This window comes from Dromiciops gliroides, chromosome 1 (assembly GCF_019393635.1).
Source record: "Dromiciops gliroides isolate mDroGli1 chromosome 1, mDroGli1.pri, whole genome shotgun sequence".
Classification (NCBI taxonomy): Eukaryota; Metazoa; Chordata; class Mammalia; order Microbiotheria; family Microbiotheriidae; genus Dromiciops; species Dromiciops gliroides.
In genome coordinates, this window is record NC_057861.1 from 87,768,171 (window position 1) to 87,840,259 (window position 72,089).

Consider the following 72,089-nt stretch of genomic DNA (forward strand, 5'->3'; position numbering starts at 1 on the left):
GAGGGGAGGGAAAGCACACTAAAGGGAGTGAGAATAAGGGAAATAGCATTGGACAACCAGGAGATCTGGGTTCCATTTGAGATCCTGCTACTAGTTTGTTATATGACCTTGGGTAAATCATTTCCCTTCTTGGGGGCCTTAGTCTTTTTTTTTTTTTTTTTGGTGAGGCAATTGGGATTAGGTGACTTGCCTAGGGTCACACAGCTAGTAAGTGTTAAGTGTCTGAGGTCAGATTTGAACTCAGGTCCTCCTGACTCCAGGGCTGGTGCTCTATCCACTGCGCCACCTAGCTGCCCCTGGGGCCTTAGTCGTTTATAGCTAAAAAAGATCATTGGAGTCAATCAATACAACCTTTTCATTTTCCCAAGAGAAAAAACCATTTATACACATACACATGTACATATATGTCTCATGATTTTTGGGGGTGGGGTAGGGCAATGAGGGTTAAGTGACTTGCCCAGGGTCACACAGCTAGTAAGTATCAAGTATCAAGTAGCTGAGATCGGGTTTGAACTCAGGTCCTCCTGAATCCAGGGTTGGTGCTTTATCCACTGTGCCACCTAGCTGCCCCCATGATGTTTCAATAAATAATTCTCTCAAAGGTAATGTTTACTTCTGAACTGGGTTTTTCATGGTCTTGATCTGAAAGAGGGATTAATGGTAGAATTCCAGAGATAGGTAAAGGCTGCTTGTAGAAATTTAGACTGCTGTCATCAAAAAGGGGATGGGCCCAGCCCCATTACATTTAGAAGCTAGACATCATTCATTCTAGACTATTTCTGGCATAGCCTCCTCTCTATTCTTCAGAAAGGGTCCATAGACTCCAAAAATAAGAGCCATTTAGCTGAGCGAGGCTCTAAATCCCTGAAACTGACAGCCAACTCAGCAAAGTGGTTGGGGACATTGGGGACAGTGGGAACAGTGGGGGATATAAATTCCTGTAAGTTTTCTCTGTGAGTGGAAAGAATACAGACCCAAGAATCAAGAGACCAGGATTGTCTCCCTGTCTCTTGCCACTTGGATCATGTGGCTATCTGGCTAGCTATCTGGCCTTGTGGAATTTCTTTGTTTTTCTGGGCCTGGTACCTCATCTGTAATATGAGAATGATAAAAGGGTGGATTTGGGATGAAATGATCTCTGATAGTATCTCTCCCACTTCTAATATTTCACCATTAATTTAGCTGCTAAGTTGATCTTACTAAAGCATTGGTCTGACCTATGTCATCTCCTTGCTCAATGAGGTTCTCTGGCAATAAGTACAAACTTTCTGGAATTTAAAACTTTTATGATCTGGCTCCTTCCTACATTTCCATTTTTCTTACCCTTTCCTGCCCTAAATGTGCTCTATAATTGAGCTTCATTGGCCCACCTGCACTTTCTTGAACTCAAGATTCCATTCTGTGCCTTTGTATATTGTCTGTCTCCCAGGCCTGGAGTGCTCTACCCCCTCACTGTTGCCTCAGTTTCTCTGGCTCCCTTCCAGACAGTTCAAGTGTCACATTTTGCTCACTTTCCTTCACAAGGAGAGAATTCTTTCTTGGGCCCACAGCCAGTAGGGCTTTTCCCTCTGAGATTCCTTATCTTGTATCTACTCTGTATATGTCTTATACCAACTAATTTTTGTGTCTTTCTTACTAGAATAAATATGAACTCCTTAAGGGCAGGGACTGTGTTTTTACCTTTTTTTGTAACTCCTATACTTAGCAAAGTATCTGGTACACAGTAGGTACGTGATAAATCCTTGTTGACTGACTCTTTGGCACTAAGCTTATCATTTAAGTGCCCACCTACTTTGTGCCTGTGATCAAATTACCAAAAAGCCCCTCTACCCAAAACTCTCTCTTTCATGAACCTTGAACATCAGCTTTTTGGAGGTGTGATTTTAAGATTAATAGTGAAAGCAACTTGAATTCTGAGGGTTCTTCCCAGCTCTTCATTCCCCCCTTTTTTTAAATCATAGGTTTACAGAGACTTTAACTGAGTCATGGTGGCATTTTCCAGATGGCTGATGGAGCTAACTAGGTCTGAAAACACCTAGAATAGAATCCTCTCTTTTTCCTGCTTTCAATTTTGCTGATCAGCTCAATCTGATCAGCCAAAAAGAAAAGAAGAGAAAAAAAGCCCATCTTTGAATTTTCAAGCTCAGTAACCTGCTTATTTGTCCATCTTTGGCAGTTCTTGGTCAATAGTCAGCACAGCCTGACTGGTGGCCCTGGGGCACTATCTACTGGTGAAAAGGGGAAATGCAGGGCTTCAAAATGAGAAGGTGGGCAAAACACTGCTGCCTTGGGCCAAACAGAGGCTGCCCCTCACTACAGGCTCAGCCAGAAATTGAACTCTGCTTGTCCTTTATTTTGTCCAAGATACCAGCCACGCGAGAATCTTTCTACAGACTGTGAGATTGCACAAAATTGTAGCCTGTAGTCAATGCTATATATTAGAGGAGAAAAATCAACCTTTCAATACAAGAATAACTGACCTATATGTAGTGATTTATGGTTTTCAGAGTGCTTTAACATATGTCATATTATTTGATCCTCACATTTTAGCAGCATTTTTTTGGCCTGTTATACATTTTTATTGATATCTTGTTTTTCTATAACCTCCATTTATCAATATATCACTTCCATCTGTACTCTTAGCTATTCCTTATAACAAAAGCTAAAACAGAGGTGTGAAAAATGATTATTAATAATTGATATCTTATGGCGACTAAGAGCTTTCCCCCTTCTTCCAAAGCCCTGACTTTTAGAGGTTCCATTTCTCTTTGATAATAAGATTGCATTAAGTCTCTTCATCTTAGTCAGACCTATCTCAAGCTTGCCAGGAATCTAGCATGGGAAAGCTCCTTCAGTTCTACTCAAGAGCTATCTCAAGCTTGCTAGGAATCTAGGATAGGGAAGCTCCTTCAGTTCTACTCAAGTTTGTCTAGATAGGAAGTCCTCTAAGGAAGCAACACTTAGCCCACCCATTGAAAAGGGTATACATTCTTTGAACTGATGGCCTAAGGCTGGGGGTAGTCTGGTATAGCCCTTCATTTTAATATAGCATACCTCCAATTACATTAACCAATTAGAATTGATTGCTGTTTGATGAATCACATACTGTTTCAAGGGTACATCAGTTGTGAACCCCACTGCCATGATTGTCTTTGGTCTGAGAGAGACAGTCAAATGACCATGCTTTTATTAATAACCTTCTGGCCTTATTAATAAAGTAATTAAATTACCCAGAAACTATGTCTCACACATTTTAAATCATCCCACAGAAAGCATTTAACCTAAGTAAATAACATACCAATCAATTCCAATGAAATATATGATATTTCATATCTATAGTTCCCCCAAATAATTAAAAAAAATTTAAGAAACATTCCTAGACAACAATCTTAAGAGGTTGACAGAGCAGGATAAGTATTGGTTTCTTAAACCGTTGAATGGGCATAGAGAGCCAGAGAAGTTAAATGATTTGCCCAAGGTCACACAGCTAGTAAGTGGAAGAGCAAAGATTCAAAGGTAGGTCTCCTAATTCAGGGATCTTTCCATTATATCATGTTGCCTCTAATTATCTCTTCTTCACCATCTTCTTTTCAGGAATCATTTCACAAGCTTGTATGGAACAGGGGAATGGAAATGACACACTTAAATGAAGATGAAGACAATGGTCTCAGGAAGAGAGAAATGAAGTCATCAAGTCCCTATGAAAGAGGCAAGAGGTGAACTGAGAGCAGTGTAACAGAATCATGAGCTATATGAAACAAAACTTGTTAATTCTTTAAAAAGTAGCTGCAATAGCTGGAAAGAAAAAATTTACCCTTCAGTCAGAGAAAGGCTGAACAAACCCTAAGCAGAATCAGAAGAAGAATTCATGCAATGACTGCAATAATGTAAGGGAGTTCTGAGGTTCTTCAAAGTCAATCCTGACTTCAACAAATTGGTGAGGCATCCTCTCTCACTCTTTGGCAGGTAATAGAATAGACTATTGAAAGGGGTTCTTAACCTTTTGTGTAATGAACCTCTTTGGTAGTCTGCTGAAGCCTGTGATATACTTCTCAGAATGTTTTTTAGAGCTTAAAATAAAATACATAGATTACAAAGAAAGGCAATTATGGTGAAATATAGTTATCATTTTTTAAAAAACAAGTTCATGGACTCTGGGTTAAGAATGCAAGGACTGGTGGTACACAACCATCTATCAATACATGAACTCTAAGACAAGGCCAATGTGTTGATTTGTGTTGACTATCTATAATTTCTTACAGAGGAGGGTGGCGATGAGGAGTTGGTTAGTGGGTACTGATAGATATGAAATAAGAAACAGCAACAAAATGTCTTTTAAAGTGCACAGGAAAAAAATAAAAAAGTACTAAGGGGACACAAATTTTTTTTTTTTGGTGAGGCAATTGGGGTCAAGTGACTTGCCCAGGGTCACACAGCTAGTAAGTGCCAAGTGTCTGAGGCTGGACTTGAACTCAGGTACTCCTGAATCCAGGGCCAGTGCTTTATCCACTGCGCCATCTAGCTGCCCCCGGGACACAAATTTTGAGCAAGTTTGGTATTATCTTGTTAAGCTTAATATCATACTTCTTAAAAGCACTATATGCAAAAGAAATACTATTATTATCCCCATTATGCAGATGAGGAGACTTAGTGTCCAAGGGCAGTTTTGATTACAGTTTTTGTACTCTATCCACTATACCAGTTTAGCTGCCTCAATACCTTTTCCTGTTCTTTGCATGTTGAAATGTTTGTGTTTGTTGATTTTTAAGTTCTCAATAAACAAAATTTTTAAGTCCTTGTTATTGTGCCACTTTTCAGTTATATCCAACTCTTTATGATTTCCTTTGGGATTTTCTTGGCAAAGCTACTAAAGTAGTTTGCCATTTCCTTCTCCAGATCATTTTACAGATGAGGAGACTGACACAAACAGGGATAAGTGATTTGCCCAAGATCACACACCTAGTAATTATCTGAGGCTGAATTTGAACTGAAGAAGCTGAGTATTCCTGACTCCAAGCTCCTCACTCTATCCACTGTGCCATCTAGTCCTACTGATACCAAATTGCTTTGCAACACCTTTCAAACATGAATTCAACTCCTGGCTTTCTTTTCTACTTGTGTGACCTGAGACAATTCATTCTATTTCTTTGAACCTAATTCTCCTTATCTATAAAATGGAGATATTTACATGACTTGTCTTCATGGGGCTTTTGTGAGGAACACATGAGATAATGGTTGTAAGACTTGTGAGATAATGTTAATATGATGCCTTTGAATTACTCAAGCTTTCAACAGTTGAACTGGTGCTTCTTTCAGTGGAACACAGGCAGCCATTTAATCCATCAGGATTCGGCATCTAATCCATAGCAGAGCAGTGCCCATAGAATATTGTTAATCACAAGAATGAATGCCAAAATTGGAAATAATTTTAGAAAGACATTTATTAGATTGTTTGGTAGAGGAGGAAAGCTAAAAGATGGCGCCTTCTTCAGTCTCTACAAGGTTTACATTACATCGGAATTCCAAGAAGAGCGTCTTCATGAATTTGCACACCTGTTAATCCATTTTATAGAAAGAGCAGTTTTCTAAGGAGACTATTGAGATGGACAGACACAATGGGGGACAAACATCACGAGGGGGTTTCAATATTTAATAATTCCTTTATTTTTCGTTTTTAATTTATAATATCATAACATCATATGCAGTACATATAGGAAATAGCAAAAAATAAAGACAAATAATTTTCAAAGAGTTATTAAAACTTTGTGACTTTTGGTCCATCTGGTATAAACATTCAGACTTGGTGAACCCAAACACTAGGACTGGGTGGACTCAAGACCTGGGTGGAATCCAGGCATTTCCTATAGCCATCCAGGTTCCCTTGGAGCAAACCTGAGGTCAGTCAATTTCTAGGCACATCAAGCTAGGATCAAACAATATTAATTAATAAGGTTTTATAAACAATAATGCCATCTAGTTGATGTAAATAGGTTGGGTTGAGCCCCAACAAATATCTGGAATAGTGTTTATGGAACCAGTGGACACCTCAAAGATTTGCTATGTCATTGTGGTCAGTGAAAAGAACATTTTATTCAGAGTCTGAGGTTTATTGTTCAGTTGTTTTAGTCATGCCTGATTCTTCATGACTCCATTTGGGAGTGTCAATCCTATGTTAGGGTCCCTGATGGCATGAAGGACTCATATCATCTTTGGAAGAAATTATTTTGCTTATGAGCTCAAAGTCATTCACCCAGATTTCTTAGAAAATTATTGGATGAGACAACTCCAACTCTATGTAATAAAACTCCTTGCACTTCACTGTAACTAGCATATTAGGGCAAATGACAGAGAACTTATTAAAAATTAGGCCAACCAAAGGTAGGGGTTTTCTGTCCTTTCCTTCCATGTCTTGAATTCCTTAATTCGGACTCTTTGTTTTCAAGTCATCCAGATGTTTAATTCTTTGTGTAAACTCTCTGTACTGACCTAAATTAGCTACTCAGGTAGAAGACAATTTTTTCCCCTTTTCTTCATCTCTAAATCTTTTCTTTTAAATCCTTCCCCACATTTGGCTTCTAAAGCATCCTTAGTATTTTTCTGTCCTTTAGTCTTCCTGGTACTATTTTTTGGAGGGAGAGGGGGACAGATATCTGCCATCATCTCCTGTTCTTCTTTGAATTTATCCATCTACTTTGAATTTTTCTTCTCAAAACATCTCAGAAAACTGCCTTTAAATCCTCACTAGCATCTATGGATTTTTTTTTCTTAACTGAAATCTAATCTCTGATTGTAGGTAAAAAGGAGAATCTAGACATGATAAGTTTTCCAGACTTTTCAATGTTTATTTCTTTGTTTGTGAAGAATGATAGAGCTGTGGCTACTTTATGATAAAATTGCTGTTGATTCCACTTTAAATAGCTACCCCTTTTTTGGTCAAAATAAATTTTGAAGCAGCAGGTCTTTTTGCTTGTTCTTCTATATATAGAAATTGATGTCTATTTATCCTATTATCATGTCTATTAAAGTCCTCTTCATTTCCCTGTACCTACTTGGATCATCTTTCCTCCTTGATTTCCTAAGTCATAGGTGCTCATATCACTCTATCTTTAGGTCTCTAGATGTTGGGATGATACTTGGGAAGGATTTCAGACTCAGAAGAGAACAATAGGGCTCAGCTCTGTTGCAGTGGCTACTTTCTTTAACCTCTGTGCTTTCTGGTTATGTATTTGGCTCCATTTAGCACTATAGCATTTTCTCTGTAAATCGTCAAGCACAGGAGGTGAGGCATAGCCTAAAAATAATATAATTGAACATCAGATGACAATATATTCCTACCCTCCTAAAAACAAAACATTCCAAGAGAAACATTTTTGCAAATCTGGCACATTCTTTTCTTTGATTTCTTATGACTCCAGCATAATCTTAGGCTGTTCAAATAGACTTTCATTCTTATTTGAAGGTTTTTTTTCCTGGATGCTTGAAAAATTGGTACATTTGTTATTGGAATTGTGATATTTATTCACTATATTACTTGTAGTTTCCAGTGTGGGCCTTTTTTTTAGTAGCTCTGTGGATTTTTATCAATTAATGTGTTATCCATATTCCAAATTTCTAGTTAATTTAAAAAATTTTCTTTCTGTAGTATGGCATTCAGTTTTTACATTTTAATTTATCATATTCTTCTTGGAGACCTATAATCCTTAAATTAATTAGTTCTGGCCATGCTTTCTTCAAGGACAATCTCTTTTTAGATGTGTTTTTGTAAAGTTATCTTTTTTTGTCTCTTCTTCCAAATTTTTATACTATATTTTTTGTGTTATAAATACATTCAGAACTCTGATTTACAACATGTTTTAATTTTTACTATATTTAAAGAATTTTATATTTTTAAACACATCTGAAGTTTGTTATTTTTCTATATTCTCCATGGAGTATATGGAAGTTTAATTTTATCTTTTTAATTGTAGAATTTGGGGTGGATTTTCCTCAATTTTATAATCCTTTATAGTCTTCTGGACCAAGTTTACTAACTTTTCTTTCTCTTTTTGAGCCTCCTCATTAGATTATCTATTGTTAGATATATTTTAAAAAATTCTCCCTTGGCCCTTAGATCTTGCAGACTCTCTCATATTTTCAGACACATCTCCATTTTCCTTTCTCATCCTTTGATTCTTTTTTCGTTTGAGGCATAGATCCAGTTGTGTTGGGGAGATAGGTAGGCCTGTCCTAGAGTAAACTTCTGGGGAAGGAGATTGGCCCCAATTGGGTTTTTAGTCTCTTTTTGCCTAGACATGGGAAACTCTGATTTCTTATAGCCAGTTTTACTACCTATGTCTTCCCCTCATCTACTTCCCTCATTACCTGCCATTTCCTTTTCATTCTTGAGCAGAATCACCATATGATGTCTTTTGTAGGTTAAAGACATAACCTCCACACCTGAATCCTGAAGCAAAAATATGCATGATTGCTTGCATTCACTGTGCTTGGTCCATAGAGGAAGTTGGAGAGGTAGGACAGACACTGTATGGGACCTCTAAGTTTTCAAGTTTTCCATCGTTGTTTCTGTGCTCTTATTTTGTATCCAAGCTTTATTTACTTTCAAAATTTCCTTTTTTTAAAGATTTTTGGGTAGGAGAGGTTTGATGAAGATAAGTACTCACCCACTTTGACAATCGTATGCTCCATTTAGTTGCACAGGATGAGCAGGCATGAATGGGTTAGGATCTGCATCTCTGAAGAAACGCCTGAACAGAAAAGACCATGTAGACTTGAGTTTAATTTTCTCAGAATTATTGAGGACATACAAGAGTTGAAAATGAATGCCTGGGAGTCATGAAGAGAAAATCCAATCAGATTCTGTATATCTGAATAACAAATTCCTGAGTTCATTGTCTCTACCTATAGGTAGGTTGGGGAGGTAGCTAGGAGTAGAGAGGCTAGTACAAGCAATGCTAGAATTTAAGGTGTGTTTGTGACAGTAATAGAAGAAAAGCCATAGATCTGGTGCTTTCCTCCCCAATCTCCACTTGTGGAGACGATTGGTAAGGATAGAAAGACATTTGTAGAAATAGTTACATGTTTATTTTAGAGCTTATGGAGCAACATGCCCTGGGAAGAACAAATAGATTACAAATTCCAATATTCTACTGGATACCAGCAGTTCCTTTTCTTTTAAAGATCCAGAACTGCAGAAAAAAAAACATTAGTATCTTTGGATGAGCAGTTTAGCCTAAAGGACAGGCACAAGGGGATACTGGGCACAGTTTATCTATGAGTATAGGGGACTGACATTTCTGCTGTGGAGTTTTGGAGCATTGGGCTTGCAAGTGTACCTGGGGTAGGGCCCAGTATGGGAGGTTTTGTCAAGATGGCCACTAGGGGTCAGAAAGCATTCAAATCTCTATGAGTACAGCCATATTGGGCATTTAAAATCCCATACATTTGATTATTTGGTGTAGGAAGTTTTACTTATCCTTTAATAGAATCATAGGAGACATTTAGTTCTAGTACTCTGAGCTCAGTTTCAGGGAGAGATGTTACCCACATCTCTATTATAACTATTCTAAGACCACCAGAGGTGAGAGGGTGCTAATATAGTCAGTGTTTGGTGGCCAGAGTATAATACATGAATGGTATTTACTGGGGTGTCCTTTCCATGGCCAAGGCCCTAATAGATAAATACCCCAATTGAGATTTATTGGATATCCTACTGTAAAAAGCATCCTTTAGAGAAAAAAAAGAAGTCATAATAAAACAAAAAACAAAAAAAAAACCCTTTTCCTTTTCGAAACCAAACCTTTTATTATTTTATTATTTTATTTTTGATTATTTGGGTGTTTAAGGAATAATAAACTGTTGCTTTATTGTACATATTATTAAGTATTGAAACTAATGGCAATACTAATAATGTAATGTTTAGGGCACTGGTGCTTAGCAATGCATATTGTTAGAGATGTAGAAAATTCTTAGTTAAGGGAACACTACCTGACCTAAGAGATATATTTAAATTTTTCTCCTAATACCTTTTACTTCACATTTCTTATATTTTCAAAATTACTTAATATCTGTAACAACTTCAACTGTTTTCTCTAAGATACTTAAAGATACAGACTATTCTAAAAATCTTAGTAGGACAGGGGTTTTACAAAGTGATTAAAAACTGTTTACCAAGTCTTAAGAAAAGGTGATACAATGATTTAAAAAATTAAAAATGGTATTCATTAAGAAGGAAATACATGGATACAAATTATTTAAATTAACTTGGAATGAAGGATTTGAAATACTGGGAACAGTTAGAAATTTTAACAAGTTTCCTATAACTTAGAGGTAGGTATCTGGTACAGTAGTACCATGATGGACTTGAAATTCAAATTGTGCCTTAGACACTTTTCTAGATGAGTGACTCTGGGCAAGTCATTTAACCCATTTGTCTCAGTTTTTTCTCATTTATAAAATGGTGATAATAGCTCCTATCTTCCAGGGTAGGTTGTAAGATAAAATGAGATAATTTGTAAAGCTTTTCAAAAATCTTAAAGTGCTATATAAACGCTAGATATACTAACATATCACAGTTAAAAGGAAGTAACAAATAAATTAGCCAACTTTAAATTTCCTTTCTATTCTCTGAAAGCTCTTTTTCCAGGTGATTTCAAGGATTGCAAAGTCAAAGAGCCTTTCATGATTTTGCTAAAGAGTACACTGAGTTAGTTGCCATATGTCTGTTAAAGTGTCCCAACAAAGACTGATAGAAAAGCCATTAAATTTGAAGTAGATGAAATGAGAAAAGAGAAAATGTGTTGGCATATACTATATATCCAGAGATTGGAAGGACATCCAGTTGGTCATGGTAAAAAAAAAGAATATGCCAAATTTTGATTAGTTATTGGAAATAGCTAGTCAATATGAATGTATTGAAACAATAAACAATGCTATTGCTATAATATCCACAAAACTTAAGAGACAATTTTGGATGGTGTAGATGCAAGAAAAGGAACTTGTTAATATCCTGATAATAGATGGATCAGAGGTAACTCTGTAGTAAGATAAAGTGCTGGGGTGGGGGGCAGGGATGGGGTGCATAAGGCAACATAGTAGATAAAGTACCAGCCCTGGAGTCGGGAGGACCTGAGTTCAAATTCAGTCTCAAACACTTACCAGTTGTGAGACTCTGGCAAGTTATTTAACCCTGATTGCCCAAGGGCAGCTAGGTGGCACAGTGGATAAAGAACTGAACCTAGATTCAGGAGGACCTGAGTTCAAATCCAACCTTGAAAACACTTGAAACCTACTACCTGTGTGACCCTGGGCAAGTCACTTAATCCTCATTGCCCCAGAAAAAACAAAAACAAAGAAAAAATGCTGGGCCTGAAGTCAAGGAGACTCACATTCCTGAGTTCAAATCTCACCTCTGGCAAATGAAAAATGAAATGACTAAAGAAAGAAAGGTTTGAACTTCTGAACATATCAATTTATTAATCAATGCATGCCAATTGCTCAACAAATCAGCTTTGGAACTGGATCCCCAATACAGGGAGAGACAGATTTTTATACATTATAATGTTTTTATACATTATATACATTATAATGTTTTTATACATTAAAACCAAGTAATCAAATCAAATAATTAATTCAAAGAAAACTATTAACTAGGATAAGGTAATCTGATTTATAATTGGAGGAAAGATTAGGGACTTTTCCGAGTTGGAAGGGTGAGAGTGAACAAGTGTAATTCCCTGAAATCAGATAAAGAGGTGTCTCAGTCCTCCCAAGTGACTGTATTCAATTAAAGGAACATGGAAACAATGACTGATTGATCAGTACTAGGCCAATTTTCAGATAGGACATATGAAGTTGCTTGGGATATATAATAGGTTCAAAGAATTAAACAAAGTCCTTTCACAATTCCTACAATTGAATAGAGTTTTATCATAAGACAGAAATGGGACTAGACCCATTATTTAATAAAAAGAGAACTGAGCTAGTTCTAGAATTGAGTCAGTGCAATTCACTCAATTCCAACTACCCTTTGCTATTCCAATTTCCTCAATTCCCCCTTTTGTTTCATGGGGGAGTGGCAGTCTACTCCTCCCATGGACCACTCATCTATAAGCCAAATCTGTAAAGTTCTTCATATATTAATAATCAGAATTACATAAGTCAGGGGCAGCTAGATGGTGCAGTGGATAGAGCACCGGCCCTGGATTCAGGAGTACTGAGTTCAAATCCGGCCTAAGACACTTAACACTTACTAGCTGTGTGACCCTGGGCAAGTCACTTAACCCCAATTGTCTCACAAAAAAAAAAAAGAATTACATAAGTCAGACTACAGATCAAACTATTTGGATGGCTTACAATATACTAATTTTGAGAAGGGAGATTTACATGTCACCAAGATAACCAAGAAGACCAAAACATAAATGTGAAGAAACATGAAACAAAAGACCAAAGTGATAAAATAATGGTCATCAATATTAACTAACACAAAATCTCCTTATATCCTAGTAACCCACTCCCAATCTCCATTTAATCAGCACACTTTATCTGGGATCCCAGATGTCCCGTATAGTCATCTAATCCCTGGAAATATATTCTCTTGACATTCTGAAATAGGCCTCATTAGGCAGTTCTGAAGGGGGTTCCAAATAACTTGTAGAGGTTCCTATATAATTATTTAAAAATCTGCCAGCGGGGTCAGCTAGGTGGCGCAGTGGATAAAGCACTGGCCCTGGATTCAGGAGGACCTGAGTTCCAATCTGGGCTCAGACACTTGACATACTAGCTGTGTGACCTTGGGCAATTCACTTAACCCTCATTGCCTAGCAAAAATAAATAAGTAAATAAATAAAATCTGCCAGCAACAAGATTTAATACAATTTAATGCAGTTTTTAAAATTTGGTTTTCCACACTTGAAACTTTAGAGAATTTCAGTTTTTATATACCACTTGATATTTCTTTCTTTACTCAAACTCTGTACCTGATATAAGAATCTTTAAAAAATTAATGAGGGTCTAACTTGTAAAATGAATCCTGTCTTTTTTATATATAAAATTCTTAATACGCTTCTGAGAAATTATTACCAAAACATACTCAAACCCTGAATTTGCATGCTAGATACATTTGGAAGCTAATCATATAATACAAACATACATACATGCATGCATATATACAATGCATATATGCATATATACATACACACATATATATTCATACACACGTATATATCTATCTCTCATATATAAATATAGTTATATACAGTTATGTGATGTTTAAAATTTAAATGTGTGGTCGCCTTAAATTAGAAGCTTTAGTACCAGTCTTTGGACATTAAGCATTTATTAAAGCTTACCAGGTATTCATGTGGAGTTCAGAAAGTTAAGAAAAGGCTTATCTAGCCTAGAGTTCTAGCCTGGTCTGTTCTTCCTTAAGTCTTGTTTCAACCATGGACTCTCTCAAACTGAGTGTGGAAGCTTTTATAGGTCTGGAGTAGAGGCGGTCCTTACACACTGCTTCAAGCTGATTGGTAGGCGTCATCCAAATCCATTGGTTCACTTGACCTGAAGGTGGTCTCAAGTTAAGTTCAAAGTCTTTGGCTTGTGAGAACAATGCCTCCTTAAGGGCCAGCCAGGTGTGGTTACAATCTAATTAACTTGAAGTAGGCTAATCAGCAGAGTCAATCACTCTCACTTAATTCAATCAGTTTAGATTAATCTCTGGGTGGGCCTTTGAGTATCTGCCAAATCCCATTATTTTCTCACAATATAGTTATGTATATGTATACACAGATATATATATATATATATATAAAACTACACACATACACGCATATTTCTTAGAGAAAATAGTCTAATCCTGTTGCTTTCTCAAAAGTTACCATTCCATTTAATTAAAAAAAACACCTCTTACATTACATAATTCTCTTATTAGTTTATCTTTTTCTCCCTTCATGAGGATATCATCCCTTTATTATAATTTGGCCACAAATACAGATTAAAATTGTAAGATTTTTTATACTTGCATCCTATTATAGTAATACAGAGATGTTCCAGTATCAATTTATTAATGAATAGATTTAGTATTGTACTTTGTACAGCTTCCACTGCTCACCCACCCTAGTTATAGAAATTTTCTATGAAAGGAAAAGGAAGAAAATAGTTATAACACTGTCAAGACTCATCCCCCCAAGGGCACAGACTAGATAGATAGATGATAGATAGATAGATAGATAGGTGGGTAGGTAGGTAGAGATCTATCTTCCTTAGCTATGTTTTGTTTGACATGAATAATTTCTGACAGACAATCACATAGTCACAGGGTTATCAAAAGTCAATCTCAGGATTAATCAGGTGAGGAAATTTCCTGTACAGAAAAAAATAACATAATGGGGAAACTTAAGAGGAACCTACCTTAGGCCATGCCAAGTTCATCTCCTCAACTTTTCCAGGGACAAAATCCACTTGTAGCAGTTCTCAGATTGCAGCACATACCATTTTCTACTATTGGCTTCATGTCAATTTAGATGACCATCCCTGTAATCAAAATTCAAAATGAAATTATAGTCCCAAGAAAAATTTTCATAAATAGCAAAATTTCATTAATCACAATTTAGGGCTTGAATATTATTAATTTCCTTATGTATCCCTAGTAGTGTCACACTTTGTTTATCCCTTATGTACAAATTAAAACCAACCACATTCTGGGGTTTCAGACATAGAGAAAATAACTGATGGTTGACTCATATTAATGTATTAAAGTTGCATTTTTAATCACAGCATACATTTTTATAAGTGATACCAACTCACTCTTTATTAAACATTATATGTTTATAAAATAAAATATACCCCATTAAATATTTAACAGTTTTTGGATATTTAATTTTATAATCACATTCTCTTAAAAACTCAATTCATGGGGCAGCTAGGTGGCACAGTGAAGAGAGCACTGGCCCTGGATTCAGGAGGACTTGAGTTCAAATCCAGCCTCAGACACTTGACATTAGCTGTGTGACCCTGGGCAAGTCACTTAACCCCAATTGCCTTACCCTCCTCCCCCCAAAAAGAAAAAAAGACAAAAAACTAAATTCATAATCTAATAGCATTCAGATTAAAAAAAGAAGTTATCTTTCTAACAGTACTTCTGATACAATGATTCCCCAAATTTCACACTGTAAGAAAAAATGTAGAAATACAATAACATATGCAATATAATGTATTTAAAACAAGAAGCAAAACTTATTTTTAGTCAGATGATATCAATTCAGCTGAATGTATTTCCAAATTATCTTACATAGAAAATAATTAATCTTCTTACCTTTGACATTTCATGCTAATCACATCTAAAAGTAATTACCTCCAATTGAAGGTAAAATAATAGTCAATATTATATAGTGCTTACCATAGTATAGTCACTATGTTAAGAAATTCACAATTGTATCATTTTTACTCTGACAACAATCTTAGGAAGTGGATATTATTATTATTTTCTCTTTATAGATTAGGAAATTAAGGCAAACAAAGACAACTTGCTTAAGACCACACAGCTAATACATTTCTGAGTGCAGAATGTAACTCACTTTTCCCTGAATTTTTCCAGTATTTTCAAAATTTTTGTTTTCTAGGACCTTTATTTGGGAACCTGATATGAGATAAGAGGGGTTGACATACTCAGAGGGGAGAAGGTCTCTGAGGTGGGATAGGTGTCAGAGGGGTGATCTTTGAATTGGCATGGGAGGGCCAAAGGGTATCTGTCTTCACGGGACCCTTTTTGGTTTAAATCATCCTTCAGATTCCTTAATTAAATTGTACTCATTTCAAAGTTGATCCCTGATTGACCCTTTTGCTTTTTGTGATCAAGGAAGGGTTAAGTACCAGATTAATTTAAACTTTTTCTTCACTTCAGGATTACTTTCAAACTACTGCCTTCCTTCATTACACTAAAAGAATAGCTCTATTAATCTTCAGGGGGAGAAAAAAACCCTTTAACATAATTTAATTCTTATTTTTCCTTGAAACAAATGCTACAGAGTAGTATCTCAAAAAACACTAAGATATTTCAGCCCATGTTAAATTTCTGCTAAATAGAACAAAGAGAAGGGGGTGAATTCCTAGAATGACTCAAAGTCCCTGGAGTTCTCCCCTGTGATGTTTAAAATCTAATGTATGTCCACACCTGCCCCCCCTACCCAGTTTGGGGGTGGGGGGCGGTAACTAGCTAAGATTTACTGATAAATTTGGCAACAGTTTAGGCTTTTAAGTATTTATTAAAGTGTATTAGAAGTTAGTGAAGAGAAAGAGAGTGAGCATGGGTCTCTAGAATTAATGGAAAAAACCTAGCTCAGATCTATGTGGGATAGATAGAGAGAAAACCCACCTTCACCTAGCAGCTTACGCTTCCAACGAGAGAGAGTCCCAGCCAGTTCTCCTGGAAGCCCTCTGTGGAACAGGAAGCAGGGCAGTCCTCACACACAGCTCCAAGCCAATTGGCTGGTCCATTGATTGATATGACTTACAGGTAGTTCTATGAATAGAGGTAACTTCCAGAAGCCTGGCAGCTTCAGGACACCAAGATGAGACCTTTAGAATTAGAAAAGGTCATCTCACAATGTCTTTCTCAGCAGGGGGAAGTGCCCTGGTTCTCACACCCCTTCGATCTTAAAACGATTAATTTCTAAACTTCTTATTCTCCAAACCTCCAAAATCTACTAAGATATTTTTCACAGTTCTACAAATAAGGAAAACATTTTTTCTATCTTTGATTATCTCACTTTATCTCTGTAATTCCAGTGTGGCCAGGGCTAAAATGACAGAGGAAGTATCTTGCAGTTTTTTTTTTCTTTTTTCCCTTATAACTGAATCTCTTGCTGAAAGCCTAAAGAGGGTGTTAGTCCTGCTTATTTGGACAACTGCTTTAGGTATGAAATTTCATTAATATTTTCTAGCCTACTAAACTCTGGCTGCAGTTTTTAGCAGTTTTTCTGGCTGACTGCACTTTTCCTTTAGAAGTCTTACAAGGGGGGCAGCTAGGTGGTACAGTGGATAAAGCACCAGCCCTGGATTCAGGAGGACTTGAGTGCAAATCTGACCTCAGACACTTGACACCTACTAGCTGTGTGACCCTGGGCAAGTCACTTAACCCTCATTGCCCTGCAAAATGAAAAAGACGTCTTTTAAGGTAACAATCTACAAACAATGATAAACACAACACAAGACAGATTTTCCTGCATTTTACAAAGACATAAAAACATAGACAAAAAAAAAAGGCAGAAAAAGTTAGTGTGCACAATTTTCAAAAGTTGCAGTAATTTAAACTCCTTTTGAGGGGCCAGTTCTGGGACCTGTTTTGATTTTTATATATTTTAGCATATTTTGAGAGCTCTTAGTCACCCCCTCCATGCTTGTATGGAAAGTTACATTTGCTTCCAGGTCAATAAGAATTTTCTTAAGGGATTGTTAATTTACCAGCACTCTCTTCCCCTAGTGTCATGTCAAAAGACATTTTTTTTCCCCCAAGGGAGAATCCTTCAGTATTTTACTATTATAGAAATCCATCATTTTTCTCTGCCCCTATGGGAAAACTTGATCCTTAATCTAATTTTAATTCTAAACTTCTCCTCTCCTTAGGGGTAAACCTATTACTAAACTTAACCTACATCCTCAATTCCCCTCTCTTGCGGGCAAACCTTAACTTGGAAAAATAGGGGTGAAGAGTGGCAGTTATTGTGTGAAAAAGTCCCTCAGTGAAAGATTAACCAGAGTACTCTAGGGAGTTTTTTTCAAAGGCTGTCATCCTAGAAGTCAGAGTCCTAACAACCTGGCTACCTTGCCAAAACCTCTGGGTGAAAGATGAAATACCTGAAGAAATAAAGGTTTGAGCTTCCAAGCATATCAATTTATTAAGTAATGCATACCAATTGCTCAACAAACCAGGATAAGGTCTCCTCAACTTTGGAACTAGACCCCAAATACAGGAAGAAACAGATTTTTAGGCACTAAAAACAATAAAATAAGACTAATTAATTAAAACAATTAACTAGAATACAAAATTAGGTAATCTGATTTATCATTGGAGGAAAGATTAGGGACTTTCCAATTTAGGAGGGGGAGAATGAATAGGTACAATTTCCTGAAATCAGAAAAAGACATCTTTTACTTCCTCCAAGTAACTATATCCAATTAGAAGAACATGGAAACAATAACTATTTTTCAGTACCAGGCTAATTTTCTGATAAGACAAATGGGATTACTTAAGATGTACAATTATGAGAAAACTCCTTTCATCAATCTTTGGATCTGACCAGGTTTCTGGTGAATGTAACCTATGCTCTCAGTTAAGGGTCTCTAAGCAGCCGGTAGAGGTAGTCCAGTTTCCCAGCCACATGGGGCTAAATTCAAACAATGCAACAAAATTCTTGCTGAATTCCCACAATTGAATAGAGTTTTCTCACAAGACATAAATGGGACCTATACTTGAATGAAATGGCAAGTGAACCAGCTCCAGAATTGATTCACAAGATGAAGTCAGTGTGGTTCGCTCAATTCACCTTACCATAGCTCTTTTATTTCCATCAGTTCCCTCACTTCAGACAGTTACTAGTTGTATGACCCTGGGCAAGTCACTTAACCCTGTCTGCCTTAGTTACTCATCTATAAAACAAGCTGAAGAAGGACATGGCAAACCACTCCAGTGTCTTTACCAAGAAAGCCCCAAATGGGGTCATGACAAACACCTGAACAAGAACAACAACAGAAGACCAGATCATTGCCAGGGAAGAATGAGCCAGTCTCCTGGTTGCTACCATCCCCTTATAAACAAAGGAGTAGCAGAGGAGTCTTTGATTATATCATCATTCATCATCATCATCAAAAGATTTTGTTTACATTATTAAGATCACTGAATAAATAGTTCTAATTCTCCTAACTTTGCTAGGTATCTTTTCAAGTTTCTCTGCATTTTTCATATTGAGAGTCTGCTTTTTACTGCTCAGTAATATTTTACTACATTAATGGACTACAGCTCATTAAGCCATTCCACAATTGATGGGCATCCATTTTGTTTCCAGGTTTTTGCTACTACAAAAATTGCTGCTATTATTATACATACATACATACATACATACATAAATACACACACACACACACACACACACACACACACACACATATATATATATATATATATATATATATATGAAGCCTATAACTATGTCTTTGACTTTGTGATATTACAAGTAGGCACATACCTCAAGAAAGTTGAGGATATGTATAGTTCCCATCTGGTAAAATTCCAAGTTGTTTCCCAGAACAGTTGGGGTAGTTTACAGCTCCAAGAGTGCATTCAAGTGTCTGTCTTCTTGTAGTCACTTTGACATTTACCATTTTCCATATTTGCCCGTTTTAGAGCTGTCAAGTGGAACATCACAGTTGTTTTATTTGAACTTCTTGTCTTAGTGATTTAGAGCATTCTTTATGGTTACTAGCTTGCATTTCTTCTTTTGAAGATTGTTTATTCTGCCAGTACCTACTGTCAGATTTGGTTGCTATTTTGGCTAGTTTTGCTGAATTGCTTTCTTATTCGTTGCAAGGGATTGCTCTCTGGATAAAGAAGGGTGAAAGATATATCTAGAAATCAAGATAATGTGGGAAAAAAAAGCTATTGATAAAATTTTCCAAAACCCACATTAATATTTTCTGACTGCTTATCTATTATTGTATTATATTATTACATATCTAAGGGTAGAATTTTTAGTGTAAGAAATACTTTTCTATAGCTATATACATTCACATATACATGTTTATACACACATGTATATATACACATGTGTATATACACACATATACCTATACACACTTGTATAAGTTTGTATGTTTATGTGGAGAGGGAAGAGGCAGAGTGAATCAGAACTTATAATGAACACCCAATCTTTATATTAAGTATTTGATTTCAGACTTATATCCAAAATATAGAGGGAAATAGCCTAGATATGTAGGAATGTATGTATATGTACATTGTATATGCATATACACACATACATATGTGTATATATGTGTATGTAAACAGATGTGTGTGTGCATGTGTATGAATCCATATACATCTCCATATATGTGGATATGTTTGTATTTTTTATTGTATCCACATATATCTCCATATATCCATCCACCTATATATCTCACACACATACCCCAAAACACACACAGATATGCATACATATGGAGGAGAGAGAGAGAGAGAAAGGAGGGGGGAGAACCATTTCCCAATGGATAAACAAAGGTTATGAATAAAGAATTGTCAATAGAGTTGTAAACTGTTAGCAGCTTAAGTGAAAGATTGCTATGAATCACTGATAAGAAGAATTCGACCACACCCAGAAAATAAGTAGATGACAAAAGAAACACTTAAGGTTGACCTGACTCGTTGACATTCTTGCCTTTTCACAACCCCTCAATCAGACAATAAGCATATATTCAGGGCCAACTATGTGCCAAGCACCCTGCTAAGCTATGGGGATACAAAGAAAGGCAAAAGACAATTGCTCTCAAGGAGTTCACAGTCCACTGAAGAGGCAACATGCAAACAACTAAGCACATACTGGCTATATCTGGGAGAAAATGTAAATAAACAGAATGAAAGTAAGCATTTATTCAGCACTGTGTGCCAGATGCTATACAAAGGTCCAGGGAAAGAAAAAGCAATAACTAAAGCATAGTATTATATTGTTGGTGGACTTGTCCAACTCATATAAAAAAAGAGGCATCAAACTCTCAGCCCTTGAGCCACAAGCAACCCACAAAACTTCTGAAATAAAAAGAGAAGATAGAAAACATTAATTTGTGGCTTTCAAAGTCAATATGTAGCCCACAGGGATCTATTTCTATTAGAATTTACTTTACTCCAGTAATGTTGATTTGAAATTATGCTAAGAAATGTCTGTAATATCAACATTATATTACCCGGAGATTCCATAGCTATGCAAATACTCCAGGAATGTCACAGATAAGAAGGGACATCCCAAAGACACTAAATACATTATAGTAGCACTTTTGTTTGTTTGTTTTGTTTTGTTTTGTTTTTTGTAGTAGCAAAGAACTAGAAATAAAGGAGATCCTCATGAAGTGGAGAATAACAAACCATAATAACACAATAATGATCAGATAAAAAAACAACAACAAATAAACAAAGAACCTTCCAAAACAATGGAAGGGACTATTATTTTGCTATGAGAAGTGATGAGAATAAGGATTACAGGAGTACATGAAAACATAAGAATAGGTACAGGACCAGGAAAACAACATACACAATGTCAAAAAATGTAAATAGAAGAAGAACAAAAAGCAGAATGGTGTATAATTATCTCCTGTAGGACAAACTGCATCATGATGAGAAAAGGTATAACACTTCCTTCTTTGCACAAGTAAGGAGATTCTGTATGGACTATTATGGCATTTACTATCAGACTTGATTAATGGGTTGATTAGTTTTGCTATACTACTCTTCCATACCTCACCTTAATATTTATTCAGGGTAAAAGATAGCCCAATAACCCTCATGGGGTGGCTGTCCTATGAAGCTCTTGTCTTAGCAACTGGGCAACTCTTTCCTTCCCTATGGAAGCAATACTATAAGGTTACCATAAGGGGAGTAGTAGTACTACCATTCCCCCTGAGATTAGTCGAAACCTCTTGTGTTCTGCTAAGTGTCCTACATTATGTTGGAACGAGACAGGGCCACTGAGACTATTGGTCTGTTTATTTATTTATTTGTTTGTTTATTTTTGCAGTTTCTAAGTTTTATTTTATTTTAATTAATTTAATTTAATTTTATTGTTTGCTTGTGAGGCAATTGGGGTTAAGTGACTTGCCCAGGGTCACACAGCTAGTAAGTGTCAAGTGTCTGAGGCAGAATTTGAACTCAGGCACTCCTGACTCAAGGGCCAGTGCTCTATCCACTGTGCCACCTGGCTGCCCCCTAAGTTTTATTAAGAAAATGAAATCCACTGTGTTCATTCTCAGGGAGGTGATGCCTGGAGTCCTAGGGAGGAAGGTCCTGGACTTGGAGCTTCTGGGGCTCCCAAAGGTGTTAGCTGGGAAGGGCAAGGCCAGGCCACCTGGTACTGGGTAAAGGGGAAGATAGGGTCATTGAGGGAATCCATTCCAGAAGCCTAAAATCCATATTTGGCTTGGGTCTGGCCATGGCTGAGCTTATTGTCTAACCAGGCTTTCTTGAGTTCCAACTCTTGCTCCTTAGCCTGGTGAATCAGATATGTGATTTGGTGTTTTCTCCTCTGCTGGCCTGGTGGCTGCTCACCCTTCTTCTTGCTGAAGGACTTCATGGTTTTTTCTTCTGTCAAGGATTTGGCCATCCACTGCTGGGCCCCACTGAGCTGGTCACCCCCTTTGATCTCCACAAAGCTAATCTCCACCCTTCCCTGGTTCCTCTTGCCCTGAAGCCTCTTGAAGGCCTCATCCTCAATGAAAGAGGTATGTGGGGTAATCTCCTGGGGGGAGGGGGGGGAGCTAAGGCTCGATCAGACACAGGGTAGTAGCCACTGCTGTAATAATCCTGAGAGTAACTGCCAGTGGCACTAGCATCACCATATGTAGGGAACTGGTTGTAGGGCTGACTGCTGTAGTCCTCCCCAGGCACCCAGGGATCCCCACTTGAGCCAGCCACCATGTTGAATTCAAGGGGAGCATTGGCCCCATCATCCTGGAAGACAGACTCTGGCTCTGTGCCTGGGGGTGGCTCTTCAGAAGCAGCAGGGACAAGGGATGGGGATGGCTCAGCTACAGGAGGCTCAGCCTTGTCTGAAAGGGAGAAGAAGTTCTCAGGGGCTACTTCCTCATCACTGTCATCCTCCTCTTGTTTGATCCCTTTAGTCACCTGTAGGGCAGCACTCTTGGCAGCTGCTTTGATGGCTGAGGGTGATGGGGTAGTGGTGGAGGCCCCCCACCACAACAGGGGAAGAGGAGGAAGTAGAAGCTGCAGCTCTGGTCTTGGGGACCAGTTTGGAGAGCTTGGTGTCAGCAGAGTCATCCCTGGGTTTTCTAGAGAAAGCACAGGGCAGGAGCAATCTGCTAGTCTCTTTTGTGTTCAGGTTTTTGGGCTGGGGAAGCAAAGCTGATAAACCTGTCCCCTCCCCAGATCCCTGAACTGTTTTCTTCTTTGTGGGTTCGTCTTCTTCTGAATCTGAATCTCCGTGGTGCAGCTCTGGGGCCGGGATCCTCACCAGCTCCCTAGTCCTCTTCTTTGGCTTGGAGAGCCTCAGAGAGGGCTGGGTGTGGCCAATTGGAGAGGGCAGCTTGAGACCTGGGGCCCAAGGTAGGGGCAGCCTGAGCCAGAGCCAGAGCCAGAGCCTTTTGCCCACCCCCTCAGCCTCAGCCAGACTGAGGCCCGGGGGCGGGCAGGAGCCACCCAGGCTGGAGGGCAGTGAGGCCAGGGGCTGCAGTTTGGGGTCTCTGGCCGGTGGAGGCAGGGTCTTCGGCAGCTGCAGAGGTGGGGACAGGAGGGGAGGACCCTTGGGCAGAGGGAGGGAGGGGAAGAGGACTCCCAGGCTGGGTCCAGCTGCTGGAGCTGAGGAGGCCACCTCGGGCTCTGCCTCCGGCTTGCTCTCTTCACTGCTGGCATAGGTGACTAGAGACATGGCACTGCTCACCTGCCTCTGAGGCTCCTGAAGGAGCAGCCTAATCTCAGCCAAGGCCCGGGATGCACAGAGGCCTAGCAGGAGGAGGGGAGAGACAGGAGGCGGGAGGATCTGCCTTCTCCACTCTCAGAGGCCTGAGCCTTGGCTGAAGCCCATGGTAGCCAGTGCTTCCAGACCTGGCAAAAGCCTCCCTTTATTATGGGGCTGGGTAGGGGGCGGGGTAGGGGATTAAGAAATTCAGAGAAGTCCTGGGGGAGCAGGGCTGAGTTCAGTTGGATAGCAGATCTTTTATTTGTCAGGATGGTAGTCACCCGCAATGAATGCTGGAATATCACCAAATGGTCTTTCTTGATCACACCTGTGGCTCTTTGTTATTTATTCCTTGAAGCAAAAAATCTTTCTCCTGACTCTCTAACTACCCTTTATACAGGAAAATCTTTCCCCCTTATATTTTTTTTTTTGCACTGTGTTCAATATTTCTTCCTATCTGGATTCCAAGAGCCTGACACTAGAGTTCCCTCACCCAACTTGTTCTCTCTTTGTGCTCTTCTTGAAGCATTTTTCTTCCCATGAAAACTGCATGTTGCCCGAGAACTTGGAGAGAGGGGCCTTCCAAGGGAGAGAGCCAAGATGACAAAGGCACTGACTTGCCTGAGCTCTCCTCGAGACCCCTCCAGCATGTCTGTGGCTATATGTCTGTTCTGAATGCGTGAAATGTAGCTTTCTGTATGTTATGAAAAGATGATATGAACAGAGAATGTAACCAACTTTAAAAAAGGAAAACTGTACAGATGATTTAAGCAAAATCCAGTAAATGAACCACCAGATTGGCCTAAAGCTGTTTGGAGTGATAGGAAGGAGCTCTTTGCTAGAAAGAAGGTAAGCAATCAATTTGTCCATGAGTTCGGATTTGTCAGTTTTGATCTTCAGCCCTGAAGCTGGTTGGGGTGAGAAGAGGTAGACTGCAGATTCTCACACTGGGAGATCAAGAAGGTTTAACTGTCAACAAATCAAACTTCAACATTTTCTCCTCCTTCTCTTACCCCAAACCACAATTCCTCATGCAGGAGATCCCCAAATTTCTTGAATACTAAAGCATGGAAAGTTTGCCTCTATCTGCGGCATCTGCTTGAGTTCTGGAATACCCAATGGCAAAACTTTCTTAGGAAAACCTTGTTCTTTCATTCTGGGCAATGTGGAGATTGAGATACAACATCTGAACACCAGTCTTAGCTACAGGAGTCTTCCAGAAAGACTTCTGAATGCTGCTATTCTGTATCCAAGAATTCGTTCATCTCTAGTTGTGGAATTATTGCTAATCCCTGTGGCGTATCAAGAAACATAGGGGATGGAGACAATCTAAAGGCTTATCTATTAGGCATTAGTGACTAGGAGGGTGGTTGGGATGTTGACAGTGTTATGTCAGATATTTCTGCCTGTGCCCTATTGGTGCCTTTTCCTGCCTCCATCCTCTATCTTCCCTTTGTCCTAAGGTGTAACGATTGGAATAACGCCACCTGCTGGATACTTACTGTAGAAGAGTTCTGCCCATGAAGTGAAGGTCTTTGAGGGCAAGACCAGGAGTCTTTTCTTTGGCATCAGGAAGTGACGCGGACTAGTGGGAGGGGGAAGGAAGAGACTGGCGCTCAGTCTCATGCTATTTCCTTTGGACTCTGGTGGAGAGCGGAGCTAGAAATGTGCTCTCCCTTTAATAGATAGGAATCTAGGCCTTTCTCTCTCTCTTTACCAAATTCTTATTCTCCTTAATAAATGCTTAAAAGTCTAACTCTTGCTAAAGCTTATAATTTATTGGCGACCACTCATTAGATATTTTAGACAGACTAGCTAGAATTTTAACCCTTAACAGATGGCTGACCACGAAGAGGAAAGCTAAACCTCAGTCTTCTGATCTTCTGGTTGGGTAAGAAATTTCCCCTCCCTCTCCCTTTAACTGCTAAGTACTGGCGTACTGGCTGTGTTTTCCTTTAAATTTTTTCAAATGGACCTTTTAAACTCCCTAATTACCCTATTTTTGATTTTAGTCTGTTTAACCAGACAAATGGGAGATAAGATCATGTTAATGCTTTGTTTTTCTGGATTTTCTATTTTTCTTTTTATTTTTGTTAAAAGAGCCAGCAACTTACTCACACAAGGAAATATCTCTCCCTCTCCCAACCATGCTTTTTCTGAGAAACCTGAAGAGATTCCTGCAGCTTTTCCCAGTTCCAACACTAATTGTTGCTCTAATTTTGCATGCCTGGAGGCAATTACCCACCCTCTGGAAGCTTTTAATCCCCTAGCACCTGGAGGCAAAGTGGGGGAAGAGGAATCCAGGCCTGAGTTCAAAATCAAGTCTGATTCAAATTGCTCTGGTCCCTCCCCTCCTCTCCAGACCCCACCCTCTACTCCTCCCATGGCCAAGCCCATTGCTTCCCCTGCCTGGGAAGTCCAGAGAACTGATGCGCATGCTCAACTTTCTCTAACTACATTTGCAGCTTCAGGCTCAGCCCTTCCCCAGCCTGGCTGTGCTTCTGAGACAACCTTAGAAAGCCCTTTAAGTTCCACATATGCCCGTTTTGTTCGTGATTTTGCTAACCTGCTTTTGTCTTTAATTAGTAATATTATAAAGCATTTGTATGGTGAAAAGACTGACAGACAATATAGAGGGGTTAAAGAAGAAAAACTTAAGCTGAATAAGAATGACAATCATCACCATAGTTCAAGATTCCACTTCTTTTGCCATGGAAGGGTATATGTTGTACAGAAATGTAGAAGTAAGGTATTGATATGAGTATTGGGGATTTTAGATATCGGAATCAAAAGTGTTCTGAATTCACTCAGAGTAATAGTATCAGTTCAGAGGTTACATAGGATTTCTATGCTATTATATATACATTTTGAAATTAATGGTATGGGTTTATTTTCATAGAGATTTTCATGCTTTTGAGATTGTGTCTTATACTTAGTTTCTAAAACAAGGAGAATATTTGTAAAAGCTTTTTATAGTCATGTGATCAAGTTTATATTTTATAATACTCTTATTGATATTAAGTTCATATTCATTTAGATTTCCTTAGTTTGAATTTCACTGTCTTTTATTGTTCCATGTGTATTTTCTTCTATTCATTTGTCTATCTAATTTTGAAACATTGCAAGATGGTTTTGATTTTATTATACAATGTTAATTCTAGGAGTATTGTGCTCCCATATTCTGAGTTGTTTGTTTTTGTTATTTTTTTTCTCAACTGATTATTTGATCAAACTCCTTAAAGCATTTCCCTGGCAAATTGGTTGCCATGGCAAGTGTAAATTGATTCTAGAAGTATTATTTTTGATAAGCATATTCCAAAAAAAAAAAAAAGAGGGGAACGTTTGTAAAAGTTTTCTTTTTTCAAAAAAGTTTTCTTTGAGATTGTGTTGTGATCTAACTTATATTTAAATGTTATGATTTTTCAAAAAAGAAATTGTATACTAAGTAAAAAAAAGGGGTATTATTTGAAATTGTTGCATAATTATATATTGTGTTCTGAGTCAAGATGTATTCACATTTTTTGCAATCATTTATTATCCTCAATTTTTAAATCCATATGAGACTTGGATTATGGGAACTTATCATTTAAGACATTAATTGCCTTTATTCTGAGTTATCAGATGCCAGTTGGCCAAGATGCCATCCAATCACAAGAGGAATACATGCAAGAGCAGACACTGAACTGTCACATGAGGGGAGACATGCATGAAGTCAAGGTATGGCCGAGGGAACGGCTTTTGACAAATGTTGAGGTTGGATTCTCTTGGTTTAATATTTTATTCTCTTTTCCCCCACAATATTGTACAGATGGCTGGAAGCATTGATCCCACCCATCTCACTTTTACACCTGGCTTCTATGCTCCCTCCTATATGCCTTCAATCCCATGCATCTGATTAAGTCTGACTCAGTTTCTTCCAATATGTTCGGTGGCATGGACATATATTCCATCCACCTATTTTAAGCCTGGCATACTGTATGGGCAGTACATATTACTCAAGTGTGGGAATGCTCATATCCCATCATTTCTCTGTTCTTTTATGGTAACCCCCATAATTATCTCAGGTGTCATGATAAATAACGGTGTTGAATTTGGCCTTGACACCTGTTACCAATTATATTAGATTTTCTAATTTCTCATAATGGCATGAGGATAATTAGGCAGATGATACAAAAAGTGATGAAACAAAGATAAAAATTATTTTAAAAAATTAATATTGCAGCAATTGTCTTCTCAATTACTCTCCATAAGGGGGGACTATAATAATAATATAATTTTAAAGAATGGTTCAATTTTTGTTTTATTGTATGTTTCACGTGTTAACAACTAAGATTCTGTATTCCCTTAGACATGTTTTTGAGAACTTTCATTGTTTGATTTGATTATTGACAAAGCTATTTTAAAGTTGTGTTAAGCTCAATTTTGTAGGAAATTTCCTGGCTGATTACCAGTATCCATACATCAACCCCTGAAAAGACTTCCATTCCATGACTACACCTAGAGGACATCTGAGAAAAGACTTTCAGAGACTTTAAATGAACAGTTTTGTTTTGTTTTTTTCTCTTTTCTTTTTCTTTTATAATATACACCATCTGTAATATGTATTCTCTGCAGAGGCCCTCCCTTTGCAAGACCAATGTCAAAGCGTCGGTTCATGAGGACAAAAAATCGCCCCTCTGGACAAAACTTTCCTCTCTTCCTTTTCTATATTGTTGTTCACATATTATTAGTTAGCAATAGTTATTATATTCTTTTTACTGTTCCATCAAGGAAACATTTTGTTTCTTGAGGAACAACAGGGGGGACTGTAACGATTGGAATAACGCCACCTGCTGGATACTTACTGTAGAAGAGTTCTGCCCATGAAGCGAAGGTCTTTGAGGGCAAGACCAGGAGTCTTTTCTTTGGCATCAGGAAGTGATGCGGACTAGTGGGAGGGGGAAGGAAGAGACTGGCGCTCAGTCTCGCACTCTTTCCTTTGGACTCTGGTGGAGAGCGGAGCTAGAAATGTGCTCTCCCTTTAATAGATAGGAATCTAGGCCTTTCTCTCTCTCTTTACCAAATTCTTATTCTCCTTAATAAATGCTTAAAAGTCTAACTCTTGCTAAAGCTTATAATTTATTGGCGACCACTCATTAGATATTTTAGACAGACTAGCTAGAATTTTAACCCTTAACAAAGGTCTATTTCTGTTCAGGTACTAGCTTGACAGTCACCTACCTAATCCCATTCACTTCATAAATCCTCCCCTATGCCCACCTGCCCCAGAATGGCCTTGTGACGATCACCTTCACAGCTGTCTAGTTACCTGGAGGCAGCTCTTGTTGATATGAGCTATTAAAAAAGAGCACTGAATGAAGTAGGTAGTGGATGAATATCAAGTTGGTATGAAGAAGCAGTGGTTTAAAAGGTTAACAACTTAGCTGAGAAATGCTAGGAAGCGGTGGTGTTTCACTTATTAGCATCTGCAGAGCAAGATCAAAGGGAGGCCACCCCTGCCATCAGGTTACAGGCTGAGACCACCTCAGTTACAACTAGGCACAGACCAGTGAAGAAAAGGGCTAGACCACTGTCTTCTAATTGGTGTAAAGATGACCAAGCTCAAAACACATCTCTTGGGGGAGCAGGGGAAATCCAGATTCATTTACTTCTGTGACCAGGAAGACACCTTTACATGTTATAATGATGGCGAAAAAAAGACATGTAGAGCTTTAATTGAGGGTCAACCTGGATAAATCTCATACATTGATAATATATTTGACATAATTCTAAGATTTAGTGCCAATTTTTCTAATTTGGGTGATCAGCTTATTCCCACAATGAGGCTCAGAGACCTCTCTAGGCTCAAATCATTATACAAATGCACCTGTGTAATGTGAGAATCAGGGTGCCACCCCCTGCTGAGAAAGACATTGTGAGAACCAGGGCAACACCCCCCTGAAGAGAAAGCATGTGACTAGCTTCCGGAAGTTACATCTAATTATAGAACCACCTGTAAATCACGTCAATCAATGCTCCCAGACAATTGGCTTGGAGCTGTGTGTGGGGACCACCCCTCTTAAGGTCCCACAGAGAGCTTCCTGCTCCAGGGGAATGGGGGATCTTTTTTTTTTCAGTTGAAGGTCAAGGTAGAGATAGGAACAGGAGGTCCAGGGAGCTAGATTCTTTCACTACACGTGTTCTCTTTACTAACCCCTTGTGTCAAGATAATGGAATGTGGTAGAAGAGATTTAGCAGATACTCAGGGGCCCACCTGGAGATTGATTTAAAATGATTGAATTGGATAAGATGACTGACTGCTGACTGGCTTACTTCCAGTTAACTAGATTGTAAGCACATCTGGCTGGTACTTAAGAGGGTATTCTGAGAAGCTAAAAAACTTTGAACTTTACATTGAGATCACCTTTGGGTCCAGTGAACACATGAATTTGAATGAAGCTAGCCAATCAGCTTGAAGAACCTCCCATTTCTGGGAGGGGAACATGAAGGAGGAAGCAGACGCTGGCGAGAGAGTTCTTCCTCTTTTGGTTTGAGACATCGGCTTGGTGGCAGAGGACTTCAGAAGTGGGAGGTTTAGGAAGGCATGGATTTCCAGGCTATAAGAAATCTGTTCTCAATCTTTCTCTTTCTTTTACTATCTTTCAATAAATCCTTAAAAAACCTAAACTCATTTATCAGTGATTTTAGTCAGTTTCCCCCAAAAACTGGGGGAACAGATTAGAACCCACATTTAGAATTTTAAATTACACACCCTAATATACTTTAATAAATATTTAATGCCCAAAGAATGGTGCTATAAGAATCTAATTTAAGGCCACCACATACAAGATTTTTGGACATCACAATTAGATTTTAAACTTCACAGTTGGTGAACCACAAGGAGGAATGCTGAACTCTGATCTTCTGATCTGGTTGGGTAAGAAAGTTTCCCCTATTTCCTATGTGCCTGTCTCTTTAAAGTTCAAAGTAGGGCTAAGTACCAGCTGGTTTCCCTTTAAATTTTCAAATGGGTTTTTTTTAACTCCCTAAGAACCCTGTTTCTGATTTTAATTTGTTTAATCAGACAAATGGGGGACAAGATGATGTTAATGCTTTGTTTTTGTGGATTTTATATTTTTATTTTTGTTAGAAGAGCAAGCGCAAAGGAATATAAATATCCCCCCTCTCCCAACCATGGCTTTTCAGAGAAACCTCTGACTCCTGCACTTTTTTCAAATTCTAACACTGTGTTATCACTGTGCATGCCTGGAGGCAAAGACCTAGCCTTAACCCCCTAACAGCTGGGGAAGGGGGATCAAAGGCTGAGTTTGAATCCAAGCCTGCTTCACAGGCTAGAATGCCAAATTGCTCTGGTCCCTCCCCAGCTAAACCGGATACTTGAATGTAAGTGCTTTGGCTGTGTAGCACATGGGAGATATGGTCCGGGACCCTACCTCCTCCCCCTCTCCTGGGGCCACCTCTTGCTCCTCCCATGGCCATGACCCTTGATCCTCCCACCACGGAGGTCAGGAGATACAATCCTACACTGGGAGCCACAGCACCTTAGCCCTGTGGTTCAGACTTTTCCTGTAGTCCTTCTACAGTACTCCTAACCTTGGAGGAAAACCCTTTAAATTACTGATATGCTCATTTTGTTCCTAATTATTTTGTTAATCTGCTTTTGCCTTTAATTAATAACCTTATAATGCATTGGTATTATGAAAGGACCAACAGAGAAAATAAAGGGGTTAAAGAAAAACAAGAGAAACTTTATCATCATCATATTTCAAGAATCTGCTTCTACCACCATGGACAGGGACATAGTTTGCAAAAATGTAGAAGTAAACAGAAAGATATTAATATGAGAGTGGGGATTTTAGATATCAGAATCAAAAATGTTCTAAATTCACTCAGGGAAATAATGTCAGTTCAAATGTTACATAAGGGTTTCCATGCTATTACATCTACTTGTTGAAATTAATAGGATGGGTTTATTTTCATAGAGATTTTCATTCTTTTAAGATTGTGTTTTATACTTAGCTTTAAAAAGGGAACATTTACAAAAGCTTTTTATATTCATGTAATCAAGGTTAGATTTTTAATACTCTTATTAATATTAAGTTCATATTAGTTTAGAACTCTCCAGTTTGAATTTCATTGTCTTTTATTCTTCCATGTGTATTTTGTTCTATTCATCTCTCTATTTTTGAACCAATGCAAGATGGTCTTGATTTGATAATATAATATTAAGTCTGGAAGTATTATTCTCTCATATTCTAAATTGTTTGTTTTTTCCAACTGATTATTTGGTCAAATTCTATAGAGTATTTTATTGGTAAATTGATTACCATGACAATTGTAAATTAATTCTAGAAGTACTATTTTTACTAAGCTTTAAAAAAGTTATTATTTGGAATTACTGCATATTGTATATTATATTCTGAGTCAAGGCACATTCACATTTTTTGCGATCATCATTATCCTCAGCTTTTAAACCCATATGAGACTTGGATTATGAGAACTTATCATTTAAGACATTGATTGCCTTCATTCTGAGTTTCCAGATGCCAGTTGGTCAAGATGCCAGCCAATTATAAAGAAGAATAAATACAAGAACAGATATTGACCTGTCACAAAAGGGAGAGAGAGGCACAAAGTCCAGGTACTGCACTGCCTTGGGAAAGGCCAAGAGAACCATCATTCATAAGAGTTGAGCTTGGATTCTCTTGGTTTAATTTTCCTCCAATAGCACCAGGTGGCCTGGCTATGCCATCTCATTTTACACCTGACTTCAATTCCCCCTCCTATATGCCTGATGCCAAGGATATCTCAATCCCATGGATCTGATTAAGCCTAACTCAGCTTCCCCTCAGCCTAATGCATTGCTGTCTGTAGAGCCATGAAGTTTGTCAATGCTCATTTATCTTATTTCTCTGTTCTTTTATGGTAACCCCCATAATTAACTCAGATGTCATGATAAATACAATGTTGGATTTGGCCTTGACATCTGCTACCAATTATATTAGATCCTTTAATTTCTCATAATGGCATGAGGATAATAAGGCAGATGATGCAAAAAGTGATGAAACAAAGAAAAATCATTTCCTAAATTAATATTGCAATTGTCTTCTCAATTTATTCTCCACAGGGGGAGTGTAATAATATTAAGTTTTAGAGAATGTTTCAGTTTTTTATTATATGTTTCATTTGTAACAACTGGACAACAATTGTAAAATTTGTAAAAGATTATGCATTTTCTTAAACACATTTTCAAGAACTCTCATTGTTTGATTTGATTATTGGCAAAGCTATGTAAAGTTGTGAAGCTCAATTTTGTAGGAAAATGTCCCAGCTGATTACCAGTATCTGAAACACTTGAGGGACTTTGCAATCACACCTGAAACTCGACAGCTGAGACTTGCTAGTCTTGATCATCAGCATTCACACCTGAAAGACTTCCATTCTACAACTACACCCAGAGGACATCCCAAGAATCATTTGAGAAAAGACTTAAATGGACATTTTCCTGTTTTCCTTTTCCTCATTGTATACACTGTTTATAATGTCTACTTACTAACCGGGAGTGCCCCCTTAAGTTTTTCTCTGTTTGTAACATCCACCTGCTAAAAGGTTCTATTCATAGAACCACCTATAAGTCATGTCAATCAATGCTACCAGCCAATCTTGAGAGAGCTTCCTGCTCCAGGGGAAAGAGGGATCTTTTTTTTCAGTTGAAGGTCAAGGTAGAGGCAGGAGCAGGAGGTCTAGGGAGCTAGACTCTTTCACTACACATGTTCTCTTTAATAACCCCTAATATGCTTAATAAATAATGCTCAAAGAATGGTGCTATAAGAATCTAATTTCAGGCAACCACACACTAGATTTTTAGACATCACAATTAGATTTTATTTTATTTTTTTTTTTTGGTGAGGCAATTGGGGTTAAGTGACTTGCCTAGGGTCACACAGCTAGTAAGTGTTAAGTGTCTGAGGCTGGATTTGAACTCGGGTCCTCCTGACTCCAGGGCTGGTGCTCTATCCACTGCGCCACCTAGCTGCCCCCACAATTAGATTTTAAACATCACAGTAATAATGGCAAAGGCCCTTAGGTGCTGCAGCAGATAGGATTTTGATTTTGATTCAAGAAGCACAATAATAACACGTTCACTTTAGCAACTTAGGATATATTTTATTATATATAAAAAATGAAAGAAGCAATTATAATTAGAGCATATAAACCATATAGAAATAGCATTAACTAATAAACTACCAACAATTAAAGAAATGGAAAATAAAGGCAGCCCCTGATCACAAAGCTGGGGAATCCTGGGTACAGCTTATCAGGGTCCCATTTAGGAAAGTCCTAGGCACAGCATCCTGCCTATGGGTGAGATTTCCAAGAAACAGAAAATAATGTCATCACCAAGTCAGAAGAGCACCAACATCTGGATTTCTAGCTAGGGAATCACGGTTCACAGCTTCCAGAGTTCTGACTGGGACAGGTCCCCGGCAGAGCATCCTCTCCATGGGTGAGACTCCAAAAATCTACCTTCTCAACGGGGAATTATAGGTCTCAGAACAAAGAAGGCAAATCACCAAATCCTACACAAGCTCAGCAGATGTGGGAACAAACCAGAAAGCTTGATCAGAGCCTTGTCTCCTTGACCTTATTTTGGCATAACTTCCAGGAACTCAGCCAAGAGGCATGAGTTTCTAGTATCTTGTCAACACTTGATGAGATCTGGGTCTGGCCAGCACCCATATCTCATTGTGGTTGACTCCCCTCTCCTTCACCTTTCAATTCTCAGCACTGAGTGAGCTTGTACAGACTCTCTTGGTATCCATGGGCTTTTTAAGAGATCTTAGGTGGAAATTATGGAGGAACCATTCACAACACCTTATTTATTCACCTGGGAACATGTCCATTCAGGTATCTGCCATCTAAAGGATCCTTAAACCCTTTGCTGAAACCTTGAGAAGGGCAGGGTAGAGAAAGTAGTCCCCTCCCAGCATACTTGAATCCATGGTCTGATGGCCTTTTTGGCCAGTGCCCCACACTCTTCCTATGGAAGCCACCTTCTCTAACTCATCCTCACCCCCACTTAGTCTGACTTTTACTATAAAGAGCGTGACATGGTACATCCTCCTGGGTGCTAAGTTCAATTGGCCTGGCATCTGTCAGTTGCCCAAGACTAGACAAAAACATTTTAGGGATAGAAATAAGCCAAGGGAATACTAAAGGAAAGGTTAGACTCTTTATTTACAAGTCAAACTGAACACATTTGAAACTTAGATGCCATGAATGATCTGAATTCTAACACTGGGATAAAGAGAATCAAGAGAGAATACCAAGGAAGAAGAGCTTAGTCAGTCCTGGGGACTGTTTGCTTCCATTTTATTGTTTACACAATTTGAAGAATGACTAATATGTAGCTAATAGCATCTGGGAAAACTGAGAAGTACTGTAAATCCCAGTTCATTAGGACAAGTGGGACATGGTTAGGGAGCTAGATTAATCTCAAAAAAGGATAAGACTGAGGGTAGAGCAAGAATGGAAATAACTAGCAGAATAGAATTTCTTACCTATTCAGGATGTGGGGCAGGTTAAGATCTTAATGAAAATCAGTCCTACAGGAAGGAAAGGCCTATTATTTTTAAAAATTATTACTACTACTGTGTTTTCTATAATTAGTTGCTATGGGTATGTTTTATAAATTAAATTTGCCAAGTGTTTTAGCCTCTTTTAATAGAGGTGTGTCATTATATACTGTAACGATTGGAATAACGCCACTGGCGCTCAGTCTCTTCCTTCCTCCTCCCACTAGCCCGCGTCACTTCCTGACTCCTGGTCTTGCCCTCAAAGACTTTCCCTTCATGGGCAGAACTTTTCTACAGTAAGTATCCAGCAGGTGGCGTTATTCCAATCGTTACAATACTGATCAATGTTAATTGGTTAGCATCATTGAATTCCATAGATTGACATGACTTGAGGGTGGTCCAAATTAAAATGAACTCTACAGAAGACCTCAGGAAGAGTATGCAAAACATCAGCTGAAGGGCAAAGGTGAAGTTCAGTATCTAGTTATGGTTTAATCCCATCAATTCAGTGGGCTAGACAAAAGAATCTCTCTCCATTTCTTTTATTCCTTTGGGCTTCTCCCAGACAAGATTTGCTGAAGTTCCTCAAGAACTGGACTTTCTGGAATGGGGGGAGAAAGGACTGAAAATGATCCCTTGGTTCCCCCAAGAAATCCATTATTAATAATTATTTTCTCACAATCCCCCATCTGATTTGTTGAGAAACTACCATTTCCTCAATGAATGAAACTAATATTAGAAATATTTTACAAAGGATTCTTAACTATGGGGCTTATGATGGTTAACAATGTGATGGGGAAAAAGAAAACAAAATTGAGAGAGACATTGAAAAAACTAAAGAGGGCAATCTCCTTTAAAAGGTAGGTCAATGTCCATTTAAGTCTCTGGAAAGTCTCATCTACAGATGATTCTTGGGACATCATCTTGATGCAGCTTTGTATTAAGGTGTGATCTCAGGTGTGAATGCAGAGAAGGATTTCCAAGGTTCTTAAATGCTCTCACTCAGGTAGAAAAAGAAATCTACAAAATTGATCTTAACGCAACTTTATATTACTTTGCCTATAACCAAATCAGTTAATGAAAGATAATTCAAAAACATGTGTTTGATGAAATTTGCAACCTGTTAAACCAAAGAATTTACAATTATATGTTATCCAGTTGTTACATATAAAACTCAGATACAATAAAAAATATTAGAACCCAATTTTTTTTTATACTTAGCATTATTTCAATCTCTCATCTGGAGGATGAGATTCGCACTAAGGAATTTCAGATTCCTACTTATAAGATGTGCTCAAATACAAAAACAAAATTATAAACATTGCCAGATTAAGTTTTGTTGTAATAAAAATTGCAGGTTTCATGGGAAGAAAAATGCTTCAAGAAGAGCACAAAGAGAAAACAAGTTGGGTGAGGGAACTCTAGTGTCAGGCTCTTGGAATCCAGATAGGAAGAAACATTGAACACAGTGCAAAAAAAAAAATAAGGGGAAAAGATTTTCCTGTATAAAGGGTAGTTAGAGGGTCAGGAGAAAGATTTTTTGCTTCAAGGAATAAATAACAAAGAGCCACAGGTGTGATCAAGAAAGACCATTTGGTGATATTCCAGCATTCATTGCGGGTGACTACCATCCTGACAAATAAAAGATCTGCTATCCAACTGAACTCAGCCCTGCTCCCCCAGGACTTCTCTGAATTTCTTAATCCCCTACCCCGCCCCCTACCCAGCCCCATAATAAAGGGAGGCTTTTGCCAGGTCTGGAAGCACTGGCTACCATGGGCTTCAGCCAAGGCTCAGGCCTCTGAGAGTGGAGAAGGCAGATCCTCCCGCCTCCTGTCTCTCTCCCCTCCTCCTGCTAGGCCTCTGTGCATCCCGGGCCTTGGCTGAGATTAGGCTGCTCCTTCAGGAGCCTCAGAGGCAGGTGAGCAGTGCCATGTCTCTAGTCACCTATGCCAGCAGTGAAGAGAGCAAGCCGGAGGCAGAGCCCGAGGTGGCCTCCTCAGCTCCAGCAGCTGGACCCAGCCTGGGAGTCCTCTTCCCCTCCCTCCCTCTGCCCAAGGGTCCTCCCCTCCTGTCCCCACCTCTGCAGCTGCCGAAGACCCTGCCTCCACCGGCCAGAGACCCCAAACTGCAGCCCCTGGCCTCACTGCCCTCCAGCCTGGGTGGCTCCTGCCTGCCCCCGGGCCTCAGTCTGGCTGAGGCTGAGAGGGTGGGCAAAAGGCTCTGGCTCTGGCTCTGGCTCAGGCTGCCCCTACCTTGGGCCCCAGGTCTCAAGCTGCCCTCTCCAATTGGCCACACCCAGCCCTCTCTGAGGCTCTCCAAGCCAAAGAAGAGGACTAGGGAGCTGGTGAGGATCCCGGCCCCAGAGCTGCACCACGGAGATTCAGATTCAGAAGAAGACGAACCCACAAAGAAGAAAACAGTTCAGGGATCTGGGGAGGGGACAGGTTTATCAGCTTTGCTTCCCCAGCCCAAAAATCTGAACACAAAAGAGACTAGCAGATTGCTCCTGCCCTGTGCTTTCTCTAGAAAACCCAGGGATGACTCTGCTGACACCAAGCTCTCCAAACTGGCCCCCAAGACCAGAGCTGCAGCTTCTACTTCCTCCTCTCCCCCTGTTGTGGTGGGGGGCCTCCACCACTACCCCATCACCCTCAGCCATCAAAGCAGCTGCCAAGAGTGCTGCCCTACAGGTGACTAAAGGGATCAAACAAGAGGAGGATGACAGTGATGAGGAAGTAGCCCCTGAGAACTTCTTCTCCCTTTCAGACAAGGCTGAGCCTCCTGTAGCTGAGCCATCCCCATCACCTGTCCCTGCTGCTTCTGAAGAGCCACCCCCAGGCACAGAGCCAGAGTCTGTCTTCCAGGATGATGGGGCCAAAGCTCCCCTTGAATTCAACATGGTGGCTGGCTCAAGTGGGGCTCCCTGGGTGCCTGGGGAGGACTACAGCAGTCAGCCCTACAACCAGTTCCCTACATATGGTGATGCTAGTACCACTGGCAGTTACTCTCAGGATTATTACAGCAGTGGCTACTACCCTGTGTCTGATCGAGCCTTAGCTCCCCCCCCTCCCCCCAGGAGATTACCCCACATACCTCTTTCATTGAGGATGAGGCCTTCAAGAGGCTTCAGGGCAAGAGGAACCAGGGAAGGGCGGAGATTAACTTTGTGGAGATCAAAGGGGGTGACCAGCTCAGTGGGGCCCAGCAGTGGATGGCCAAGTCCTTGACAGAAGAAAAACCATGAAGTCCTTCAGCAAGAAGAAGGGTGAGCAGCCAACAGGCCAGCAGAGGAGAAAACACCAAATCACATATCTGATTCACCAGGCTAAGGAGCAAGAGTTGGAACTCAAGAAAGCCTGGTCAGACAATAAGCTCAGCCATCGCCAGACCCAAGCCAAATATGGATTTTAGGCTTCTGGAATGGATTCCCTCAATGACCCTATCTTCCCCTTTACCCAGTACCAGGTGGCCTGGCCTTGCCCTTCCCAGCTAACACCTTTGGGAGCCCCAGAAGCTCCAAGTCCAGGACCTTCCTCCCTAGGACTCCAGGCATCACCTCCTTGAGAATGAACACAGTGGATTTCATTTTCTTAATAAAACTTAGAAAATGCCAAAAAATAAAAATAAAAATGAATAAATAAATGAACAAAACAAACAGACCAATATTCTGTGGCCCTGTCTTGTTTCAACATATCGTGGGACACTTAACAGAGCAGAAGAGGTTTTGACTAGTCTCAGGAGGAATGGTAGTACTACTCCCCTTATGGTGACCTTATAGTACTGCTCCCAAAGAGAAGGAAAGAGTTGCCCAGTTGCTAAGACAAGAGCTTCATAGGAAAGTCACCCCAGTGTGGGTTATTGATCTCAGAGTGGGCTTCTTAGCCTTCACTGGGAAAGGCTGATGGACAGAGTCCCCAAGCAGAGACATCATTTGCCATATATAGGAGCTTTTAGAGGCAGTCATGCATGAATTCTCCCACTTTGGATTTGGAGTTCACAAGTTTGTGGAAGATGTTAACCATTTCTCACTTATTCTATAAGTGAAATTTCCCCCCTAATACTTAGTTATCCTGCCTCAATTAAATGCTTTTCTATTTAAATTGTAATCAAGACCAAACATATGTTGTTAGACCAGAAATAAAGACAAAAATGAAGTTGGTCTGAGTCAAAGCTTCAGTTGACAAGCCTGAGATATAGCAACTCCACCTGAAATTGGCCTTTTGAGTGCTCACCAGCCACTTTGAAACCACCCAAACTTCCCATTTATGAATTTTTGTAGGGGACTCATACAGATCAGTCTTCCCCCTTAGACTTCCACGTGGTATGTGATAAATTCCAATTTGACACTGAGATGGTCCTAAGTAGATCATATTCAAATTATATCCCAGACACAGACAGAGACACCATAACATTAAACCTAACCAGAATAATGTAATTTCTCTACTTGAAACTTGTAAGTGAGTCCTAGAGAAGCCACCCTAGACACTGTAGAAGAATTCAAGAGCATCCCAACAATTAAAATTCTTGAAATTGGGGAAATCACTATTTCCCCTAATGCTTTTCAGAGTCATTCAAAGTCCCTGTTTGTAATAAGATGGGGATGAGGATGCCTAAGCTAGAGCCCTCTTCACTATTAAGGAAGACAAGACAGATCAGTTTCAAGTGCCCCAAAACTCTCCTCTGAGATAGCATTCTTTCAGCCATAACAGACTCAGTTTTAGCAGACTCATGAATACGGGATGTTGTCTTAATAATCAGAACAAACGTATCTCAATGAAAGGCTTGTATTGACAACCTACCACAACTGCATTCATGATGCTAAGATTCTATGAAGCTATGTCACCTTTCCTAGAAGACCAGGTCAGCAGCTTGGCTTTCATACTTCCAAGCCATAAGAAGGGATGAAATTTTAGCAACATAGGGCTACCTACCTTTTTTTTTTTTAAGTATTTTATTATTTTCCAGTTGCATGTAGAGATAGTTTTTCAACATTTGTTTATATATGATTTCCAATTTCAAATTTTTCTCCCTCCCTCCCCTCTGTCCCCCCTCCCTAAACAGCAGCTAATCTGACATAGGTTATATATATATATATATATATATATATATACATATATATATATATATATATAACATTAAACATATTTCTGCATTAATCATGTTGTAAGAGAAGAATCAGAGAAAAAGGATAAACCTCGAAACAGAAAAACAACAGCACCAAAACCAAAAGAAATAGTCCAATCCATATTCCACAGTTCCTTTTTTTTTCTGGATTTGGAGACCCTTTTCCATCATGAGTCCTTTGGAACTTTCTTGTACCATTGGATTGATGAGAAGAATCTAGTCTATCACAGTTGATCAACACATGTTGATGATACTGTGTATAATGTTCTTCTGGTTCTGCTCATCTCACTCATCATCAATTCATGCAAGTCTTTCCAGGTTTCTCTGAACTCCTGCTCATCATTTCTTACAATAGAATTCCATTACATTCCTATACCACAACTTGTTCAGCCATTCCCCAATTGATGGACATCCCCTCAATTTCCAATTCCTTGCCACCACATAAAGAGCAGCTATAAATATTTTTGTACATGTGGGTCTTTTTCCCTTTTCCATGATCTCATTGGGAAAAAGACTCAAAAGTGGTATTTCTGGGTCAAAGGGTATGCACAGCTTTATATCCCTTTTGGCATAATTCCAAATTGCTCTCCAGAATGGTTGGATCAGTTCACAGCTCCACCAACAATGAATTAGAGTTCCAATTTTTCCACAGCTTCTCCAACATTTATTATTTTCCATTTTTGTCATGTTAGCCAATCTGATAGGTGTCACGTGGTACCTCAGAGTTGTTTTTCTTTGTATCTCTCTAATCAATAGTGATTTAGAGCATTTTTTCATATGGTAATAGATAGCTTTGATTTCTTCATCAGAAAACTGCCTGTTCATATCCTTTGACCATTTCTCAATTGGGAATGACTTGGATTCTTATGAATTTGATTTAGTTCCTGATATATTTTAGAAATAAGGCCTTTATCAGAAGTACTGGCCATGAAAATTGTTTCCCAGCTTTCTGCATCCTTTCTAATTGTGGATGCATTGCTTCTGTTTGTACAAAACCTTTTTAATTTAATGTCATAAAAATCATCCATTTTGCATTTCATAATATTCTCTCTCTCTTGTTTGGTCATAAACTGTTCTCCTTTCCAAAGATCTAAAAGGTAGACTATTCCTTCTCCTAATTTATCTATGGTATCACCTCTTATGTCTAAATCATGTACCCATTTTGACCTTATTTTAGCATAAGGTGTCAGATGTTGGTCTATGCCTAATTTCTGCCATACTATCTTCCAGTTTTCCCAGCAGTTTTTGTCAAATACTGAATTCCTATCCCAGAAGCTGGATTCTTTGGGTTTATCAAACACTACATTACTAATGTCATTTACTACTGTGTCTCCTGTGTCTAGCCTATTCCATTGATCCTCCACTCTATTTCTTAGCCAGTACCAGATAGTTTTGATGACTGCCGCTTTATAGTAGAGCTTCAGATTTGGTACAGCTAACCCACCTTCCTGTGCATTTTTTTCTTTATTTCCCTTGATATTCTTGATTTTTTGTTTTTCCAGATGAATTTTGTTATTTTTTCTAGCTCCATAAAATAATTTTTAGGTAGTCTGATTGGTATGGCACTGAATAAGTTCATTAATTTAGGTAGAATTGTCATTTTTATTATGTTAGCTCGGCTTATCCATGAGCAATTGATATCTTTCCAATTTTGGGGATCTGATTTGATTTGTGTGAAAAGTGTTTTGTAATTGTGTTCATAGAGTTCCTGGGTTTGTCTTGGCAAGTAGACTCCCAAGTATTTTATATTATCTACCGTTACTTTAAATGGAATTTCTATTTCTATCTCTTGCTGCCGGACTTTGTTGGTCATGTATAGAAATGCTGATGACTTATGTGGATTTATTTTGTATCCTGCTACTTTGCTAAAGTTGTTAATTGTTTCAAATAATTTTTGAGTTGATTCTCTAGGATTCTCTAAGTATACCATCATAACATCTGCAAAGAGTGATAGTTTTGTTTCCTCCTTGCCTATTCTAATTCCTTTTTCTTCTCTGGCTGCTAAAGCTAATATTTGTAGTACAATATTAAATAATAGAGGTGATAATGGACATGGGTTACCCACCTTTAAAAGAGTCAATGAATAACTTACTTTCCATGAATCTAGAATTCCTGCTTCCCAGATTTGGGCTTTGCTTTCTGAGGGTAATTTGCATCTATGCTTGAGAAAGAACTTCTTGGATATTCTAGGTAAGGTCCTATGACCATATCTATATATGGCCCCCAAATCTCTTTTAAGAAGGGGAAATCTAAAAGCTCTCTGTCTGCCATCCTCATGCATTGTCTCCTTATACATTTCATCAAATATTGGTGTGTCATTCAAATTGTAAATTGTCACACCTGGAGATGATGCAGCACTGGACAATTATTTGACGCTTTATAGACATTTAATTTCTCCTCAAATATGGATTTCTTCAGAGTTGAAATTATATGGATCCTTACTGAAAAAGGAATAGACTGTTGATGTGTGTTGTATTCAAGTTTTGGGATCTAATGTAAGGTGTTATTTGGAAGATTCAGAAAGATTTGGATCCAGGGTCTCCCTCCTCCCCCTTCCCTCATAATCAAAATGGATACATCCAAGTTCTGGGAAGAAGGCTCTAAGTTGACACCTTTGCAACCTTAAAAAAAGACTCCAAATAATTCTTATTGTCTAAAAAGGAAAAAAAAATTAAAAAGCACGTTGCAACTGTTGAATCAGATCTCCCCAGCTTCAGCAGCCTAACCAGTAACCAGAGGAAAGGAGCTCAGTGGAGGGTGCAATTTATGGCTTCCTCAGATAGCTTTGTTCTACTGGAGCGTGGTCTTGAGCTCAGGCCAGAGCAAGATGGCTGTCTCTGGCAGTCAGTATGGGCTAATTTTGCAAAGAAACCTGAGCAATTGCAGAATCTTATTTTGCAGAAGCTATTGGTATTTGATAATGACTAATGATTCCATGAGTGACACCCTTCAGAGAGAAAGCTTCAAGGAGCAAGTGATGAAGCAGACCAAATATAAAATCCAGAAGATCCCAGCAGAAAAGGTCATCGTGTATTTATAGTGAATTAGAGCAGGAGGAAAGTCATCCCAAATAGCTTTTAGTAGAAGACAGAAAGCCTTAGATTCAGCCACAGTTAAGATGTTAAAAACAGTTAAGAAAAAAGGAACAAGAGAAAATGATATGGAGAGAACCAGAAATGGAAAAGGGAGAATTTGATGGCATTTGTGACATCTGCTTGCAAGAAGCTTCATGAAAGAACTGAGGAATCTGAAAGAGAGAGGAGAGCCACTGCCTTGGAGGCTTATCTGGATGTGACCAAGCAGAAAGATCTCAGTGGATTGTATAGGTACCTTTTAAATCAAGAAGTTGAAGAGGAAGTACCTAGATGAAAATTCAGGAAGCCAGCTCTAAGATAAAGGAGAAGCCACGGGGTTAGTCTGGTGAATTAAAATCAGACAAAAGAGTTCCAATTGATGGAAATTTACCCAAAATCAGAGTGAAAGAAGAAGGAAAACCCAGCTGTAGGGCTGGACCTTGATGTGGATAGTAGTGAAGATGAAATTGAAGACAAGAGTCCATTAAGATGACTCGAGATTAAAAGCTACCATCATATTGAAAGGAGCCAAGTTGACTCAAGTTCCTGGGGGAGGACAGAGGACGTCATAAGGAAAGCCACACCAAGGGCTCCAGGAGAGGAGGCAGCAATATAGCAGTGAGAAAGAGGTGACCAGCATCAGGACTGCAGATGTGAGAGCCAGATCAGGGAGCAAAAAAAAATCTGATAGAGATTACCAGAAAGGAAAAAAAAAAACTGATCAGGACAGGCCCAGGGAGGACAGCAATGGAAACTACATGGCTGGGAGTGGGTAGGACTGACCTAGAGTGGAGGGAGTAAAAGTAGAAGAAGGAGCTACCTAGGAGATGAGAAAGAGATGGGCTGAGAAATAGTGAAAACCAGCTTGGATCAGGAGAATAGGGAGGTGAAAGAGAGGCAGGGGACTGTGAGGGAAAGAACAGTCAGGAGAAACAGAGGGAACTGTGCATTGGACCTTCAGAAAGGAGTCAAGAGAAGGAGGGGAGTAGCTCAAGTTTTAGGGCATAGGACAGGCTGCCTGGGGAAAAAGTCTGGGGGTGGGGAGAGACAAGAGAAGGCTCTCAGAACTGAAGGAGCACAGAGTTAGGTCAAAGCATTGGCAAGAGTGGGGAGGAGAGGAGAAGCCCTAAAGACATTGAATAAAGGACTGTGATGTGAGGAAGAAATGAGTACCTGGCCATGCAAATATCTTGAGGCGGTGACAAAACCTACATTAAGAAAGAAGAGGACAGGGGCTACTAGGTGGTGCAGTGGATAAAGCACCGGCCCTGGATTCAGGAGTACCTGAGTTCAATTCTGGCCTCAGACACTTGACACTTACTAGCTCTGTGACCCTGGGCAAGTCACTTAACCCCCATTGCCCCGCAAAATAAATAAATAAATAAATAAATAAATAAATAAATAAATAAATAAATAAATAAATGAATGAATGAATGAATGAATGAATGAATGAATGAATGAATGAATGAATAAATAAACAAACAAATAAATAAATAAATAAATGAAAGAAAAAAAAGAAGAGGACTGAGGGTCACCCAATGAGGGGCCATAAATAAATAGAAAACTGGCTTGAGGAGTGTAGAGAGGTGTGATAATTTTCCCTTTACATTTGTTGGGAGGTGGAATAGCAGTTTATACATCCTTTCAACAAACTTTAAGTAAAAATATCCTTGATTTAAGTTTAAGTAAAAATGAACTCCAACTATTTTTTTAAAAAATATTTATTTATTTATTTTAAAACATTTTATTATTGTCCAGTTACATATAAGGATAGTTTTCTACATTTGTTTTCACAGGATTTTTAGTACTCATTTTTTTCTCCCACTCTCCCCCCAAGACAGAAACTAGTACCTAAATAAAACTAGTACCTAAATAAAAAAACAATGGTATTCTAATTGGATTTGTGTGGGAGAGGCTGTAATTCTTTAAAGAAAAATACCCAAGGACCCCCACCCCCATCCACCAAATTTCCCAGTGACAGGGCTTATATTAATTTCCTCCTGTTGCTATCCTGAAGTATAGCCTCTAATACCAAATTGAAGGAGACAAGTCTTTAAAAATTTTTTTATAAGTTCTCTCTCTCTCATACTGCTCCCCCAATTGAACAATGAATAAACCCTACTAATATGTACAGTCCTATAAAATAGTTCTGACATTAGGCTTGACAAAATATATAACAGGCAATCCTTTCCCCCCTTTTTTGTTTTCTTTCTTTCTGTTTTTTTTTCAACAGGCAATCAGTTTGACCATATGTGAGATACTTTCTCAGACATACTCAGACCAACTTCATCTTCAACAATTGTAATAGCTTCTGGCCAAATGATTCTAGATGGATTGGGGTTGTTTTGGTCTCTTGTGGAATAAAGTTTCTAAGTCTTCAAATCTGACTAAATCTAGTTAGTCCTCTTTAGCTATAGAGCTAACCTTCAATCTCCATGTATACTGATCCCAGAAGGTTGTCTAGCTTGCTCTTAAACACTTAAGGGATTGATGAAGTTGACTTTGTTACTATTTAAAATTTCTAAGAGACAGAGTTTCTAGGTAAATTAAAATAACTTTCATTGACTGTCTAGAAAGCTGTCAACAAAACAGGCTCATTGTCCCCTTGGTAACAAAGACAGGAAGCCTATCAAATCTTCAATATTTACAAAATCTTTTGAAAAGGGAGTGTACTCTATCAGGTTGGCTAATACGACAGAAAAGGAAAATAATAAGTACTGGAGAAGCTCTGGAAAAATTGAAACTCTAATGCATTATTGGTGGAGTTGTAAACTGATCCAACCATTCTGGAGCAATTTGGAACTATGCCCAAAGGGCTATGGAACTGTGCGTACCCTTTGACCCAGTAATTCCACTACCAGGACTGTATCCCAAAGAGATCATAAAAAAAGGAACAGAAATCCACCTGTACAAAAATATTTATAGCAGCTCTCTTTTTGGTGGCAAAGAATTGGAAATCAAGGGAATACCCATCAATTAGGGAATGGCTGAACAAGTTGTGATATATAAATGTAATTGTGACAAAATAATGGGGTTTTGGGACTCTCAGAGACCCCCTCACTTGAGGGCATAAATGTCTGACATTTTAAGACTGGTTTTAATCCCTATTCACAGTCCCAGGTCCCACTTGGCTGACTTTGGGCCACACCCACCTGATAGCCTTGTTCCAGCCAGAGGATCTGTTCTCTGGGGTCTGACATCAACCACCATCAAATCCAGTGAACCAATAGATTTGAATGATGCTAGTCAATTAGCTTTAAGCAGTGTGTAAGGTCCACCTTTTGTTCTTCCCTCAGAGAGCTTATGCTCTCTGATCTCTCTCGGTTTAGAACAGTCAAGGAGGCAAGACGCAGATGATTCTCTCCCCTAGATCTTAGCTAGACTTTCCTAACTTTCAGGGCCATGTGCTCCATCTTTACTAATACTTAATATGCTTTAATAAATGCTTAATGTCCCCAAACTGGTGCAGTAGTCTCTAATTTCTAAGTAACAAATATATAATAAACACCAGCTAATTTTCTCTAAACTTGGGACAGTAATAGGGTGACCACATATAATTTTACTCAGAACATAATGGAATGCTATTGTGCTGTAAGAAATGCCAAGCAGGCAGATTTCAGAAAAACCTGGAAAGACCTAAGTGAACTGATACTGAGTGAAGTGAGCAGAACAAGGAGAACATTGTACATAGTAACAGCAACACTGTGTGATGATCAACTGTGATGGACTTAATACTTATCAGCAATACATTGATCCAAGGGACTCATGATGGAAAATGTTATCCACATCCAGAAAAAAGAACTGTGGATTCTGAATCCAGAATGAACCTTTCTGTTTCTACTTTTGTTTTTCTTTTTTTCTTTTTTGAGGTTTTCCCCTTTTCTTCTGATTCTTCTTTCACAACATGACTAATGCAGAAATATGTTTGATGTGATTGTACATATATTACCTATATAAGATTACTTTCTCTCTTGCGGAAGGGGGAAGGAAGGGAGAGAGAAAAATTTGGAACTAAATGTTGAAAAGTATCTTTGTATGTAACTGGACAATTATAAAATATTTTTATTAATTAAAAAAAGGAAAAGGAAAAGGGGGTGCACTTGAGGGTAAAAATCAACTCTAATTTGTTAACAAGTAATGAAAGAGAATGAATGTTACAATGAAGTGGGATATATTCCCATGAAGGTCTTAAGGTACTTGCCATTGAACACCCAAATCTTGGTTAAAGAGATTTGTCAATTTCCGTATCATTTGTCAGACAAAAGGAAGAATCCACATTTCCCCTAGAACTGTCCCAGAGTAAACAAAATGGGCAAGAATCCACCCATTCATCCAAATATAGAATTACTTTACTAGCTTTGATTAGACCTGAGCTTTCATGGCTGGGTAAGTCTTTGAGCAAGATGTCCTTCACTGGTTGATTTCTGTATGAGGAAGTTGAAGTGGGAAAATCTTTGATTCGAATTCCATAATTACTTTTTTTTTTTGAGTGAGGCAATTGGAGTTAAGTGACTTGACCAGGGTCACACAGCTAGTAAGTGTCAAGTGTCTGAGGTTGATTTGAACTCAGGTCCTCCTGAACCCAGGACTGGTGCTCTATCCACAAACATATGTATATGCACATATAAACAGATAAATACACATATGTATGTGTATGTATGTATAGATCAGAACCATAGGACCTATTCATCATTCTGCCTTAAATAGACAAAAGACTCAGAATTGAAGATACAATTTATTTGTATAAGTATAGAACAAAGAATAGCATAAAAAGCATGAAACTGACTGGCACACCTGGGATGAAGATCACTTCTTTGAGTCTTAAAGGAATACCTTAAGAATTTGAGACCCAGCTGCATTCTGAGGCTACTGATAGTGAACCAGGAGTAGCCTATTCACAGATGCTTATGAATTAAATAAAATCATCCTTAATTTGCAAGAATGAGACTAAGATGGAACAATATGAGCTCTTAAGGATAACACACAAATGTCTTTGATTTGCTGGTGGTGCCAGGATGACAGTTCCCTTAGAATGTATGTCATTTGAAATATTGGGGGTAGGGAAGCTAGGTGGCACAGTGGATAAAGCACCAGCTCTGGATTCAGGAGGACCTGAGTTCAAATCTGGCCTCAGACAGACACTTGACACTTACTAGCTGTGTGACCCTGGGCAAGTCACTTAACCCTCATTGCCCTGAAAAAAATCCATTAAATTGAAATATTGGGGGTATACTTGTCTCTGTTCTAAATTTTTGGGGAACTTAGCAGGGATTTCCAAGATAATGCTATTTATAAATTAGAGGTTACTGCACCAGTTTTTGCCATTAAGCATTTATTATCAAACCATATTAAATGTTAGTAAAGAGGCGACTGAATTTAAAACAAGCCAAAAAGTCCTAGCACCATAGAGAGTGAGCACATGGCTCCCCAAAGTTCAGAGATCCTGTATTACCCAGATAGAGAGAGAAGAGAGGGAATGCCGGATGGACTAGCTCCTCTGGCATCCCAGGCCAAGAGAGTGAAAACCCCTTACTGACCAGAGGAGAGGTGGCCCTTACACACTGTTCAAAGCTAATTGGCTAGCATAATTCAAATCCATTGGTATGGGGGCATTATACACCTGAGCCCCAGCCATAGCCCACAGGTTTATTAGCAGGGTGCAGCCAGCCAGTAAAGCAGACCTCTTGATTGCCTTAAATAGACAAAAGACTCAGAATTGAAGATGCAATTCATCTGTATAAATATATATAAAAAAGAACAAAACAAAAGCCTATACTTGGCTGGCACACCTGGGTTGAAGACCACTCCTTTCAGTCTTAAAGGAATACCCTATCAATTTGACACCCAGCTGCATCCTGAGGAAGTGAACCTGGAGTAGACTACTCACAGGTGCCTATGAATTAGATAAAATCACCTTTAATTTGCAAGAATGAGGCTAAGAAGGGACAATGTGGGTTCTTAAGGATAAAACACAAATGCCTTGGATTTACTGGTGGTGCTAGGATGACAGTTCCCTTAGAGTGTTATGAGAGTACTGAATTTCTAGACTAGCTCAGAGTTTCTCCTTAACAGAAATTGTTGGAGAACTTCAACCTTTGGCATCCGACTCAGAGAAAGAATGAGCTTTTGAACTCATGAACTTCTTCACTTAGAGACACAGGCTGAGGTTTGTTATGTGGGGCTACAGAATAAAATTACTTAGAGTAAAACAAAACACAGGATCAATAGCTAATTCTCACACAATCACTGACAATCCATGGTCATATACCCACGTGGTGGGATGACATTTGCTTGGGTCTTCACTATTGGGAGGAAGACCATCTGAAGTTTATTGTCCTGGCATATTTAGCCACAGTTCTGTCCTCTAGGAGGTACTAACCTCGATTTGGAGTTAGAAACCAAGATCTCCCTAATGTTGATTCATGATCTATTATGATTAGTTGTTGCCCTACAAAAATTGAGGGGATCATTTGCCTTCATATCTGTGACACAACTGCATGAGGTTTCCTTAAGAAACAGTTGAGCTTGGCCTATTCTCATTTCAGCATCTTTCTTGTCAATGGTATATTAGGCTCAGTTGCTGGCTAATTAATGCAAGAGTTTAAAGGTTCTTTGCCTATCAATCTCAGTTAATTGCATCGTTAGAACTTCTGCCCAATGTCAGTGAGTTAGATTCAAGAGGTAAGCCAAACTGGAGCTCATGTAGCATTGGAGAATTGTTTGCCAATTCAAGGATGATACTTTTCAGAATTTTTTTTCTATTTCAGGAAAAAAAATTAAGGGAATTGACTATTGACATGAATTGTTTTGAAATTGGGGGATCAAATGAAAGGAGGAGTATGAGGACCTCAGAAAGACTGGGGTTTTGTCTTTGATATCCCCTCCACAGCAGCAGACTTTGCTTACAAAATCAGCCATACAGCACTTCTTAAGTTCTCTTGATACCACCATTGCACTTTACTGCTATTTTCCTCTATTTACTTCTTGAAACAGAATATTCAACACCGGCATTGAAGAGATGAAAGACAGTTCTCCTGACTATGTCAGCTACTTCTCAAAGAGGCTATGAGAAGTTTCATCTTTATCACTGCAATGATTTCTGGCCATAAGGGGTAGGACTGTTTTAGTTCCTTAGAAAAGTGATATTAATGTGTCCTTCTACAGAGGTTTGGAATTAGTTACACTAGACAACCAAGACTCTATTTTTATGTATATGAATGCCTGGATATGTACTACTGGCTTCCCACATACTTTCCAGCTCTTTCCTACCCATTCAAGTAAGCTAGATAGACACCAATTGGGCTATACAATAATGCCATTTTGATTTAGTTTGACTATTAGCCTCATGACCCCAATTCTGGTTCTCATCTTGTCCATGTTTGCCTATGGAAACTGGCTCAAGATTTCAATGGATGTGAAGATTTAAAGCTATTATATCATGATAGTAGAGAAGAGAGAAAGGGAAATTTTCTCTTTGTAGTTGCTCTATGGTGCCTTCAAAGTTTCATGACTTAATCCTAAAGTACTTGTCAAGTTGCTCTCCTTCCTTTTAGGACCTTCATATCTGCATGAAGAATTTCTTATTGCTATTTCCTGCCTAGTGAGCTTGGCATTAAAATTTAAGAATGGAATAAAAGAAGATGGAAATGTGCTAGGATGCAGAGGACTCTGTATCTCCTACAAATACTCCATTGAGACTTCAAAATATGCCACTGGTTAGAGGCAATTCTATTTCTCTTGACTACCACCCAACCTTTTAATTTCTATAGAGATCCTGGAATAGATTAGCCCCAGGGATAAATTGAAAGTCCAAAAACAAAAGGCATTCCAAGTAGGTTTGTATAATACTCTCTGCTTGATCTTTGTAGTGAAGTGCTAGAACCCAGTCCAAGTTTTTTCTGAAGCATATGGCTGCAAGAATCCTACCAGTAAGAGGAACCTGGGGCATCCTGAGGGAGTCTTAAGGCATTTCCTTACAGGAGCCTAACAGCACTCAAACCAAGCACAAATAGAGCATTGTCTGAATAATGTGGCTTCAGAAGCTCAGTTGGAGAAAACCGCCTCAGGTGGGTCGGGGGAAACACTAGTTTAAAGAACCCAGAAGGAAAATAGTTCCTGAATCTAGCAAGAGGTGAAGGTGAAAGTGGTGGGAAGGGGGGAGGGTACAATGTGGGAGAAGATAAGGATCTGAGGCAGAGCCCAGCATGAGAACAACCCTGGAGTCCCTTAAAAGAAGGGCCTATCCTGTCACAAGGCAGATTCTGCTGATGCCATTAATTAGAAAAGTTGATCCAGGTTCAGGTGCCCCCATCACCAAAATGGATGAAATGAATCAGAAGGAAATATCTTAATCTGAGATACCATGGGGAGTAAATTCTGAAGGATAGTAACACCACAGAAGTCCAGGTCCTTAGGAAGAAAAAAAACCCCAAACATTTATATATGACTGCAGGAATACCAAGAAGAAATGAAACAAGAGATACAGAATGGAAAATTAAGGGAGGAAATATTTTTTAAGGTAGGAAGTCATGGAAAATTGCTACCTTAGGACAGATAGTGGAAAAGTTCACCTAACAACTGAAGGCCCTGGAAGTTAGCATGGGTCACATAGAAGACAACCGAAGAAAAGAGATTAAAATAGGATTGAAAATATTAGAAAATTTAAGAAATATTAAAAGCAATAGATATGTAAAACAGGTTGAGAGAAAGTAGGACATCAGATCATATGCAAACCATGATCAGAAAAGAGTCTGCATATCATAATTTTATTAAAAATGATAGCTGCCGGGGCGGCTAGGTGGCACAATGGATAAAGCACCGGCCCTAGATTCAGGAGTACCTGAGTTCAAATCTGGCCTCAGACACTTGACACGTACTAGCTGTGTGACCCTGGGCAAATCACTTAACCCCCATTGCCCCGTAAAAAAAAAAAATGATAGCTGCCCAGAACTTAGAACCAGAAGCCTGTGCTGTTCAAAATCTAATGTGTGGTCACCTTGTTTCTACCCGTCAATGTGTGTGGGGAGAACTAGCTAAGGTTTATTTATAAGCTAGAAACATCAGCACCAGTTTTTGGCATTAAGCATTTATTAAAGAGTAAAGAGAAACATATGGAGTACAGAAAGTAAAGCAAGAAAAGCCCATCTCCTTTCCCCTCTTTCTCTTTGCCACCAACCCGAAGTCCCAGAACAAAAAGGGCTGACCCAGGGAGCCAGCCTCACCTCCTACTTCCTGTCTCCCTCCCCCAGAAGGGGAGGTCCTTCAAACTGATTGTTTGAGGGTGGTCTCATGTTGAAGTTGTAGTCCACAGCCTCTGGGAACAACACAGGGTCAACCAGGTGTGGTCTCAATTTAATCAACATTAAGTAGGTTCTTAGTCACTCTGTCAGTCTCACCCAATTCAATCAATTCCAAATCAATCAGGTGGGGCCCCTGGCCATCTGCAAAATCCCATTATTTTCTCACAAGCCCAAGTGAAAATTGAAAGAATCAGCTAGTCATCTCTGGAATGAAAACTTCCTGCAGCTTCATAAGGTGAACCTAACACTTCTACCTGGTCTAAGAAAGAAGCTACAAAGAACCAAGAAGAAATGTAGTATGACCCTTAGTCTAGTCAGCCAGGTTGCTGGGAACAGGTATCCCAGATCTTCCCAGTACAGAATACCATGTGGAACTTCATTGAATGCAGCATGGGGGTTCCAGTTCTACTTGGAGGTTGTTGGAATAGCACCATGGCTCAAGGAAACATATTTTCAACAGGATCATGGGATTAAAGGGATTCATGACAAAGGTGGCAGAAATTTCCCAGGTCAGCTACTGCAACCATATTCATTTATTAGAAAGGAAAGTGAAGGCCAAAGAAGTGTTTTTTTCCCAAGATCACAGAGGTAAAAGATATCAGAAGTAGGATTTGGAATGCAGCCTTGACTTTAGAAACAGTACTCTTTCCTCTATGCTATTGTGTCTGAAGCATGGCAAGTAGTTCAATAGATTGGGTACTATTTTACTCTAAGTCAAGCCTCCAAGTTTCTCCATTGCTGAGACATATCCATACCCTTTAACTTTCCTCTAGGTGATGATGGCATAGACTAAATCTTGTACCTTGATCACATGGGAAAGAGGAGGTACTATATGGGATATGTGTTTTTGTTTTTTTAAGAAAAGTAAATAAGTTTTCTTGTGACGTTCACAGGTAGTTCTTAGTCATTGCCAGTAAGATTCTTCTCAGATTCCTGCTTAATAGGCTGGTGGAAGATGTTCATCTACCAGAGAGCAACTAAGGCTTCAAAAAGGGCCAAGGAATACTTGATTATGATGTTTGCTGCCCAACAACTCCAGGTGAAATGCCCAGGAGCAGAACAGTTCTGTATTCAATGTTCAACATTCTGATGAAGGCTTTTGAAGAAGATCAGTCATGAGGGCTTATGGAAGATCATGGCAAAATTTGGTTGCCTGGAGAAGTTCAGCAGTATTGTATGCCAATTTCATGATGACATGCATGCATAGGTTCTGGATGATACTCTCAAACTTTCCCAATCACCAATGGAGTAAAGCAGGGCTATGTGCTTGATCCCATAATTTTTGGAATAATATTTTCAGTCTTAGATGTCTGCAACAGGGACAAAAAGGGCATCAAGTTCAACTACCACACTGATGGTGAATTATTTAACTTGAAAAGGCTACAAGCCAAGACTAAAGTGGAGGAAGAGTTGGTGTGAAAACTTTTTGTTCTGATGATTGTGCACTCAATGAAGCCTCTGAGGCATGGATCTAGAATATGGACTTTCTGCCACTTGTGCTAATTTTGGCCTGATAATTAACACCAAGAAAACAGGTTGTCCACTAGCCAGCACCACACCATCCACATGGAGAAATTCTGAATGCTGTGGATAAGGTCACTTGCCTTAGCAGTATATTTCCTAGGGATATACACAGATGAGGTTGCACACATTGCCAGAGCTAGCTCAGTATTTGGGAGGCTCTGAAGGAAAACATGGAGAGAAGAGCTATTAGGCAGCTACCAAACTGAAGGCAAGCAGGACTGTTGTGTTGACTTCATTGTTGTATGCCTAGGAAACCTGGAAAGTCTGCCATCACAATATCAGGAAACTGAATCACTTCTATTTGAACTATCTTAGGAAGATTCTGAAGATCACCTGACAAGATAAAGTACTGGACACTGAGCCTTGGCAATTGAGCTCAAGAAAGGCCTTCAGGGGCAGCTAGGTGGTGCAGTGGATAGAGCACCGGCCCTGGAGTCAGGAGTACCTGAGTTCAAATCCGGCCTCTGACACTTAACACTTACTAGCTGTGTGACCCTGGGCAAGTCACTTAACCCCAATTGCCTATCTAAAAAAAAATAAAAAGGAAGGCCTTCGAACTGTGTAAAAAAAATTAACTACTTAGCTAATCTAATCTGAAAAATTATATAACTGTACTTATATGAAAAATTATAATTTTAGAAAAATAATACTTGGGTTATAAGTCCCTTTGTGGTTGCCATTCAAATGGTAAAATATTTAAACTGACTTACTGGTGTCTAATCCAACTGGGGGGAGTAATCTGGGGACTTTTAACTGGCTGGCTATCTGATTGCTATTAATTTAATATGGGCTGTTTATATAGTTCCCCCACACTGCTCCACTCCCAAATTGATAAGCACACAATTAAGAAGCCTCTTAATTAAACAATCAAAGCAGGGTTTATTTAGGTGAATAAATTTAGAGTTAAATGTAGAAACAAGGATAACAAAAGTAAAATACAACCTGTCAGCCTTTAAACTTTCTGCCAACAAACTTGTTCACCTGCAACTTTTTTGGCGTCCTCTGCTCTCTGTACCAATGGACCTTCTTCTAGCATTGTTCCCCTCACTGAAAAGCCCCTCTGCTCCGTACTCTTGCCCACCCCCCTGCAAAGCCTCTTACTGTTGCAAACCGCTGTCTGTCAGTCCTCTCTCGCTTTCTCCATCACTGTCTTCTCCAACTTTCTTCACTGCCTAACTCCCTGGTATATATCTTCCTTCTCTCCCCTCAAACCTTGGGCTCCCTGAGCCCTGCACAAGCCAAGCTAATCTGTCGGCTGCACTGGGGCTGCAGCCCAGGGGCTCGACCACACCCAGGGCTCAAGGGGCCCATGCCTCCTTCTGCATGCCTGGGGCCTGGCAGGGCTGTGTCAGAGGCCTGCCTGGATGAGCCTGGGATCTCTGGGATAGATCCCCTCAGGGCGGAGGGAGCCGGGGCTTTTTCCCCAGCCATCTGACCTGGCATCCTGTAAGGTCCACGGGGCTTTTCTGCTCAACTGAAGTGGAGGGGGAGGGGCCCCAGCCCCTCTTACACAGAAAAAACCCCTGAGGGCCTAAGGCTTTTTAATCTCAGCCCAAAGGCAGGGTCTCCAAATCACAATAAATTTCCACAAAACTGATGCAGAGAGTGAAGCTCCAATAAGCTGGCTATGTTGTGCAAGTAACAAATGTATGTTTGCCTAAGGCTATTTTTTGGAGCACTAACAAGCTAAGTGCTCACACAAAAGTCAGAAGAAGCAACAGACTCTGTAAGTCTCTCTGAAGAATTTTAGCATTGATTGTGAGAGATAGGAGACACTATCCCCTCTTTTATGCTTTTACTTGTTCTATGACCATGGTAGGGGTGTAGGTAGGAAGAGAACACCAGCTGTTACCACAGTAAACAGCAACAGAAGTCATGAAAAAATATATCCAGAAGTGTAGCACTTCCTTTTTTATTTGATACATTGATAAGTTGTTTATTCTTACATGGACCTGGCAGTCTCACATGACAACTAACACCCCATGTGACAGAACTGTGTAGATTGACACTTCTTACCCAAAAGTGGTAGTCTTAGAACAAAAAGTATATGAAGCCAATCTAATCTGTATTGGATCTCAAATGAGAGGGTGGGGAAAGAAATTACATTACAAACGGAGAAGCAGCTTGTTGAAATAAGTGATAGAAGTCTGAGGAGAAGAAAAGGGAATGGACAATAATTTACAACAGAATGTAAGAATCTTTTGAAAGCTTTCTAACAAAGATAGCTAGCATCCAACAGACTAAGATTTTACTGTGTTCCCCCCAAGGAGGAGGAATGGAAAAGTCCCAAGAATGAAATCCTAAGGACAAAGCAGAAATTGATATGGAAAAATGGGGTGGGGGAAGGTGGGAAGCTGTCCAAGCAGACAGATACAGATGCACATGGACTTGATCTTTATGCTTATGTCATCAGAAGAATGTCACTGTTGTATTCCTATGAAACCTGGACAACCTACCAGCACCTTCTTAAAAATATATAATTGAACAGTTTCCATTTGAATTGTCTTAGGAAGATTCTGAAAATTACCTGGCAGGATAAGGTGCCGGATATCACTGAGGTCCTCTTGAACCCAACTGCCAAGCATTCAACTACTGCAGAGAGCACATTGTTTGAATGCCAAATGTACATTTCCCTAAAAGGCTGTTTTACAGAGAACTCAAAAGGGAAACACACAAAGGTCAGAAGAAATGGTACAAGGATGATCTCAAAGTCTCATTGAAGAACTTTAATATTGATTGTGATACATGGGAGATGCTGGCACAGGACTACCCAGCATGGCATGCCTGCAAATATGGTGCTGTACTCCATTAGCAAAGCAGCATTGTAGTAGCACAAAGGAAATGTGAGATGTGCAAATCTAGAGACATCTCCATCCCAAATGTTCAAATGGACTATTTTTGCCTGGCCTGCAGTAAAGCCATCTGAGCTCATACTGGTCTGATTGGCCACAGTTGGACACACTGTATCCTGACTCCAACATCATGATATCATGGGTGCTTTGTGAAAATGAAGGATGAACAACAACAATGTAAAAGAAAAAGAAATTAGGGTGCATTTTGCAGGGTGGTTCTATGTATGCATTCAATTTCCTAATCTTTCTGAGTGGTTAGAAGCAAGAATCATGAGGATAGTGAAGGAGAATAAAAAACATTTTTAAAAGTTATAAACAGGGGCAGCTAGTTGGCACAGTGGATAAAGCACTGGCCCTGGATTCAGGAGGTCCCGAGTTTAAATCCGGCCTCAGGCACTTAACACTCACTAGCTGTGTGACCCTGGGCTTAACCTTAATTGATTAGTTAATTAATTAATTAACACTTAACCTTCATTGCTATGCAAAAAAAAGTTATAAACAGTATAAGGTAGACCAAAATGAATGACTACTTTGAGAGCATGAGACCTTGGGTGTCAAAGAATGCTTCTCAGCCTTAGTTTCCTGTCAGCCATGTTTTTTTCCCCCCTGCTTTTCTAACTTATCAAGGGCTCTGATTCATTATGTCTAATTCAAAAGACCCAAGTGGAGATTACAAGGCACTCGAATATATCTAATGCCTACAATTCATGACCATACTGGGTCATTTTAGAAATACTTTGGAGAATAAGATTTTGCAAAACTAGAGCAAGACAAGTGTCCAGACAAAAAAACAAACAAACAAGAAAAACAAAACAAGCAAAGAAGCCCGTGAATGTTTAAAACCTAGGTCAACTTTCTTAACACTCTAGAACTGCCAAATGTCTGTTCACAAGAGGTAGTTCACCTGGATTTTGAAGCTACTGAATCCCAAGCATGGTTTGATGGTCCTAGAGAAGTTTGTGATTAAGGCGTGAATAGTTCTGATAGACATTCAGCCTTACCTTATTGGTGCTCTTGAGAAATGGTTTTTGTGCTATGAGCCAAAAACATTCTGAGTTCTATTTTCCTGACCATAGAAATAGGAGCAGGGGTTGGGGGCAAAATATTTCTTGTAGTTTCTCAAAGGAGAATCTTCCAAGATTTAATCCTAACTTGAAAATATTCATAAGATAGCACATTCTGCTATCATAATCTACTTTAAGTTAATTTCCATTCTACAGTGGCTGGGGTGGGGAAATAGTCAGATGAGACCACATATGCATGTTATCAAGATGGGTCCCCAATAACTAACCAAAGCAGTGGTTTGTAGCCTACCCATTGGACATGACATTTTGGTCCTGTATATGGGTAGAAATATCTGAATTAACTGGGGAGGGGGGTAGAGACTATGCAAGGTCATTGTAGGATCTGATATTTTTCCCTTTACCAATAAACTATACACTTTCCTTGTAATTTGACAGGTCCCATTTCACTGTGAACTTGAATGATTTTTAACACAACTTCTTCACACCTACAGCTGCTACAGAATTACTAACAGTCATTGCAGTATGCAATTTAAGAAATACAAATTTTGCATTTCCTTGGAATTGTATCTATCTAGAAGACTACAAATCCAAACAGAGTAATGAAATATCATATATGACATACTACCAAGTCCTCAACTGAATGAGGTAACTAAATAGGGGATAAACAGCTCAGTCAAGTCATGAATGGATGAAATCACACATCTATTCAAACAATAATATTGGGAAATATCTGTGATTATCAGATGTCATCCTTTAAGGAAAAAAAGAAAAGATGAATTGTCTGGATTCATTGCTTCAAATTGACAGCCACAGACAGCCTCTCTACATGCAACTGCTTAACCATTACTCCAACATCTCTAACAGTCATTGAAGTGTGTGATTTAAGAGCTGTAATTTTTGCATATTCCCCTGGAGTTGTATGTATAAAATTTATTCAAAATCTAAATTGATTAAACCAAAGGGGGAACAATGAAATATACATGGAAGGCACCTCACCCAGGGTTCAACTGGAAGATCTAAGGAAATAGAGATAAAACAATTCAGAATTAAGTCACAAATTCGATGTGATGACAATTTTATTTGAGCAATGGCATCAAAAAATACCCATATTAGATGGTATTCTTCAGCAAATGAGATGAAGATGAAGGTGAAGTTTCTCTGAGTCATTGCTTAAGTTCACAATCTGGGAGCCAGCTATTCTACCTGAAACAGGCCTTTTGGCAAATAAATGTGCCCCCAAAGCTAAAACACTTAAGTCTTATGCCACTAGCATGATATTCCCAGAATCTCTCCCTTTTACATACACACCTTTCCTATATATGTGCATCTAATCTTTAGAAAAGATGCATCTAATATATTCAACATCCTAAGACCAACTTTCTAACTTTTTCCCTTAGCTTGAACCCACACATTTTACACATACACTTAAAAATATTTCCAATCCTAGAGATATCTTTAACCTTAAACCTAATTGGAACAGTTATTTCTCCAGAAGAGATTTGAGGCCAACCTGAGCATCTACACCATGACAGCTACATAGGGGTACATGCAGATAGAAGTTTTCTTTCATGAGGCTATGCATTAAGCAGCAAAATATGAAAGCTCTCACCTTTATGACAGAAGCCATGTCAAGCTCTGCTATCCAGAGCATCCTTGCTACATGAGTTTCTAGGAGTCTGCAACATTCAGTTAGGTTCTGGATTCCTTATCTTCCCATTTGCCATGTAGGCAAGTCTTCCTCCCTAAGTGTGGGAGGCATTTCATTTCTGTTTTACTCGCATTCTAGGAAGGAATTGAAATAGGAGTGACTAATAATGCTTTTAAAGGAACCAAGAATAAGAATCCCATCCCGTGTTAGGATAGACTCATTTCCATTCAAAAACCATCTTCTAGGGGGCAGCTAGGTGGTGCAGTAGAAAAAGCACTGGCCCTGGATTCAGGAGGACCTGAGTTCAAATTCAGCCTCAGACACTTGACACTTACTAGCTTTGTGACCTTGGGCAAGTCACTTAACCCTCATTGCCCCCCACAAAAAACAAAACAAACAAAAACAAAAAAAACCCAACAACAAAAAAAGCCATCTTATAACTTTGATACTCATGGAAGGCAAATAGTCCTGATTAGGGCTATTCCTTTTGATTGAAATAAATTGGGCCATAGGAGCACTTTAATCAACCTCATATGAATCCTGTGAAGCCAGACCTTTCTCTGGCTGTCCCCTTTTCTGCCAGGTAAAAAGGGAGAAGCCCCTGTTCCAGACAGCCATATCCACCCCAATGGGTGAAAGCTACTGCCCAGGGTCACACAGCTAGTAAGTGTCAAGTGTCTGCATCCAGATTTTTTACTGAGGTCTTCCTGAATCCAAGGCTGGTGCTTTATCCACTATGCCACCTAGTTGCCCCCTACTGCTTTCCTTTTTACAGAGCAGAAGACTTAGGGTAGCCACCCAACTTGCTTCTCAGGCCTTGTCCCATGGGGATGCCAACTCTGGCTCAACATTGTGTTCCTCTGAAATGAAATTGTGGCTCTCTCCCTGTAAACACATCTCTTGTAGGTAAGTTCAATGCTCACAACTGGCAATACCAGTGGAGGAATCTACCAAGGTCATGCTGAAAGACAAGGTAAAATTTAACAGCAAGAAGTTACTAAAGACTTGACTCTCACTCCCTACCTCTTGAATACCTCCCTGCCACCTATACTTGACAAACCAGATTGGCAAAGTACACTTCTTGTGAGGGCCAGCCTCCACCATTTAAAAAATTTACTCAACTCAGAGTCCTATTTCTCCCTGCTGCTTCAAGAGAGTCCCCAGTAAGATACTTTGCGGTCATGTTCCCATTTAAACCTTGGGGCCCAATTCAATTCTGCCATCAATAAAAAATAGGTATGATAATTATGAACAATAATTTAGATTTCTTGTCTTCCCTTTCCTCCAATCCTGCGTTTCCAAGTCACTATCTATTTTGACTCTAAACCCCATTCCTCTCCCAGCTGGAAACTTTTCATCTCTGTAGAGGTTGGATGGACTGACCATCTAAGTGTCATGGTAATGGCAGCTTTTTAGGCCCCACATTAGGCCCAAATTAGATAGAATCCTAATCTTTATCCAGCTCTCCATTTAATTGCTACAGTAGCTCACCTTTCCCAATTTTTAGAAGATAAACACAATTTGAGCAGCACTAGCCAGTGGACATCTATCAGTAGACTAAACAGTGTCTTGAGGAAGCCATCCTCCATCAAGCAGACCAGAGAATCTCTCCAAACAACTAAAGTGCCAGGTTTCAACCATTTCCAGACCTGTTCTACTATTTCAACTGTGGTCTCCTCCTCCTGGAAATAAGCTTCTTCATGTCAGAAGTCTGGTTACACAGGGGTCTGAATAATGGTGCATTATCTTATCTTTATGGGGGTCCTAACTCTGGTAAGACATGGTTCCAAAGACTGTCAGTGAGAAATCAGAGTAGGCATATCAAAAACCAGTAGACTGTGTTAATTATTGTATTGAAAAATCTGAGAATAGGATAGAATCAGACTGGTTCAGATATATTTCTTTGGTTTTGCCCCCATAATTATAGGACATGCAAAGGTGGGAACCCAAAGAAAGATATATTTCACAAATAGTTCTATTTATAAAGTTTGTCAGGCAATTTTTAATATTGCATGGAACCAACTGAAAAAGACTTGAAATTCATTCTTCCTGACTGTTATGCTGGCCTTGTGAATTTGGAGCAGAGAAAAGTTTTTCAAAATAGTAGATTTATCATTGAAAAGGGAGTTTCTTAAGAGGGAAACTCCCTAAACCCATGAAATCATAAGTCTGGACTAAAAAACTAGTTTAAAATTTACTGGTGAGAGTCAGTAGGAAGTTGAAAGGCAGCAGAGGAGAAGATACAAAGTTTTTCATAAACTTATTGGAATAAGTGGAAGATACTTGGCTACTGCATTCAGCTAAATTTATGCACAGAAGAGATCAGTTGGTCTCACAGCAGCTGGTTGGTTGCATGAGCCTATGGACAAGTAACCATTCACAGAACCTGTTACCAATAAACTCTCAAGAATCTCCAAATGAATACGAGTTCAGGGATGACTAGTACCTCTGGTGTGAGGGCCACTGAACCCGTTTCAGGGCTACTTTCTACCTTTGGTATCTACATGATCTCACCTATGGCTATAAGAAGCTGTAGTATGCACAGTGGCCATACCCTGGTAAACTATTTTGATAGATGGGCTAAAGCAGATTGAGGGTAACTTAGGGGTATCAAACCCATTGGTGAGTTAGGGGAGTAGCTATCCCAAGCATGTGAGGACTTCTCCTGGTGGAATGGGCCAATGAGAACAATTTGTTCCAATGACCACAAAGACAGCTAAAGCTGACTCTGTGTAGCTCTTAGAGCTTGCTTATTCATGGATGATTCAAAGGCTACCCACTGCATCTCAAGGCATCACCAGTCATCTTGACTCTGTCCTGCCACTGGACTGTGACAACTCTAGAAGTATGTGAGGCCAATGACTTCATGGAACTCTGCTTCACTTAAATCTAATTAACACATGAGTCAAAAGACATCACCCCTAGCTGATAAAAAGTTCTTTCATAAAGTAATTCAAAGGGACTTAGTCCCAGATGAAGTTGATGAGTCATTCTAATTTGGGATAGGATGAAAGAAGATGGATAATAGAATAAATATCATGGGGAAGGGAATATAATGAAAGGGAAACAGTTAATGATAGTAATCATGAAGAAGAGAAAAGGGGGGAAAATTGTACAAAAATATTTATAGCAACTCTTTGTGGTGGCTAAGAATTGAAAAATCAAAGGAATGTCCATCAATTGAGGAATGACGGAAGAAGCTGTGGTATATGATTGTGGTGGAATGGTATTGTGCTATAGGAAATGTCAAACAGGATGATCCCAGAAAAACCTAGAAAGACTCCTGAACTGATGTACAGTGAAGTGAGCAGAGCTGAGAGGACATTGTGTATAGTGACAGCAGTATTGTTCAATGAGCAATTGTGAATGAGTTAACTACTCTCAGCAATGCAATGATCCAAGACAATTCCAAGGTACTAATGATGAAGCATACTATCCACCCCCAAAGAAAGAACTGATACAAAGAGCACTTGTGTATTGTACATATATAACCTGGTTGCTGTCTTGTGAAGGGGGGAGGAAAGGGAGGGAGGGAGGGAGAAAAATTTGGAACTCTAAATCTTATGAAAATGAATGTTGAAAACTACCCTTACATGTAACTGGAAAAAATAAAATAAATGTTTGTTGCAAAAATAAATAATAATAGAATGCTACTTTGAAGCCTCATTCTAACATAAGGTTGATCATGGCCATGACAACAGAACATGAAATCTGAAAGGCACTACCATTCCAGAAGTACTTTGAAAACAGTCCTTGAAACAGAGTATATACTCTGAGGGAAGTCTAGTCAAGTACAAATAGTCTCCTCACCAAGAGAATGGCTTCTTGGTGACAAATTCTTCTGATATTTCATTTCATGCGTTGCAATAGCTAAATGTCCTTCAGTCCTTTGGGGCAGAGTAGTAGGGAGAAAGAGACCAATATGATTTGGAGACCTGCCCCCTCATACCACCTAGTCAAGTACATATAGGCTACTAGGAGAGAAACCATTTGCAACTCCTGAAATTTGAGGAAAATAGGATATGATGAACTACTGAGGAAGGGTTTAAGGGAAAGGCCAAAAGTAGTCAAAGGGCCCAAGAGTGGTGTTTATTTTTTATAGACCACCACACAGACACTGGCTACTCCTGATAGGAGTTCCTCTTCTCACACACCCCTCACCTTCCCAAATTAGCTCAGCTGTAGCCCTAGTCAAAGTTCACATGAAGCTGTCTTTAGAGTTTAAAGTGCCAATGTTCATCTACTAGGAGGAGTTTTCTTGACCAAATAAGCTTAAATTGATCAGCAAACTCCTTTGATTAATTGCCCTTATATCTCAAAGACCAAGAGCTATAGCTCAAGAGCTGAAGCAAAGGGTCTACTATGGTGGGAAAGACTTTCTTTCAATAACTGGCTGCTGCCCAAAGGTTGAAAACTTCTCAAGTTTTCTTCTCTTTTTGATAATAATCATTTATATTTAAAGTATTGAGTTCCAAATTCTCTCTCTCCTCCTCACTTCCTGAGGCAAAAAGCAAACATAGGTTATACATGTGCAATTACATAAAACACTACCAGTCATTTTGTACAAGAAAACTCAAAAGAAAAATATGAAAGAAATAAATTGGAAAATAGCATGCTTCAGTCTGTTCTATCAATATCAGTTCTTTCTTTAGAGTTGGGTAGTATGCTTCATCATCAGTCCCTTTGAGATTGTCTCGGATCATTGTACTGCTGAAAATTGGTTAAGCCATTCACAATTCTTCAAAAGATATCTCAAATTTTCTTTTAGATATTACTTGCATGCCCAAATCCCACACCCCACAGTGAACTTTCCCCCTCTAGAAGCTTTGAAGATAACACAACCAAGTCCTGAGGCCTGCCATTTCCCAAGGCTCTGATGTCTGAAATCCAGCAGCCATGGATTCCATTGTTCTCCTCTGACCTCCAGTTTCACATGTCCAATTGTGTTTTAGACATCTTGAACTAAATGTGTTAGATCTTTAAGCTCAACATGTACAAAGCTGAACTCATCTTCACATTCCCTTCCAAATATCCCCATTACCATTAGAGGCACTATCTTCCTTAGTCCTTCCCAACTCCTTCACTCTCTCTTATCCCCATCCACTTTGAATATCTTTAATCTCACCTTTGCAACATCTTTCTACTACTTCTCCATCTCTCCTCTGACACTACCACTACAATGGTATAGGCCATCATCCCCTCACACTTGGACTATTGCAATAGCCTGCTGATTTGTCTTCATGATGTGTCATTTCCTATTCTAGTTCATACTCAGCCAACAAAGTAATTCTTCTAAAGCACTTCTGACCATGTTACTCCTCTACTCAGAAACTCCAGTGGTTCCCTATTATCTCCAGAATCAGAAACAAAATACTTTGTTTCCCTGCTCAGTGGGGATATGCACAGAAAACCTGGGCATGCCCCAGGTCCCTCTGCCCAATCCCGGAGCTCTGGGCTCATGCTGCATGGGGGCTCTGTGCCCCAGCCGGCCTTGGGCACAGCCTCCATGGGTGCCAGTTGAATTAGCTTGGTGTGAGTGGGTGGTCAGCCTGAGGTTTCTGAGAGAGAAGGTTTTTAAAAAGCAGCAGGAGTAGTGAGAGGAGGGACAGTAGATGAAAGGGAGGACATAGAGTGAAGGAGCTATGGAGAGGGGAAAATGCAGGGGGTGGCCGGAGAAGGAGACTGGTGGAGACAGAGAGGGAGCAACAGGGGGTAGAGTAGAGGGGAGACGGGGAGTAAAGGCGGCATCGGCAGGAGCCGGCCACACCCACAGAGAGGGAGTGATAGAGAGATCATGGCAGCAGGCAAGAGACACACAGGGGAATAGGGAGCAGTTGAGTTCAGTGTATCAAGTTCACAGGTCTTATTTCTTGCTTTTCTTTGTCCTTATTTCTAAGTTTGTTCCATATCAATAAACCCTGTTTTTTGCTGTAATTGAAAGGAAGCTTTTAAATCTTTTTTCTTATCAGTCTGGGTCCAGCTATAATTTTTCAGTTTTATATTCAAAGTCTTTCATAACCTATCCCTCCCTCATACCTTCTCAGTCTCATCTTATACATTGACTCATATCTTGGAATAGATAATCCCCCTTTCTTTTGCAGTCCTCACTTAAGTACCTACCCATGAAAATTGTTGATCTGCTAAGTTAGATAAGATCCTTTTGCACTCCTGGAGTAGCCAAAGTGGGATTTAAATATACTGACCATTCCCTACAGCTGGCAATTGATGAGGGATAAATACTACTAGAAAGAACCTGAGAAGCAGGGCTAGTATTAAACTCTGGGCTAGAAGTGATACATTCACGAAGAAGATTTCTTAAAAACTGAAGGAGCTTTGGAATAGAGGCAAACTGAAAAAGTTCATATGTTTAACAAGTTGCCATGAGAATGGGATTTGGATTTATAAGTGCTGAAAAAGTGTGATAGAATGCTAAGCCAGAGACAGAATGTGAAGAGTGCTGGTAAGTTTTAGAACCTTACAAATTTGATCAATAGTCTTAAAAAAAGAAGGGAGGGGTAAAATATTCACAAACAGCTGAAAAAAGATACCACATGGAGCAGCAAGTCCAACATGACAGTACAAAGGAACCAGGAGTACCTAGGATATATGATCTAGCAAAATAAACAAAACACCCCATTGTTTTAGAAATCTATATGTCAACTGATAGAATAGGGGTATGAAACAATGTCAACATAAGATTCTAAATTAACTAGGCCAATTTTGACTCAAGAGGAATCACTGAGATTAGTTGGGCTTCAAGATCCTGTGGTAAAAATTATTTGTGGTAAAGATATATATCAGAAGTTTTAGCTGAATCATTTGAGAGATTGCGCATGCTACTGAAGTGGCTTTTGAAGGACCTCCCTTTTGGGGAGGAGAACGCAAGGAACTTCCAGGACGCCAACCTAAAAGTGAGGGCAGGAACAGAAGTTCTCTCTCTCTGGTGGCAAATGTAGCAGTGACAGAGCAGGATTGAAAGGAGTGCATGTGGTTTGGTGTTTGGTCTTTTGAGGGATTTGCGGTCTGGTGGGCAGTTTGGGATTTGGTGAATTTTATAAAGGAATAGACTAAGCTTAGATCTAAGATTATTCATTTGTATTTCTCCTTCCTTATTTCCCTAATTGGTTTCAGCTTTTGTTGTCTAATTAATTCCCAAGCAATAAAATAAAAAAACTGATATATATATATATATATATATATATATATATATATATATGAAAGTTAAAGGGAGAGATTAATGCTACATATATACAATTTGGCTCTCACAACCCCCAGGGAATATTTTCACCTACCAACTCAGATTTTAGCAAGTATTCATAGAAATTTCTATTTCCAAGAGCTGACTAGATAAATATGGCTGGCATAATCCTCTGTTAAGTATTCTCATAGCAAGTTGTGCATAGTAGATTAGCAGTTTCATGTACAATCATCTTTCTAAATTGTTCTATATTATCAAAATGCTTGTTTTGTTCCATAAATTAAAATGAATCTACCAAAAAAAAAGTATCCTCATGGAGAAATCCAGGAGAGCTTAACTTTCAAAAAGAAAAAAAAATGAGCCAGGATTGAGGGGAGAAGCCAAAGCAAATTAAGATTAAAAATGAACTCAGTTAAAATAGATGCATTTAGAATGAAAATTAAGTTTTATAGTGGATCAGAAAATGAACTTTCGAAACATAGGATGGGAGGCATAGGAGATTATGGATCAGGAGAAGAGAAGCTATATATTTTAGTGGACTATATGGTCATTACAATTAGTGATTAATAACAGTTATTTCTATACTAATATAAGTAAAGGCATAGCTTTTAGATGAGGGAGGTAATGATCCCACTTGCCTTTGGTCTGGGCAAAGACCATAATGAGAACATGGTGCTCACATCTAGGTAATATTTTAAGGACACAGGTAAGCTGGAAAGTTTTCAGCGAAGTGACAGCATGGTGAGAGGTCATAGGTGGGAGGGAGAGGGGGAGGTGAGAGGGAGAAACATGAATATAGCTCACTGTAAAAATACAAAGCATGCAAGTTGGCTTCATTCTGCTTGGCCCTAGGAGGTAGTGCTAGGAATAAATAAATGAGATTTTTGCTTGTAAGAAAGACTTCTGAGGCATAATTACTCTCCATATTTGGCACATAGCCTATTTATTCGCTTACAATTTGGGGGTTGGGGGTGGATGAAGGACCTCAGAGGCTGGAGGATAACTTCTTGGGAATATTATAAGAGATTTGTAGTCAGATATGACTTTGACTAAGTGACAGTAAAACTTTTCCTACCACTTGAGATTCTAATTCATTAACAGAATACAATAATTCTGAGTATAAGCTAGCCTTGGAAAGAAATAGTGTCACATAGGTAACTAAGTCCTCAAACCCACACTTGCATAAAGTAGGGGACATCATTGCACCTTCCAAGCCTGAATGCTCCTCTGTCAGAAGACAGTAACATCTCCGAAGCACATTGTAAATAAAGGTGAAATTTACAGTCTAGAGATAATTTGGTGTCCTTGAGCAAGAGGACAGCAATTATTGCCAGTGTCCTTTCCTATGCTAACTACCAGGTCTCTTAAGCTTGTCTGGTTGAAAGCCCTATTATACAAAGAAGAAAGACTCCAACTAGATATCAAAATATTGGTTCAAGTTCCTCAGTTCCTCCACTTATGGAGCTTTCAGAAGACAACATGGATCAGGTAGGAATGAAGACTTTAGTCAACAGAAGGTTCATCCCTCTACACCATGAATATTGGACAAAGACATCACTAGACATCACCAAATAAAGAATGGTAGAGAGATAGGAAAGCACTTTGAGATTAATATTAAATTTGATCTTTAACCCTGACCAGTCAGTGGTCTGACTGTACATAGGGCTGACACAGGCATCATTAAAAACAAAAACAACAACAATAAAGAACAAATAGAATAGGGGGAAAAGAAACATGACAAAAATTTAACAAAACTTAACCCTGAATTATTTAAACTGGAAAATCCAAATGGGAAGTAGCAGATTTCCTCTCGGTAAGAAAAGCCATAGCCCTCACCATCTTCTTGTCAAGGTGAAACGGGAGTGTGAAAACCATCCCCAGAGAAGAAGAGAAGAAAGGAAACATGGCACACCCAGAGATGCCCAGAACCTGCAGGAACAAGAAAATGAGTTTTAGAAATCATTGTAGGGGCAGCTAGGTGGCGCAGTGGATAGAGCACCTTCCCTGGAGTCAGGAGGACCTGAGTTCAAATCCGGCCTCAGACACTTAACACTTACTAGCTGTGTGACCCTGGGCAAGTCACTTAACCCCAATTGCCTCACACAAAAAAAAAAAAGAAAAAAGAAAAAAAAAGAAATCATTGTAACAGGAATGTCTTTAGACGATGTGGGTGGCAGCAGTGATGAGAATCAGGTCATTGTTTTGCAATCTTCTCATGGTCATAGTAAAGGAAAAGATCCACCAAATAAAGAGAAACCCAGCTTTGAACAGTCCAAGCCACTCTTTGATGATAACAACATGTTGTGATAAAGTTTAGTGAGCCTCTCAGAAGCATGGATCACAAAAGAATACCTTAACCCCTTAAGAATGATGAGGTGCTCTGTCATGTATATACAGACAGTACATATCTCCTGGACTGACCAGAAAACCACAGATATTTCCTTTTTAAAAAGTAATAAACATTTTTATTTATAGTTTTGGGTTCCAATTGTATCCCTCTTTCCTTCCCTACCCTTCCCCCAGGAAGCAATCATGTATGGGTCATACATATATGATTATGTAAAACACTACCATATTTGTTATTCTGTACAAGAAAACTTGATTAAAAGAAAAAAATGAAAGGGGAAAAATAGCATTCTTCAGTCTGTTCCATAAATATCAGTTCTTTCTTTGGAGGTCTGACAGTATGTTTCATGAATAGTCCTTTGGGATTGTCTTGGATCATTGTATTGTTGAGAATAGTCAAGTCATTCAGCTCTTCAAACAAAATTGCTGTCTCTGTATGATATTCTCTTGGTTCTGCTCACTTCACAATACATCATTTCATACATGTCTTTGCAGGCCTTTCTGAAGTCATGCTGCTTATCATTTCTTATAGCACAATAATATTCCATCACTATCACATACCAGTTTGTTTAGCCATTCCCCAATTGGTGGGCATTCCTTCAATTTCCTGTTCTTAGCCACCACAAAAAGAGCTGCTATAAATATTTTTGTACAAATATGTCTTTTTCTCTTTTGGGGGATGTCTTTGGGATATAAACCTAATAATAGTGTTGCTGGATCAAAGGGTATGCACAATTCTATAGCCCCTTGGGCATAGTTCCAATTGTTCTCCAGAATGGTTGGATCTTTTCACAACTCCACCAATAGTGGATTAGTATCCCCGCTTTTTCACATCCCCTCCAACATAAAATATTTTCCATTTTTTGTTATATTTGCCACTCTGATAGATGTGAGGTGATACCTCAGAGTTTTTTTAATTTGCATTTCTCTGATCAATAATGATATAGAGCATTTTTAAATATGATTATAGATAGCTTTGATTTCTTTGTCTGAAAACTGCCTGTTCATATCCTTTGACCATTTATCAATTGGGGAATGACTTGTATTTTTATAAATTTGACTCAATTCTCTACATATTTGAGAAATGAGGTCTTTATCAGAAATATTTGTTTCAAAAATTCTTTCTCAGTTTTCTACTTCACTTGTAATTTTGTTTACATTAGTTTGGTTTATGCAAAAGCTTTTAAATTTTATATAATCAAAATTCTCTATTTTACATTTAATTTTATTCTCTATATCTTCTTTGGTCATAAATTATTCCCCTGCGCATAAATCTTATAGATAATTGATTCCATACTCCTTTAATTTGCTTATGGTAACATCCTTTATGTGTAAATCATGTACCCATTTTGACCTTATTTTAGTATATAGTGTGAGATGTTGGTCTATACCTAGTTCCTGCCATACCGTTTTCCAGTTTTCCCAGCAGTTTTTGTCAAATAATGAGTTTTTGTTCCAAAAGCTTGGATCTTTGGCTTTATCTTATACTAGATTACTATAGTCATTTATTATAGTGCAATTTCTATCTATTCCATTCCACTGATCTACCTCTCTATTTCTTAACCAGTACCAGATTGTTTTGATAATTGCTACTTTATAATACAGTTTGAGATCTGGTACTGCTAGACCACATTCTTTTGTATTTTTCATTGATTCCCGTGATATCCTTGAAATTTTGTTTTTCCATATGAATTTTGTTTTCATTTTTTCTAGTTCTATAAAATATTTCTAATGACCACTACTCCTGTTGTAAGCAGTACCAGCAGGATTTCAGTATGGGCTTGTAGAATAACACCCATGCTGATGAAACAGTTGGCCAAAAGGTTAGGTTGTATATCACTTTGGTTCAGGGAACAGGAACAACAAGCAATCTTAAACAATTATCTCAACTATCTCATTGAGCCACAATGTTACTGTGAACTGAAGGAGAAGGATGTGCCTTCAGTATCAGGGAATATATGCTTTTCCACAAGTCTTCAGACACCTGAGGTAGACAGAAAGAAGATGACAGGGAAAAACCTGGCAGCAAATTCAAAAGAAGCTCCTGTAGATGCCAAGAAATGTTTCTCTTGTGGAAGAATGGGACTTAAAATTTAAAGATTAGAGCACTAATTCCTGGTACTTCTTATTGCTTTAAGTCTTTCCTCTGTTGCTGATCAGTTTGTTTAATTTTAAGAAAAACATTTTGACAGGGGTAGTTATTTATCAACACATTACCAATGAGGAACTCTAAGATCAAAAATGAAGGATGTCAGAAGTTTGTGGGACACAGAAGATAGAATGGTCCTGGGGAAAGAACAAGGGATGCTAGGCTAATAGCAAGAGGGCTTTATTGGTTCTCTAGTAATTTCAGGATAAATTGAGGAAGAGCTCTGTGTTGGATGTTTTCCCTATGGCAAACTTTTGGGAGAAGAACATGAATAAGAGTTGTATAGGATGAACCTAAACTAGACTGACTTTTGTTTTCCTAAATGGATATCTAGCAATGGTTGACCCTCAGCTTCATTTTTCTATTGGGGCTTCAGAAAGACACCACTATGTCTCTCTCTCTCTCTCTCTTTTCTTTCAGTGAAGCAATTGGGGTTAAGTGACTTGCCTAGGGTCACACAACTAGTAATTGTTAAGTGTCTGAGGCCAGATATGAACTCAGGTCCTCCTGAATCCAGGGCCAGTGCTCTATCCACTGTGCCACCTAGCTGCCCCCACTATGTCTCTTGATGAGATTCTTGGCTGCCTGCACAGACTCTAGCTAAGAGC

At 39.1% G+C, this 72,089-nt stretch overlaps 2 protein-coding genes and 1 pseudogene across 2 annotated transcripts; 2 read left to right on the forward strand and 1 right to left on the reverse strand.

Annotated features, from left to right (window-relative positions):
- Positions 1 to 22,151: 22,151 nt before the first annotated feature.
- On the reverse strand, positions 22,152 to 23,633 carry LOC122740206 (proline-rich protein PRCC-like). Its single transcript, XM_043982118.1, is given in 3 exon segments — positions 22,152 to 22,493; positions 22,496 to 22,939; positions 22,941 to 23,633. Coding segments are annotated over 3 exon segments (1,479 nt in total).
- A 13,539-nt stretch (positions 23,634 to 37,172) lies between these two features.
- On the forward strand, positions 37,173 to 38,653 carry LOC122740186 (proline-rich protein PRCC-like). Its single transcript, XM_043982085.1, is given in 4 exon segments — positions 37,173 to 37,862; positions 37,864 to 38,304; positions 38,307 to 38,472; positions 38,475 to 38,653. Coding segments are annotated over 4 exon segments (1,476 nt in total).
- A 4,540-nt stretch (positions 38,654 to 43,193) lies between these two features.
- On the forward strand, positions 43,194 to 44,216 carry LOC122746020 (annotated as a pseudogene).
- Positions 44,217 to 72,089: the final 27,873 nt, after the last annotated feature.